This window comes from Raphanus sativus, chromosome 3 (genome assembly GCF_000801105.2).
Source record: "Raphanus sativus cultivar WK10039 chromosome 3, ASM80110v3, whole genome shotgun sequence".
NCBI classification, from domain to species: Eukaryota; Viridiplantae; Streptophyta; class Magnoliopsida; order Brassicales; family Brassicaceae; genus Raphanus; species Raphanus sativus.
Genome location: NC_079513.1, coordinates 2384900 through 2439358, shown reverse-complemented (window position 1 = coordinate 2439358; position 54459 = coordinate 2384900). Strand labels below are relative to the sequence as shown.

The 54459-nt window shown below is 33.8% G+C and overlaps 5 protein-coding genes, 1 long non-coding RNA gene and 2 pseudogenes across 8 annotated transcripts; 4 read left to right on the top strand and 4 right to left on the bottom strand.

Moving 5' to 3' along the window:
- Positions 1-4015: 4015 nt before the first annotated feature.
- On the bottom strand, positions 4016-6178 carry LOC130509803 (vesicle-fusing ATPase-like; annotated as a pseudogene).
- A 277-nt stretch (positions 6179-6455) lies between these two features.
- On the bottom strand, positions 6456-11927 carry LOC108847935 (uncharacterized). The gene is made up of 18 exons (XM_018621310.2): positions 11654-11927; positions 11538-11565; positions 11331-11431; positions 10799-11002; positions 10487-10730; positions 10211-10386; positions 10044-10126; positions 9695-9767; positions 9216-9281; positions 8985-9027; positions 8639-8778; positions 8336-8548; positions 8129-8213; positions 7746-8040; positions 7401-7665; positions 7082-7301; positions 6789-7003; positions 6456-6714 (listed from the first exon to the last, which is right to left on the bottom strand). The coding sequence occupies exons 1-18, from the start codon at positions 11777-11779 to the stop codon at positions 6565-6567; spliced, it is 2727 nt and encodes a 908-aa protein (XP_018476812.1). The 5' UTR covers positions 11780-11927; the 3' UTR covers positions 6456-6564.
- A 1684-nt stretch (positions 11928-13611) lies between these two features.
- LOC108847205 (uncharacterized) lies at positions 13612-15806 on the top strand. 3 transcript variants are annotated; one of them, XR_001948906.2, is made up of 5 exons: positions 13612-13896; positions 14204-14590; positions 14665-15218; positions 15305-15378; positions 15520-15806. It is a non-coding gene; the product is annotated as an uncharacterized LOC108847205 (long non-coding RNA). The 3 variants fall into 3 exon arrangements; XR_001948904.2 differs by having other exon boundaries at positions 15491-15806; XR_001948905.2 differs by having other exon boundaries at positions 15305-15398; positions 15491-15806.
- Positions 15807-24203: 8397 nt separating this feature from the next.
- On the bottom strand, positions 24204-26931 carry LOC108844891 (mitochondrial inner membrane protein OXA1-like; annotated as a pseudogene).
- Positions 26932-30834: 3903 nt separating this feature from the next.
- LOC108847702 (thionin) lies at positions 30835-31745 on the top strand. Its single transcript, XM_018621023.2, has 3 exons — positions 30835-31174; positions 31280-31357; positions 31455-31745. The coding sequence occupies exons 1-3, from the start codon at positions 30949-30951 to the stop codon at positions 31550-31552; spliced, it is 402 nt and encodes a 133-aa protein (XP_018476525.1). The 5' UTR covers positions 30835-30948; the 3' UTR covers positions 31553-31745.
- A 284-nt stretch (positions 31746-32029) lies between these two features.
- LOC108847701 (monothiol glutaredoxin-S17) lies at positions 32030-35961 on the bottom strand. Its single transcript, XM_018621022.2, has 3 exons — positions 35700-35961; positions 35554-35628; positions 32030-33360 (listed from the first exon to the last, which is right to left on the bottom strand). Exons 1-3 carry the CDS (start codon positions 35868-35870, stop codon positions 32170-32172), a joined length of 1437 nt encoding a protein of 478 aa, XP_018476524.1. The 5' UTR covers positions 35871-35961; the 3' UTR covers positions 32030-32169.
- A 4071-nt stretch (positions 35962-40032) lies between these two features.
- Positions 40033-41169, top strand: LOC108844551 (F-box protein At4g05010). The gene is given in 6 exon segments (XM_018617822.2): positions 40033-40229; positions 40232-40326; positions 40328-40429; positions 40506-40580; positions 40674-40785; positions 40788-41169. Coding segments are annotated over 6 exon segments (522 nt in total). The 5' UTR covers positions 40033-40171; the 3' UTR covers positions 40868-41169.
- Positions 41170-47019: 5850 nt separating this feature from the next.
- On the top strand, positions 47020-48468 carry LOC108844859 (uncharacterized). Its single transcript, XM_018618148.1, has one exon. The coding sequence runs from the start codon at positions 47020-47022 to the stop codon at positions 48466-48468; it is 1449 nt and encodes a 482-aa protein (XP_018473650.1).
- Positions 48469-54459: the final 5991 nt, after the last annotated feature.

Sequence of the window (54459 nt, the reverse complement as noted above, 5' to 3'; positions counted from 1 at the left end):
ATCTATTAATTGTGTTTCCATATTTCACTTAGTTTAACAATTTAATTAATTATATTACCTTAATAATAATTTACATCATTAATTATATTCCATAATAATAATAGTGCATATTTTTATTTATTATTTAATCAATATTAACTTTGTGCCAACTATAAAATCAAAAATGTTAAATAATTAGGTTTTACATATGATTAAACGTTTGGCTTAGTTTATTGTACTAAAATATTTTTATTTTAGTTTCAATCGGTAAAAAATTACGTACCCATAAAAACATAGTTCAAAAATATTTTTTTGTGAATAAAATAATAAATTAAATCAAAATAATTAACCACTTAATTTTTCACTCATTATAATTATTTTACTTGATAAAAAACTCTTTCTATTTCACTTAATTTAGCCAAACACTTAGAAAAAGTTTTTTTTTAATTAATTTATAAAATCACTTAGACATAAACATTATATGTCCATTTAGGTACATGTAGCTTCTTTCGGGTATCGTTTTTTTTTTTGTTTTGAAACCCAGTCCCGCTTGAATATTATAAACATATGTGTGGATTTTGAGTTGGGTCATTCTGGATCTGGATGAATTTGGTTCTGATGTATAGAAACCTAAAAATATCTAAATAACAAATGTATCTAAAACAGGTTCGGATATTTGTAACAAAAATAGCCATATAACCTGATTCGGTCCAGGTATTTTGAATATCTTTAGTTATATTATGATACATCTAAAATATATAACACTAATTATGAAAAATAAATATTGATTTATAAAAATATATTTCAGGGGCCAGTTTAACAAAATATTAGTTGATTCAGTTGAAATAAATATATTTAAAAAAAATTATGAACCGAAAAAATCAATATAAAAGTATTGTACATTTGGATTCAAAATCATTTCTTTTAACAACTAACTACACAAATATGTTGATTTGTATACAAATTTAAATTACAATGTAAATATTTAATATAGAAATATGTCACATTATTTAAACAAAATCTAGTCTATATTATTAAAATTGAAATCAACGTGAGAGTACAGTACTTAATTCATTAAGGTTTTCATTATAATTAATCATTGTTAGAATCAACGTGAGAGTGACACATAGAAAACTAACTTCACAAATAATATTATAGAAATATCATATTTAATACTTTTGTATTTTTAAAAATATTAATTAATATTTTATATAACATTTTAGTATTATAGTAATATTTAGTTTTTATATTACTTATAGTTATATTATTTCATAAATATTTTATTCAACATCTCTATAGCAATATTTTATTTATTTATGAAAGTTTAGCATTTATAGTGATTTGTTAATAATTTTAGTGATTAAAATACAAAATTATCAAATAAATTTTTATCTATATATCTTATTAAAACTCAAGTACAAAATCGGAGTGTTTGGAAACTTGAATAGGAAGATTAAAAAAATTTGAAGTGTTTGGAAACTTGAATAGCAGTCTTAATGAAATTTGTTTGGATACATGAATAGTAGTATCTATTAATTGTGTTACATATTTCACTTAGTTTAACAATTTAGTTAATTATATTACCTTAATAATAATTTACATCATTAATTATATTCCCATAATAATAATAGTGCATATTTTTATTTATTACAACTTTGTGCCAAATATAAAATCAAAAATGTTAAATAATTAGGTTTTACATATGATTAAACGTTTGGCTTAGTTTATTGTACTAAAATATTTTTATTTTAGTTTCAATCGGTAAAAAATTACGTACCCAAAAAACATAGTTCAAAAATTTTTTTAAGGGAAAAAAATAATAACTTAAATCAAAATAAAGAAGCACTTAATTTTTCACTCCATATAATTATTTTACTTGAAAAAAACTCAAATAAATTATCAAATAAATTTTTATCTATATATCTTATTAAAACTCAAGTACAAAATCGGAGTGTTTGGAAACTTGAATAGGAAGATTAAAAAAATTTGAAGTGTTTGGAAACTTGAATAGCAGTCTTAATGAAATTTGTTTGGATACATGAATAGTAGTATCTATTAATTGTGTTACATATTTCACTTAGTTTAACAATTTAGTTAATTATATTACCTTAATAATAATTTACATCATTAATTATATTCCCATAATAATAATAGTGCATATTTTTATTTATTACAACTTTGTGCCAAATATAAAATCAAAAATGTTAAATAATTAGGTTTTACATATGATTAAACGTTTGGCTTAGTTTATTGTACTAAAATATTTTTATTTTAGTTTCAATCGGTAAAAAATTACGTACCCAAAAAACATAGTTCAAAATTTTTTTTAAGGGAAAAAAATAATAACTTAAATCAAAATAAAGAAGCACTTAATTTTTCACTCCATATAATTATTTTACTTGAAAAAAACTCTTTCTATTTCACTTAATTTAGCCAAACACATAGAAAGAGTTTTTTTTATTAATTTATAAAATTAATTAGACATGAACATTATATGTCCATTTAGGTACATGTTGTTCCTTTCGGGTATCGTTTTTTTTTTTTTGAAACCCAGTCCCGCGTGAATATTATAAACGTATGTGTGGATTTTGATTTGGGTCATTCTGGATCTGGATGAATTTGGTTCTGATGTATAGAAACCTAAAAATATCTAATGTATCTAAAACGGGTTCAGATATTTGTAACAAAAATAGCCATATAACTTGATTCGGTCCAGGTCTTTTGAATATCTTTAGTTATATTATGATACATCTAAAATATATAACAGTAATTATGAAAAATAAATATTGATGTATAAAAATATATTTCAGGGGTCAGTTTAACAAAATATTAGTTGGTTCAGTTGAAATAAATATATTTAAAAAATTTATATAAACTGAAAAAAATCAATATAAAAATTCTATACATTTGAATTCAAAATCATTTCTTTTAACAACTAACTACACAAATATGTTGATTTGTATACAAATTTAAATTACAATGTAAATATTTAACTAATATAGAAATATGTCATATTATTTAAACAAAATATCAATGTAAAAGTATTGTACAGTTGCGTTCTAAAATCATTTATTTTAACAACAAGCCAAATAAATATTTTGATTAGAGAGAGAATAAAACAAATTTAGACAAACATATAGTTTACCAGAGACACTCTACGTGTCGAACTTATTATAAAGAAAGTTTTACTAAGATAAATACATTCAATAATTACAAAAAATAATATATTTCATAAAAATGAAAAATAATATCCGCGCTTTCGAAGGACGGATCAAAATCTAGTCTATATTATTAAAATTGAAATACATTTTGGTATTGTTTGGAAACATGTATAACATGATAAATGAATATTGTTTGGAAACATGGATAAAAGATTAAATTTTTATTTTTATTTACACATTTAGCCATTTCATTTACAATAAACTAAATACTTTCTTTTTGTTTTTCATTTTATTTACAAAATTCTGTCTCTACATTTAAAATAAATTTAAATTAATTAATTACAATGGTTATTATTTTTTGTGGTGAAAATAAAAACTGAAATATATAGTATATACTATATAAACTAGTTTTAAATATAGTATTATCTTATTTAATTTAGTTAGATATAAAAAATTTGAGAGTTATATTTTCAAGAAAACAAAATACCATAAAATTAATAATAATTCATATAAAACTAATGTAAACAATAAAAAAATTAGTATGTTATTTCATTTTTAAATAAATTAACAAAAAACAACAGGTTAATATATGAGTATAATTACATCAAGTTGCATATAAAGTTAAAAATTAATTTATATAATATGTGAATCTTTGTTTTTGTTTAATATTTATTTAAAAATATGCAAAAAACTAAGTTTTTTTTTAATATTTATTTGTAATTTAAAAATTAATTTATATAATATGTGAATCTTTGTTTATATGACTCCTCACACATTTTGTTTAATATGCAAAAAACTAAGTTTTTGTTTAATATTTATTTGTAATTTAAAAATTAATTTATATAATATGTGAATCTTTGTTTATATGACTCCTCACACATTTTGTGCTCTCATGAAGACCAATCATAGTTTCCGCAAAGACCTACAAAATAGCGAATCAATATCACACAACGAGAAAGCAACAGAAAGGTTTAACTTGCTCAACTAGAAGCATAGCTCTTTAATGTGATCGTGCATATCACCAGAATCCACCATCCCATTGAGTCTGCATAATTTCAGAATATTCTAAAGCAATGCACTGGTAAACATGACTCCCAAGAAAGAATAAATTAAGTTTGGCTATGAACAAAACGATCATTCCATCAACAAAATATCCAAACTTATTATAGAAAATTACCTGCAGCGCTCCAGGTCATCTGTGGAAGCTCCAAAGGCAGGCTGAACTTCATGTATTGCATGGAGAAAATCCTCCATATGGATCCTGATATTCTCTTCTTCCACTGGCTTTGTAAGGTCATCCATGCTTAGTCGTTGAACTCTGTTCAACGCATATGATGTAGCACTTTTAACAACACCTTCAAGCTCCGCACCACTGTAATTCAAAATAATAAAAATAAAAGGTCTAAACTCGCATGCACTACTCTACTCATTCTAAGAGTTCAGTTAAGCAACAAATACACTCTGGATATTATCTCCTCACAGAATGTTTATGTAATAGAGTATGAAAAAAGACGGCAGTGCTATCTATCACCATACGGATTGAGATACCTTAAAAGAGCTTCATCAAGCAAATCCTTTCTATTTGTCATTCCAATAAGCAAAACATTGTTCAAGGCCTCCACACCATCTATCTGGAAAAAGAAGTGTCAGGCACGCACATCCATGAAAACACCGAACATACAGACAGTGGCTTGATCTTTGACTGACCTTTGTCAAAAGCTGGTTCACAATACTAACATCTTCCCAATTTGTCGTGCCATAAAGGTACCAGGAGGCCCAAACAGAAGCATCCCTTTAACGTGCTTAATTCCCAGTCTGCAAGATCAAGAAACAAAAAGTTAGAAGAAAAATATATACAGAATACAGTCTAACATTTGCTTGAAAAATGAATGACAAAACCTGCTGTGACAAAAGCTCTTCTAAATATATCAGCAAACTCCGCACCCAGACCTCCTATGCCCAGCGACTCGAGATTAAACTCTTTTATGTTTAAACATTAGTGCTGCTGCAGCTTCCCGTTGGTTAACAATCTGTATAAGAACGCAAGTTTAAAATAATTATACAAGATAGCATAGAAATTTGAGTAACTGATCAACAACACATAGCTTTACAGAATTCATCAAAATCAGATCTTTATGCCACTGGCGTTTGATGCTTCAAACACAATATATGTATCTTGACAAAGCATCCCTCTTTCGATGCCATTAGATTGATTCTGACCTTCTACATCCGCTCGATTGACCCGTAAGAATGTGATTAGTTCCATGATACTCAAACGTCACTTTTTTGGCCAACAGTCAAGACCTGTAGCAGTGTGCATTGTTCTAACAAATCAGCGCTAATATGATTTTGTGAATAAATAAATGCCAAATAAGCATATAAATGATACCAAGTAGTCTAGAAACACATAGCTACATAATACTACAGGATTTTCAGAATATTCACCAAATGCATTCCCTAAAAAGAATAGCTTCAGATGAAAAATAATGAGAATGACAGGATCGATGTAAACATTTCTCTTATTGGAAACCTATATAAGCTAAATGATTTTATAGACCTTAAATCATCTTTTCTCTCATGTTCCTGTTAGATGCATGTGTCAACGGTCAATCACAGAATCTTAAGAGACCAAAAAATGTAACAAGAAGAGATACTGTAGAAGAAGAAGAATCTCTGTACCTGGTTGGTATATTTCCTTTTAAGTTGGGTTGCCTGTGAAAGATACATGGAAGTTGAGGTTCAGCCATAGCCTGCAGAGATCCCAGGAAACAAACACTTGAGAGTCAACAACAAACCTGCTCGCTTTTAGTCCCTTTCTTAACAAACTCTAACTCAAGAGTCAACATAGCCAGCTCAAAGGTAGAAATCTGCAAGAACAAAACAATCTTTCTTTTCAGAAACCAAAAGGTCATGCCTCTACGCTAGAAGGTTATGGTAAATAAAAGGGACCTGCTAACAGAGACCATGTCACCAGTGGAAACTCTAGCATTGAGAGCAATGTTTTCATCACGGTTGCTTCCATGCCCAGTGATCACCAGTTAAGTTCAAAACAAAAAAAAAGAAAAAGAAACACCAAACTCCAAGAGAATAACAAAAGTTCAACATCTCTAACTAATTTAACATTTAAACACCTAAGGGATATAACAAAGTTCAACATCTCAAATTAACTAGTAATCTAATTACAGAGCTTCAATCTTCTTTTCACTAAAAATTTTCAAGAGAAATTATTGACCTTTTTACTATTTGTGTGAAAGAGACAAAGGGATATAAACTAGTACCGTAACTGGGATATTCTCAATCACTGTTAACAAATCATTGTGAAAGAAAAGCAGGGCAATATCTTTAATAAGCATCTCCAAAACTGTTAATTCGTGAATACAAATAAATGTAAAAGATAACAGACCAACATGTTAACAAAGTTTCTTCAAAACTGAGAATTGCTAAGGAAAGTAACTATGCATCTTGTGCTTTGGAAAAGCTTGTCCATCTTCTGCCACACCAAACTCTGAGTTTCTAACAGCTGCTTTGCCTTCTCTTGTAAACTCGGGTGACACCTTATTGTCTCACCATGGATCTGTTCAGATAAAGAAACCCATCAGAAAACAAGACAATGATGCGTTGTTAATGTGAAATGAAATTCCAAATTACCTTCAGAAACAATCTCATAACTGCCTGCATAAACTCAAAGTTGTTTCTGCAAGTGATCTCATGGATGAGGTAATCCAGAAGCTGCCCAATTGATATAAACTCAGGTCTTTGGATAAGCTCTTCTTCAACATCTTCATCGATGATTTCAAGCATACGTAGCTCAATGTCCAGAGCTGATGGGGATAAACCCTTGATGTAATCTGTGAAATCTGAAACTGCAAAAAGAAAAAAAATCATATTCCATAAAAGCTATAAAGACGCTGATACACTTTTGTAAGCTCTTTCACACTTACAGTTCTTTGAATCCCATGAGGACTTGAGAAGCTTTGAGAATGGAGATTCCAATGCATCAAACTTCTTCATGCTATTCTTGGAATTCTTGTCCTCATCCTCTTCATCATTGTCTGATTCATTTGACTTGAACACTATATCTCCAGACAGAGATGGAATCGAGGGCAAGAAAAAAGGAGCCTTCTCAGGTTTCTTTGGAGGCTCTATTGGTTTGTTCCGGGCCTACAACAAACAACACCAAAACATAAATTGTGCTTCATTTCACAACCAAACTGGCAGAAGAACATCAACGTAGTGTGAGAAGGTAGAGAGTGTGCAAACCTTGATTATATCCAAGTTGATCAAGCTTTGCCACTGGCTTTTTGGCAAAAGAGACAGAGTAACAAGCTCTGGGATCTGTTCAGGGGAAATCAAGAAGCTGGCAGCAGTTTGGCTTTCAGAATTTTCTGAAACTTGAGTCTTCTCATCATCATCAGCTTCAGAAGATCTCAACGCAGAGACTGAAGGCAATCTAACATTCACCACATTCTTCCCACTTGCATAGGAATCAACATTTGGAGCTCCAGAGTACATGGATTGGTTAACCCTAAAAGGGAGAGTGAACTCATTAAAACAGCTAGATAAACATTATATTTGTAAAATGGAAGCTTCTATTTGTGAACTTACCACAAGTAGACCCCATTCTGATCAGAATGAGCCGTTGCTAAAATGTCCATGTTCGGTGATAAAGACAATGCTGTTATTGGCACATCAACATGCACTCCATCAATCTGTTTCGCCAGTATAACATCCCAGATTCTGAGACTTCCATCCATGCTAGATGAGAGGAGCCACTTGCCATCCTCACTAAAGCACATATCCGTTATACGGTCTGTATGGCCTCTAAACTCACGGACCATTCTCAGTGCAACAACATCATACAAGCGTATGACAAAATCATTTGCCACCGTAGCCAAAAGACCTATCAAGTAATGATATGACTTAGCAGAAAAACCAAAGAGAATACAATGGTAGTTGTAGATAATAAGAGTTAGGTTAAGAGAATTTACCATTTACACGGTGGTAAACAATTTTAACCAATGAACATCCAACATCCCATCGGGACTTCAGTTCCCTCTTTTTGAAATCCCAAACCTATAATTCACAAGAAAAAATATATATTACATTCCGTATGAGACACAGACAAGAGCTATCAGCAAGTGCCAATGCTTAAATGAGGAGCACAGGCGTATCATGAGAAGGAAAACTTTTCGAACCTTTACATCACCATGGTATCCTGCACTTATCATGAGTGTGTTTGTGGAGTCGCAAGCAACTCCAATCACTTCACCATCATGAGAGTAACTTCTTTTCTCTGACTTATCCAAGTAGCTACCACGGCTGATTCCAGATTGGAGATTGAATCTCTCAATCCAGCCACTGGCAGTTCCAACAACTGCAAAGTTTCCACACGCACTGATTGCACAAGCCTGCAAGACAAGCAACGTTTCGAGTTCAGTAAACCACTAGAGACAAGATTGATACAAAAACAACAAGGGCAGTCGAGCTCAGTCTTGAACCTTGATTGGTGTTGGATTTTCAGGGCATGGTTTGAGGATATGTTCTCCAAGAACAAAGTTCTGAAGTCTCCATACATATGCTTCTGATGTATCCATATGGCATGTAACCACGTTGCACCAATCACGCTCCCTAATTTCAGCTTCAAAATTCGGAAATAAATAAACAACACTCATTAGAATGCATAACAAGAAAATAACAAATGTCGTCGGAATGCCCCAGCATGCAAACTTTCTCTTCAAGTTTTTGGTTCTTCAGACATCATGATATTACGAATGTGACTGAGAGAAATTAACCAACATGATTATATGACAAAAAAAATAAAGATCAACAATCATAGATAAGTACCGCAATCAAATGCAATAACAGGCTTCAGTTTCAGCTCTTCATCCTACATAGAAAAGAAAAAAGAGCTTAAGTAAAAAGTTTAATTAATTTCAAGGACACAAACACACAACTTTTACAAAACACGGAAAAAAAAATCAGAGACGCAATATACAAGGATGCCATTTCTCAAATTCAATCAGAAAACCACCAAAAGCGCGCTAACTGACACATTAAAGAAAGATCAAAAGATACCTTCAAACGGAGTTTTTTGGCTCGCCTGGATATGTGCCTTTGAGATAGCTCTCTACTTTGTTGCTCCTAATGAAGTAATTCATGGAAAGAAGACTCAGATATTTATAAAGAATAAAGAAGACTCGTAAACATTAAACAGAAAAATTGAGATTCATGCGCAACAAAACAAATAGTTTGGTAAAGAAATTTCCAATTAAAAACTATAAGTTAGGGTAGCTGAGATAAGAGAGACTAAATTATGTAAACTTTTCATTTAAACCAGTACATAATGAGAAAAATGTTTACAGATGAGTTAATTAACCTGATTATACTGAACTCTACACTCTTTTCTGCTTATCAATTTAGCTGAATAATGCAAATGGGGGACTGGTTTCCTAACTTTTGTGGTTGTGAAGTGACGCATAGTCAGTTTCAAAAATCTTACTCAAAAGTTTCATTATCCTGCTATGAAATTGTAGTAAAGATGTAACTTATATTACCTGGATGACAGAGAACAGGCGGAAGGCCCGATCCTGGCCAGCAGACAAAATGTGCCGTCCATTAGAGTAAAACCTACCCAAAAAATTAGAAAACAATTATGATTACAAGACAACTTATTGGCATGCCCTCACACCGTGGAAACACACACAAATACTCATCGCTACAGAGATAGTCCCAGTGGCGAAATTCAACCATAAGTTACTGTTTTTGAAACATTAGCAGGATGACTAACATAGTTACTTAACAATGAACAGAGATAATTAGTGCTCATTACATACCAACAAAAATAAAATATGGCTCACAAGTAAAGAGGTAAGGAAAAGGCAACTAGAAGCAATCAAAGCTAACCTGATACACTTGGGTGGGGCACTATGCCCAGACCGGAAGCGTAGTAGACGAGGATCACCATCATTTGTGTCAAAAATCCACATCTACAGATACGAGCCCCAAAAGTAAATCACATGGGCATAGTAGATGAACATGAGTGTGGCAGGTTTAGAGAAAGCTTAGCTTACTTTGAGTGAGTTGTCTGCTGATGCACTCATTAGCACAGGTTCATTTGCTAAAAAGTTCAATGAGATTACAGAGCTGTCATGTGCATCTCTGATGACCGACTGAAGCCTTCTCTTGTTAAGATTCCAGACGCTAATCACACCAGAAGAACCTCCAGATGCAAGAAGGGGACGCCCATCTACACATTAGCATTAAAAAGTAACTAGCCTTCATTAGCTTTAGTCTTTAGAAGAGGATAGCAACAGAAGCTACTACTACAAGACCTCAAAATGTTTTACCTGTACTGAAGGATAGAGCAGTAACAGCACCTCGCGAGGCGTGTTCAAACGTTACAATCTCTTGGTCTAATTTCAAGTTGTGAACATGGATCTTTCCATCAGCACAACCGATGGCAACAACATCCAAAGCAGGGGATGAAACACAACAGCAGACAGATGAACCCCAACCCTTAAACTGATAGAGCATCTTCTTAGTATTTATGTTCCATAGCTGCAGTGAACCCTCTTGGCTCCCGACGAGAACCTACACATGTGGTTTCTGGTAAGGAAGAATTGCAAAAAAAAAGAGAATTTCAAACAATCAGAACATACCTTGTTCAAATAAGTATCAGGGTGAACAATACAAGTAGGAGTGAACTTTTCACCAAGTTCAACATGTCCAATAGGAGCTAGATGTTCTTCGATTCCTTTGAATGCCCACATGAACATGTTCCCCTCAACGTCAAGACTTAGGACGTGTTCTCCAAACACGAGAAGCAGGTCGACTTTAGCAGCATGCTTGCTCCAAGTTGCTACCTGACAGATAGCCACAAGAATCTTAACTAAGAAACACAAGCTCAACCTCACAGCAAGATACTAGAACAAGACAGGACCTTAAAGAAGTTATTTTTAAACTAACCCTTAGCCTATCTATGATGGTTTATGTTATGTTGCAGGCAAAACAAAGCCGCGAAGTAGACAAAAGTGAAAATAGACAGAGACATACATATAATTTTTCTTTCTTAAATTAACCCTTGTCCTATTTATTATGGTTTATGTTATGTTGCAGGCAAAACAAAGCCATGAAGTAGCCGAAAGTAAAGAAGACAGAGACGCGTTTTACGTTAATGGGAGCCAAACATACCTGATGAGCACGTTTGAAAACAGCGATTTCATTACCAAAAGCAGCAAAAGTGAAGTCACGGTAAGAAGCTAGAGCTCTGATTTTCTTTGGGAGTTGAGGACCTTCAGACAAAACACATATCACATTATAAGAAAACTAAACCCTAAATGCAAGAAAACGTTTAAAAAAAACAAAACTTTAAGCTTCTTCAGAGGAAGTAAGACTTACTGATAATGACTAGGTTAAGCTTGGCACACTGCATTAGAAGTGAGACAACAAGAGGAAGATTAACACCAAAAAATCAATAAGTAAAAGGAAATTAAAAAAAAAGGAGAAGGCTTTACGTTGTAAATCTGGAAAGCTTTGCCGACGCTGACGGTGACGAAGGTCTCGGTGCCCAATCGCTGAACGGAGAAAGGAACGGTGCTCGTTATGTATCCTATTGCTCTAAACGGTTCGAAAATCCCCATCTTCTTCGAGTTCTAGATACGAAGAAGTAGAGAGTGCGAACTATTGAACGGAGAAATTAGGGTTTCTACTGTCAGAGCTGAGGAGAAACAATTGGGGATTATCGATGGTGTCTGAGATTTTTAAGGGTTTCAGAGAGAACGCGGCGCAAAAGGTTTATAAAGGGTTTAATGAAAAAAAAAAAACAAAAAAAGCACATTTTTCTTCCCGTTTTTTTTTTGGTTAAGGTAACATCTGGTTCTTCGGTTAAATGTAGGTAATCCGGTTTACATTTAATTTGATTTGTTTCACTAAATTTAGTTTGGTTCTCATTTTTTTTACTGAATTTCATTTATTATTATCTTATACAAAATCTATCAATATAGCTATCTATCTATCTCTTATATATATTAAAAGAAAAACATTACAACATTTGAACCATGATACGTGTCATCACGATAATCAATTTCAAAATCCTTAGAAATATAAGTTGGTCCATCTAAACATATAATATATTTTTCATTAACATAATCGTATAATTAATTATTAATATAAAATATTCTTCATTATTTCCTTAAATAAAACATACGAAATTGTCTAATCTGAACAAAATATATATATGATAATTAATGATTTTAAATAACAAATATTAGATAATAAGTTGTACATATTTTATCATTTTTGTTATATATTAATATTATTAAAATAAATTAGACAAAAAATAAAAAAATTGTTTTTTCTACATATTTCTATTTTAAATTTTTTTAAAACGAATATAAATTATTAATTTTTAAAAAATCTCACTTTAAAAATTTGTGATCAGTGAATTTTTTTCGATGAAATTTAAAATTTATTGGTCAAAGGGAGAACTCATTTACAAAGGAAAACTATATAGGAGCTTAAAAGAATGAAAGAGTTGTTTAAAAAATTCATAAGAAGTACATTTCAAACCATCTTTTTATTAACCCTTCCAACTTACGAATTCCAGAGTATTTGAGTGACTAGATCAGATTTCGGATGGCCTTATCAATGCTGCACGTGACTGCTTCAACTGTTAGCTTCTTTTCTCCATGCCTTATGGAGTTTCGCACTCTCCAAATAGTGTAGAGAACTCTCTGAAAACTGATCCGAATGAATGTTTGTCAATGCTGCTTCTAGTAACATTCAGCATTAGGCAATTGTATCATCCCAGTCAGGAGTGATGGCACTACCAAGCAGCTTTCCAGCAATGTTACTCCAAACAGTGAAGTTAAAAGGACATGCAAAAAACAAGTGCTCTCTATTTTCAATCCTCTTTCTCCACAGAAAACACATCTTTGAGTGATACCCCGTTTCTCATCCTCACTCCAGTGGCTAACAAGTCTTTTATTGCTAGCCAGAATATGAAAGCTTGACGAGGCATAGCTTGTGCAAACCAAACGAGTTTACCTTTGGGTTTTCCTCTCTCAAAAACTCCCACGTTTGATAGCTGAAAACACTGGTTTGAAATTATCTTGTCCCTATCTTCAATGTAAAATCAAAAAATCAAAACTATATTAAAAGGGGCATATAAAACCCTCTGAAGTTATCGGCTATGTAGGACAGGATATTCGGCCAATAGGGTCTAAGTAATTATCCACGTCAAGTCATTTTATCTGTGATTTATCATGGCCTTTTTGATCACATGTTTGGGCTTATATTTTTAATAGCCTTTTTATGATCTCACGGCGTTGGCCCACGTGAGTCTCGTGTCTCCAAGCGGTGTTGTCGTGACCCTAAAAGCATCATTATCGCTGTATCTTAGAGCGTCTTTAATTTAATTTTAATTAAAAAGAAAATAAAAAACACTTAATAATAGAAGGACGTTCAAGGATCTGTATTAAGATACAAAAATGAACGTCCTTACGGACGCGCGTCATTTTCTCCGTTTCTTTGGTTCTGTTTCTCTCTCCCTGTCGCTCACAATCATCGCCACAAACTGAGTCGAATTCAAGCAAGATGTTTTGTGAATCGAAATTGAAAGGCGCTGACTTTGTTTGTGCCGGTTCTCTATCTCTCTCTCTCGCTCTCGGTAAAGGCTTCAGAGACGATCGGCTTTTCAAAGGATCTGCCATGACCAAACGTGGAGCTTACGAGGCTCTCTCTTACATGGCCTGTGCTGGTAATCAATCTCCTTGATCTCATCTCGATTCCTAGTGTTTCATTGAAATCTATGTGTTTGCTGACATTGAGATTTGTATGTTCTTGTTGATTCGCAGTGAAATCCAAACACGAACAAACTCATAAAAAACTAGTGTTCTTGTCTCTTCTCTGTTTTTGATTTGATTTTAGCTAATCCTTACTGTAGTGATCTAGAACAAACAAAAGTATATTTTTTTTAATAAGTGAAAAGGAATGAACTTTGTTGATGATGGATTATTTGAATAGTTTTATCTTTGTGTTTTTGTCTTCTCTGTTTCTTTTTTCAGCTAAAACAGAAAGGAACCGGACCAGGAGCAAGAAGCTCTCACGCCATAGCTCTCGTAGGCAACAAAGTGTACGCCTTTGGGGGCGAGTTCCAGCCCCGTGTCCCCGTGGACAACCATCTCCACGTTTTCGACCTCCACACTCTAACATGGTCCATCTAAGATGGTCATCACCAAATAAGCGGCGTTTCTTGTTTTTCCCCGATCAGTTATGGCGGAGGAAGATGTCATCGCTTACCCCGTGCAGCCTTCCGACCACAAGCGCAAGCTTGAGAATGTCGAATCCGAGATCCAAGTAATGTGACGTTTAATGCTTATTACCACAAGACCGGGAAAGCTTCGGGGGCTGTGACTTTAAAGGAGTTGCTACGCTTACTACCACTGATCCAAGTAATGTGAAAAACTTTATCTCATTCACCTCTTTTTTCTGTTTACTGATTCATGTTTACTGATTCTCTGTGCAGGTAGAGGAACGTGTGTGTTCCCTAGTAGTATTGTAACGAATCAACCTCTCACCGTTTTTGTATCAATTCGGAGAAGATGAACAGCTCCTAATTCTTTGTTTATTAATTTTAGTTTCTTTCCTTGTAAAAGTTAAGATAACAATGCTCAGTCCTAGCAATAATGTGTACATTTGCTATTGTTTCTTAATAATGTCTCTTAGTATAAAAATATTAATAAAAAAAACCTAAGAACTCAAAATTTAGTCCCAGCAATAAGGTAATATCTTCATCGCTTACCTTTGGACTCCCACTTCTTCCATTTCTCATCTATCCAAATCCGTTTCGAGGATTAACTTCACCACTAACTCCTCTAATCAATGGATTCCTTTCAGCTTCTTCTCTATTTTCCTATTTATAAGACTCTTTTCCTAGCTTATTTCTTTGATATCATACTCACAGAGGTAATATATCTTTCGTTTGTTTAAGTTCTTAATAGGTGAAATGTAGGTGAACTCATCACTACGATAAGAAAGTGTTTGGTTTCATCCAAGGATATTAGCGTGTCTTTGATATTGGTAAGTCGTTGTTCCTTTTGCCTTTTCTTTTGTTAATTTGTACTTCACAATGATTTATTAATTATTTGTGTTCATGTGATTCCTAGCTTGCTTTGATCACAGAGGTAAACCAGAACATCCTCCAAGGACTTTACACTAGAAAAAGTGAAGAGCCATATGCGTAAGTAGACATTCTAAAGTGTACGTATGATGGAAGGATCTTAGAGTCTGTTAGTGAGGCTTGCTTGCTTAGTTACTAACACATTCTGAACACTCCAATACTTTCTTGACAGTGGGCTGCTGAATTTTGTCTCTGTCGCAGACCAGTAGAAGAACGTTTGACAATGGAGGTATTTTTATGCAACAAAAAACTAAAGGATCTATCTTTCACGGCTCTCTGACTCCCTAAGCTCAAAATGTCTCTTCCTCTTTCTGATATTAATCTGCCCTTGGGTTATCATCATATAAGATTCTCAGTTTCTGTTTCCAGTCTGTATCTTTTTCAAGGTTATGCGTAGTCTTGAGGTGTTAAAGGTATGATTGTATTTACTTATTCTTTCTGCTATTTGACTAGTACTAAATAATAAGATTTTTTATTTTGTTGTTTTAGTTTCTCTGTGAATGTAACATTGTAAATGTCTTTACTTGGTATCAAAATCAGCGAGAGAGAGAGTGTATCAATTGTAAATTTAAATGTCTAAGCATGTATATAACTCAGACAAAAAAAAAGTATGTATAATTGCAAATATTACCTTATTCAACCAACGATGAGGAAGTGTTCGAGCACAGAGTGACAAATGTGGTTCTCAATGGAATTGGGTGAGCAGATGTTGAACCTAAAGGCAATACTACTTGACGCTCATCGTTCTCTTTCGAGTATGCTCTTCTAGGTCTGATACCTTACAACCCGATACATGGCCGTGCCAACATTAGTGCTGCTCAAAGCTAGGAAAAAAAAAACAATTTAAAAACTGCCAACGGTACAGAAAGCTATTGTAGTTTAGTGTGCAAAAACATTTATATCTTTATAAAAACTTTTAGTAATTAGCAATTGTGTTCATATTTTTCAGTTTCTTTAGAAATACATGTTTTCATTGGTCTCATATGTTACTTAACTCATAGAGATGCTAATGATTTTATATATATAAAAAAATGCCCTAGGCCAGTGCTTCATTTTTCTCTCACATAAGCACGGTACTGCGGCGATACAAGACCAGGGACAACCTGATATGAGGACCAGGGACAACCTAATATGAGGATCACGTAAAATGTTAAAAATATATTTAAAAATTCATCACCCAAATTAACAAATTTATCGGAATTCAACGACAAACAAGAAAAGATAATTTATATATATCTTCGTTATCTTTATTGTCAGTTGAGAATTTTTTGGTTTCATACAATTTAACTTTATTTTCAACTATAAAACAAATAACTACATTGAACAAAAAACATTTTTGAAAAATATTATTCACTTACAAAATACTACAAAATATTAAATTAAAACTGGAGAGTTAACTAATAGAAAATTAAAAAATAAAACCAAACAATTTACATAATCCTAAACAAATATATCTGAGCTTCAAAATTAGTTATGCGTCAACAATATCGTCTTTGACAGTAAACAAAATGAAATAATTAAAATAGAATCTGTTAAACCTTTTTCAAAATAAAAACGAATCTGTTAAACTATTTATTTTAGTGTTGATATATACTCCCACCATGTCATATCAAATCTCATTTCCAATGCATATATTAATCAAAATTTTCAGTTTTTACCATTATTTTTAGTTGAAAGAATGACCTTCTCATTTTATTAAATAACAAAGCAATGTATTAAATATGGATACAACAGAAATTTAATAGATAAACTGAAAACGTGTAAAACTATTTTTAACTCGTTTTAGCTTCCCCTCTGATTGAATGATGTCATATTGGATTTTGTTGGTTTGGTATTGAAACTTGATTCAAACCAGAATTTAACTCAAAAATAACATTACAATTCAAATTCTCTCTATATATAAAACAAAAGAGCTATTTTGTATTTGTATATTAATATATGCATATAGTATGGTTACACTACACTAGCAAATACCATAACACAAGCTAAGTCTACAATAACATCAACATACACAGCACTTTTGCTTCTGTTTCTAAGGGTAAAGCAAGCAATTTTGGATCAGCTTCCGGTGGACAAAGGCGTTCGCGCCCTGCTCATTCTAACGAAGCTTAGTGCCCAGCACTGCCCCTTTTTTGAACTCTAAATGAAGAGTTTTTTTTGGAATGTTTGGGGATTAAACGGAAGAGACAGACAATCTTCAGTTATTGATTGGATTCGGCGTAACCAACCTCTTTTAGGTGGTTTTTTGGAAACACATGTGCAGCAGGAAAATCTACTTGGCGTTATGAATTCAGTGGTTCCCGGATGGCGTTTTGAAGGGAATCATTCTCCTGAAGCTGATAACGGTCGCATTGTGGTGGTGTGGGATCTTATTTTATCAGTTATAATATTTTTCTCTTCTCCTCAACTGGTCTTATGTGGTGTCTTCAATCCTCAAACCAGGCAGTCTTATACGGTAGCTTTCATATATGCTCGTAATCTCAGAGAAGAAAGGCTCGAGTTATGGGAGAAGATAACAGAATTGGCTCAAACTAGAACACTCAGTAATTCTCCTTGGATTCTTCTCGGTGATTTCAATCAGGTATTATCTGCTGATGAGGTTTTCTCTAGTACTCCAACAGAGTTATGTGAGCAAGGAATTCAAGATTTTTCAGACTGTTTGGAGGAGACTGTGATTTTTGATCTAGCTTACAGAGGTTGTTCACATGGTACAATAAGAGCGTCACGAATCCGAAGTCCAGGAAGTTAGATAGAGCATTAGTGAATGAGGCTTGGGTGGAAACGTATCCCGATTCCTATGCTTTCTTTGACTCCCCCGGCTCGTCTGATCATACACCATGCCTCATCCACTTAGCAAATCAGTTATCTCCGAGAAAGTGTCGGTTTGTGTATTTTGATATGTTTTCAACGCACCCGGAGTTTCAGCGGTTATTGAAAGAGGCGTGGACGGTTGCAATCCCTATCAGTTCTCCCATGAGTGCTCTTTACCAGAAGCTTCGTGCTGCCAAGAGTTGTTGCAAAGCGCTCAATCGCAGCAGTTTCAGCAACATCCAACTCAGATCAAAAGAAGCTCGTCAGACTTTGGATCAGATCCAAGTAAGAGCTTTAACTGATCCATCACAGCAGTTATTCGAAGAGGAGGCAGAAGCTAGGAAATCTTGGATGTTCTTCGCTGCTGCTGAAGAGTCTTTCTTGCACCAGAAATCTCGAGTAAGATGGCTCACTGTTGGTGATTCAAATACGGGAGTGTTCCACAAGGCGGTCAGAGCTAATTTATCCAAAAATGTCATCCATTATTTGTTGGATCCGATGGGCAACAAGATCTACGACTCTGTCACCTTGAAAGCTATGACCTCTCACTTCTATGAAGCTCTCCTTGGCACAGCAAACGACTCTATTACACCATTCTCAGTAGAAGAAATCAGAGACATTCATCCCTTTCGTTGTCCTGACTTGCTTGCTGCGCAGCTGGTGTCTCTTCCGACTGAGACAGAAATCAGAGAAACAGTTTTTGCTCTTCCAAAAAACAAAGCTCCTGGCCCTGATGGTTTTTCTGTGGAGTTCTTTGTTTCTTCTTGGGACTTGGTGGGCGGTGATCTAGTCTCAGCGGTTCGTGACTTTTTCGTTAATCCTTGCTTGTCCAGGCAGGTCAACGCAACTGTCATTGCTCTTCTACCGAAGGTAACAGGTGCAGCCAACCTCTCAGATTTCCGCCCCATTTCTTTGTGCAACACGGTGTACAAGGTTATTGCGAAAATTATTGGTGTTCGCCTCAAGAAGCTCACTCCTCTTGTAGTTCAACGTAATCATGTCGGGTTCATCAAAGGAAGACTGTTGTGTGAAAACGTCCTATTAGCTTCAGAGCTGGTCTCGGATTTCAACACTCCGGGGAACACTACTAGAGGTTGTCTGCAGATAGATATTACAAAAGCCTATGATAATGTCGATTGGTCCTTCCTCCTGAATGTTTTGAAGGCCTTTAACCTGCCGGAAGTGTTCATTGGGTGGATTCAAGCCTGTATTACCTCGCCACACTATTCTGTCGCTTTCAATGGGGAGCTTGTTGGGTTTTCCCCAGGAAAAAGGGTCTTCGTCAAGGTGACCCTATCTCGTCCTCCCTCTTTGTTATAGCAATGGATATTTTGTCCAAGAACCTGGACACTGCTGTTCAGAGTCGTCTTTTCAATCCGCATCCTAAGTGCCGGTATCCCTTGATTACTCATCTTTGTTTTGCGGACGACATGCTTATATTCTTTGATGGCAGTGCAGACTCAGTAGCCGCTATTATCAGTGTCCTCAACTCGTTTTATATGGGATCTGGGCTTGGTTTAAACTTGGCAAAGACTGGTCTATTTCGTGATGGTAGGAATCACCAGGCTACTAAGGAGATAGCTGAAAGATTTGGTGTTTCCCCGGGAACTCTACATGTCCGGTATTTGGGTGTTCTGTTGATGCCCAATAGGCTTGGAATGGCAGACTATCAACCATTGGTCGACAGGGTGAGGAAAAAGATAACTTCTTGGACTATACGAAACCTATCCTTTGCAGGAAGATTAACGCTGCTTCAATCGGTGTTATATGGCATGTTTAATTTCTGGGCATCAATTTATCAGCTTCCTAAGGGATGCATTAATGCTATAGAGAGGTTGTGCAATGCTTTTCTTTGGAGTGGAGGTCCAGACTCAGCTAGAGGAGCAAAAGTTTCATGGGAGTCCGTCTGCACCCCTAAATCCGCGGGTGGTCTCGGTCTGCAGAGATTGGAAGCTTCTAATGTGGTTTCCGGTTTGAAGCTTATCTGGTTACTATTTGCAGCAACCGGATCTCTCTGGGTAGCTTGGATCAAGGAGCACATTATAGCGGATGGGGATTTTTGGACAGCAAACTATGACCATTCGGGTTCGTCAAATTGGAGACAGTTGATGAAGTTGAGGTCTATTGCTCGTCCCTTTGTCCTTTGTCAGATTCAGTCAGGCTCTCAAGCTCTATTCTGGCACGACAATTGGTCCGGTTTGGGTCCGCTGATTCATCTTTCGGGAGCCAATGGTCCGCGTGTCTTAGGCATTTCAAGTACAGCTCGTGTTTCAGAAGCTATTTCGGGTGATTCTTGGCTCTTACCGAGGGGACGACATAGGATTACTCAGCTCATTCGAGCCTCTCTGCCCGTTCCTCCACCAGCTCTGCTACCGGATGTTCCTGACGTTTTCCTCTGGCGAAATAGCCCAGCCTCGGAGCCTGGTCAATTTGTCGCCTCGAAAACTTGGGAAACTCTTTATCCAGCAACTGTGTATGTTACTTGGCACAAGACAATTTGGTTTAAAACCAGAATCCCTAAACATGCTTTCTTGTCATGGGTGGCGATCCTCAACAGATTACCAACGAAAGATAGGTTGCAGCAGTGGGGTTTGAATATTTCTCCAACATGCCTGCTTTGTGATGTCTCAGATGAGAGCCGTGATCACATCTTCTTTGCTTGTCCTTATTCCCAAGAAGTCTGGACTACATTCTTCACAGCTCCGGTTTTTTCTCCTCCATCTAGTTTCGAGGCCATCATAGCTTGGTTACCTTCTGCAGCAGGTAATCCTCAGCTCAAAGATATATGTTGCCTCCTTGTTTAAGCTATATTATATGTGCTGTGGAGAGAGAGAAGAATCTCAGATTGCATACATCAACAAGTAAGCCATCTTTTACTCTGGTCAGAGAGGTTAAGGTTCTTATGAAAGCAAAGTTGCTTGGATTGGATCGGTTAAAGAGCTCCTCTAGAGTTCGGATTTTGCGGCAGGCTTCAACACGTCCGGCAACATATCTTTATCTCTGATTTCACCATTTCGACCGTTAGCACTATGGGTTATCATCAGCGCCAAGTCTATCATCTCTGCTTCACATGTGTTTCTTAATATTTCATAGCCTCCTTTCATTTTGTCTTCTCGTTTATTAAGCTGTTTCAACTTTGTATTCAAAACAGTATCCCACTTGGGGAAGAATAAAGAAGAAGCTTAAAAAAAAAAAAAAAAAAACATCAACATACACAGTACACACACTAATGATCAACTTATACATGTAATATTGTCCAGATAATTAATGCTTTGTAAGTTTTTTGATGTAGAAAATATTATAACACTTTAACCGCTTATTTTTGAAAAACAAAATATTAAGTAAGGTTGTAGATTTATAGTCCAACCAATTGAACACCATAACTAAAATTTAATAATTTTTTGTTTATTTTGCTTATCACTTTATATTTTCAAATAACAAAAATAAAAATCTAGATACTGAAATTCGTAAAACAAGAAACAATGAATTTTTTTTAAAAAATTATAATAATATATCTATTTATATTTTAAATAGCTTATACTATTTATATATGAAGTAAACATACAAATATGTAATAAAAATTAGAATTTAAACAAAAAACCCGGGTTTAGCCCGGGCCGACCCTAGTATTTATAAATATGTACTTTAACGCATATATATTTCTTATATTGGAAAGAAAATCAAACAAGCTAAATAAATGAAATATATATATATATATATATATATATATATATAATTGGGTAATACAGTATTATTGACTCTTGAAAACACAATAAAAATTATGTAGATCCCTCCTATCAAATTGTGTGTTTAAAAGTACATATTAAACAAATATTTAATGTTTTTTGGTGTAATTTTTTTGATGTTGGTAAGTGTTTAAAATATATAATTCATCTTATAAAACAAATTTTGGACAATTTAAAAGTTAAAAAGAACAGCCATAATGTGCAAATCAAAATCTAGTTCAAATTATGTTTTGAATAAACTGTAAGATCAAAACAAATTATGTTTTGAATAAACTGTAAGATCTCTAGTTAAAATCTAGTTCAAATCTTGTCCATCGCTGATCCAATATCAGTCGTTGATTTTCCTACTTCATTTTAATTATTTCAATCTCAACTACTTATTTATGTCTCAACTACTCCTTGATATTCATCTCTTAACTACCCCTTGAAAATTTCCTCATTAAGTTAAATGCAGGTAACCAAAAACACGTTGCTTCTGTCAAGTACTTACGTTCATGTGTGATTGGGGCGGACCTACAGAGGAGAGAGTACGGGTCTTGTGCCCCCATCCAATTTTCTATTTTCTTTAACAAACTAGATGATAACCCGTGCCTTGCACGGGATAAGATTATTTTTAAGATATTAAGAAGTTAGGTATGTTTATTTTGGATATCAATTTAGTTTCGGGTTGTTTTCGGATTTTAAATCCTATGATATAAATACATTCTAAATTCATATTTATTTTCGTTTGTTCGGTTAAAATGGTTGAGATTTTTAGTTTTTTAGTGATAAACTAAAGATTATTTGTATTTGTTTGGTTTCATGTTCTTTGAATTTTAAACAATTCTAATGTAAACCAATCGTTTCATATTATAAATTATGAACAAATTCATAATAAAATCAAATTTATATAACTGTTGAAGAAAACAAAGATGCCTATAAAACAATTCATTTCATTACAATTTGGTTAATGGTGAAATGAAGATAATAATATTATATATTACGCCTAATTTAGAATCTTCACTTGCGGTGAATATTTAGTTATATAAGTATTAACTTTAATGTGCATATTTGTGTGTAAGTAAATTTTTTTAAAAGTGTTTCATCGCTATATACATATAACGTTAACTAATATTGAAAGAAATGTTTGTTGATATAACAAATGAAAGTTTCAATTTTTAAATTAAAATTAATTAAATATAAAATATACTTAGTCATTACAAAAATATTTTTTTAAATAATGATAATTAAATTATATACATAAACTGTTGTATAAAAATATATACATAAACAATAACATTAATACATCTACACATTGAGCCTGCTGAGTTTAATTCTTACAATGTGTTAATTATAAGCCCAATGAATTTTTAACAATCAAGCATTATGTTTCAACATTTATTTTTCAATTTGGCCTGCGTAAAACATCTTCACAACCTACGAAATAAAAAAAAACTCGAAACTTAGACATATTTAAATAAAAAAAATGAAACTAATAAAATTTATTTAGGTGAAGAGTAAAGATGCCTACATTGGAGTCGATAAAAACCATTTCAATAGTTAGACCACCACCAGCAGAATACTGCTTCCACAGACGAATGATTTTAACCATAATCTTCCACATTGACTTGAATAGTTTTAAATCAGACACAGAAGTTACCGCAACCATTATAGGAGAATGAGATAAACTTGTTAAGGTTTCAGGTGTAGTGAATGAATAATATTATGTGGAGTAGCAAGTTTTATATAGGTTTACTAAACCTAATTCAATAAATGTGGTATCTTGGTATAATATCGTATTAAATGGCAAATATTTTTACCTTTCCAATCACTCTTAGATATATAAATTTTCATAACAAAAAAAATGAAATATATGTCATTTAGTATCATCAATTTACCTTACCAATCATTCAAAAAATATAAATATTGTAAAAACGTTAATGCTAGCCGGTTTAATTCGGGATGGGTAGAATTCATTGATATCGGTTTAAAAATGTTAACCATATTATTAAAATTCACATGTAATAAAATTGTAGTATTTCATTCGCTTTAAAATTCACGTGTACTACGTGAGAATGACTCGTAAAGCATGCTTGACAATGGGAGACTGTAGTAAAAACTCTTATAGTTTGTATACGGAGGAGATAAAAGTATTCAGATTAAAATATATTTTAATTATTTTATATGTTTTGCATCAATGGTACATTATTTTCTGTATTATTTTTAAAAAAAAATAAATGTTGTAAAAATTCAAATCTGTTAGACAAAAAAATTAAAACCTACATTTTTGGAAATTTGTCTAATGATTCATGTTTTAATAATATTAATATATATGTATACATATAATACTGAATTAAAAAGAAAATATCATTAAAATAAATATTATAGAAATATCCCGGGCGTAGCCCTAGCCCGGGCCGACCCTAGTATGGTTATGATAAAATTATCAAAGAAAAACATATAATATCAGTAATAGCTGGCTCTCAGGGTTTTAGTTTCATCTAAAATAAGAACAAACTGTGTAGTATCAAATATGATTGGTTCTCATCCTCTACACTTTTTTGACACAAAAGCTTTTATTGTTTCTTTCCTTTGGCGGCCACCCTAACAAAAATATTAATGCACGCAAGGGTGGTTAAATCACCTCTTCTTGCTGCTGTTCTTTTTCCTTCTCTTAACTTGGCTCTCCAAAGCCTTGAGCCTCCTACTAACAGGACTCATGGACGCTGAAGAGATCCTCGGGTTTACTGGCGAAGATGGTTGTCGAGTCTGGTTCTCGGTATGGTCCTGTGTCATGGCTTTCATTTTCTTGAGAGCTGCGAACAGGTCAAAGGAAGGTTGTTGACCAGGAGGTGCTGGAGGCAGTTCAGGTATCTTTAACATCTTCTTCACTTGAGGACGCTTAATCACTGCATTCATCACCAAAGATTTAACCATTAACTGTTACGGTTATGCCGCAATTATATATCTTACTCACTCACTCACTTACCAAGTCCATATGTGAGAGAGAACAGGTTGGAAGTGATCCAATAACAAAATATGGCCTGCAAATTTTTGCAACTACGGTAGAAAAAAAAAGTCTTTTGGAGGTTTTAGGATGAATAATAATTAAAAAAACATAACCTGTGGGAAACTCATTGTCATAGGGACTGTGAGGAGGGCGAAACCCCGGAAAACGTTTTTTATAGTGCCTGCCATTGGGTTTCCTTCCATGCCTTCTTGAGCATTTAACTATCAAGTGACGTATTCAAGTTAGCAAGTGTCTGACAATTGTTGAAGTTGTCAAAAACTGTATTAAAAGTTACCTCAACTGTTATCAAGAATGTCAATGCTGTTATAACCGGTAAGATGTATAAGCTGTCAGGTGTGGTTAGATCGGTAAACCATAATGCACCTCCGGTTTGGAACGAAGGTACCTTCTCTGCCATGTTTCGTATCTGTGGGAAAGAAAAGCAAAATGACTGAGACGAGAAGACTAATATCAAGCAACAGAGACAGAAAGACATCTTAGTGATTTGAAAGGTCTTACAGCAAGGAAAAAGCAGATGAACAGAGGTCCCTGAATAAGCATCCCTTTCATTGGGGGTGAATGGAGTCACTCCATATCTGTACAATTTATAAACAGAGTGTATTTGTTTATGTGGACATATCTACTAATACACCCAACATCAAATGGTGTTGGACTGAAAAAACAGCTTTTAGAACACTTGTTTTAGTAAACACATAGAAGTCTATGGGGTTTGTTATTCTGTCACGAACCTATCTCAGTTACTTTTTTAAAAATTTAAAAGGCAGCTTACTCTTTAAACAAATTCTTCATCTTCTTTTGACCTTCTGCCATTGTAACCTGGTCCATTCCCTGAACACATAGAGGAAGAAACGAAATGGGGAAAATCAAAAGAAGGGATTGTAGTCAGAGCAAAAGCTATTTTTCAGAGTAGCAAAAGGGAGGAGGTAGCACATGATGTGTATGGCTCTGATAACGTACCTTGTTTTGCACCCGAATCAAGACTTCATCTGTTACTCCTCTCAAAGAGAGACAACAACAACAACGACGTCCTGGTGCTATGCCTATCTTCGCTTTAACATGTATCCTCTTTGCTATCTCCGTCGCGGTAGCCATCTTCCAATCAAGAAGAGCGAGCTTCTTGTCCTCAGTAAGCGAGGAAGACCCAGCCACTCTCTTCCTCCGCCCTCCTCCTCCGTCTTCACCTTCGAGGAGTTTAGTTCGTTATGTAATGAAGTTTACGTGATTTGTTTACGTCGAAAAAGCTATAAAAAAATTAGTCGTTCTTTTCTGTGTCATATAAGCAAAAAAAGAAAGAAAGTTAGGCAATAAATGTTATGTTTTTCTTCAAAACGCTCACAGACTGACACGTGGAATGGAGACTTCTCATGCATTCTGGTGAAAACCGTTTAAGGAAATCCTTAAAAATGCTTCTCCTTTAATATATAGGGGATACTACAAAATCTATAGAAATATCCTAATCCAAAATTTAAATACAGTGAAGATATTGTATGTGCCCCCAACTCAATTTGTTTCTAGATCCTCCCCAATGTGAAAGGATTTTTTTTTTTGTGGTGGTAAACATTAGAAGAACTAGTATTTAAGCTAGTCTTATTTCATCACCATTTCATCAGATGCAAGTTTGTAATTTCTAAGTACATTTTGTGACCAAACAAGTAATCAGTGTTAAGATGGAAGGCAAAACTGTGATTTTAAGCGTGCTCATTATGAGTTTTGTCATGGCGCATAATTAAGTCGAAGCAAGGGTTTAGCAAGGAAGCCAAATTAGCATGTGGTTGTGATACGTCCATGGCTTATAGTTTCCGTTGACTACCTCATTCAAATTTTTATTTGGAGGAAAGGAAAACTAATTAAGTAAACCAGATAGAACTCTTTTTTATTAATGATAATGACAACAAGGTCGATGAATATTCTCCTTTCCGGTGTCGCGTTGGTGTTGGAGGCATACAAATTATTATTGTTGAACAGACTGTAAGGGTTCGTCTCTTGTCCACGCTGATCCATCAGCCGCATATCTCCTACTTTGGACTCGTATCTAGCTACTTGCATTGGTTTTATTTATTTCAATCTCCTATTCATGTCTCGATTACTCCTTGTAAATTTCATCAACTTCTAAATTACAGCTTGATATCCGGGTCGGACACTGCATGGGTGAAGGGTCCCCATAAGTTATAAGCAAGAAACAAGAAACACGTTGGTTGGACCTGCCTCATATAAGGTCTGTCTTTTTCTATTCAATTACTTTGGTACACGTCTCCTGATAAAGGTGCGAAAAGATGTTTGTGGTGGTAAACATTAGAAGAACTAGTATTTAAGCGAGTCTTGTTTCATCAATACAAGTCGTAATCTCTAAGTACATTTTGTGACCAAACAAGTAATCAGTGTTAAAATGGAAGGCAAAACTGTGATTTTAAGTGTGCTCATAATGAGTTTTTTCATGGTGCATAATCAAGTCGAAGCAAACGTTTGTTGCCCGACCAGGGCAGCCAGCTTAGTGGTTCGTGATTCGTGAATGTGTTCTTATTAAACCGAACAAGGTTTGTGCACAACTTAGTGGATGCATAGTCGTTCCTGGGTATAAATGTATTAAGAAATATCCATATGGCCTTTACAACTCTGGTAATCTAATTTCTTTTTTTCGTGGTGGTTTTATTAAGTTATATGTTTTACAAGTTGGATAAAGATTTTGATGTAACTTGCATGGATTATTTATTTTTGACTCAAGGTGAAACTGTCAATGAATACTGCAAGTTGGGTTGTGCATCCTCTGTGTGCAGTGACTTAGCCACTCTCCAGGACTTCGGTAATGCAAAATCTCATTATTATTAACAGTATAAGATTTCTGGAATAAGAGAATAATATATTATATTCCTATATATTGTTTCGGTGAATTAGATGCAGGTGAAATTGTGAATGGAGCGGTTGCACAATGCACCAACGCATGTTCTCATTTCTGCACCAAGGGATCAGCTATTGCAGTTGACACTGCCTAAGAAGCATATCCACAATCTATGTATTGTATGTGTTGTTGTTCTCCTTGTTTTCAATAATTGTCGTGTATGTGACAAAATGTTAGACGCTTGTTCTATTTCCTGGTTTTCTATGTGCCGTAGAAGGTCATCTATCCCTATATTGTTTATCCCTTCTACTTGCTATATATATCTAAATAAAGAATAATGTTTCCTTCTCGACTATCATCAAAACAAACTCTTTGATTAAAAACGTACTACTGTAAAGAACGCTCCAAGCCGCGCCTAAAGATTTCTTAAACATTGGTTTCTTTAATTTATATGCTTTTGATCCGGTTTGCTCCGGATCCCACTCGAATCAACGGGAGTTGTATTTAAATAATCATTGGAATATCAATATCAATACTATTAATTTTTCAACATGTCCAATTGATATGGGGTTATGTCCACCTTTTAAATTTTATAACTGCCATGAAATACATTTTTGATACACTTTTTAAAATTAAACTAACTGCCAAAATCGGAGACCCATGTATAATTCTTAATTTCTTAATGAGGGCCATTAATCAATTGAAAGTTAGGTTATTGGGCTTATTTTGTTTGATGTAGAGATATGGACTCTAGAAACAAATGAATTTTATAGATCTTTGCTCATTTTTTATTTTTCTGCAATCTTTTTCCCGACAAAATTTCTTTATTTTGATTGATAATATGGGGGCACTTATAGAACACACTATGCATTATCAAATGTAAGATTTTGTTTTTTTGTTGGCTATTAAGTCTGCGCAAGAATTAGAGGACCGACTTCAATACACAAACGAATAATAATTAACATTCAGTTTAATCACAAAATACACGGGATCCACTTCTTTCTGATACACAAACCCGAGTTTCTGAACTGGATGATTTTGATCTGGATGAACCGCGGGTTAATAAAAAAAATTAATTTTATTATATATTAATATTAATTATGAAAATAAATATAAAAAAATAAAGTTAAGTAATTTCTAATTTTTTATAAAATATAAATAATAATTTGGATATGTATATATTATATGTTTATAAACATTTAGAAAATAATTTTTAATTTTTAATATATTTTATTTTCGTTTGACATATAAAATATCAAAAATAGTTTAGATTTTTTTAAAAAATTGCAGCAAATTAAGATTTATGACATCTAATAAAAATATCAAAACAAAATTCATAAATATTTATATGTATATTGTGAATAATAAAACTAAACTTCAAATCTAAAATAAACCAAAAGTAAAACATCACTAATAAACTTTCGATAACAAAACTAAAAAAAAAATTTCTTAATTAAAAAGTATACAAAAATATTTTAAAAACATAATTAAAATTTAAAAAGAGAAGTAAAAGTTATCAATTGGTTCAACCGATGCACATATTTGGGTTTAAGTGATTTTTTTGCGGGTTCTGTTAGTTTTCTAAATATTTTTTTTTTCACAAAATCCAAACCAGATCTATCTTAGGTCATTGGGTTTACCGATTCAACCGCGAATCCCGATCGGATTTCAAATCATTGGCTACACATATTGTTCAACGGTTGCAGTGTGTATTTCTATAGACCCTTTAGATTGCTATTGTTTTATGAAATAGATTATGATTAAGATTTATACACAAATATTACAAATAAAAACATAAATATAATTACAAATAAAAACATAAATATAAAATAAATTTGAAATAAAAATTAAAACAAAATATATACCCGCCCTTTAAGGGCGGGTCAAAATCTAGTGTACTTTTATTTCTCTAACCTTCCAATTGTTCTACAATTCTTTTGTAGACATCTTAGAAGGTGACGATCGCTCCAGCGCATTTTGAAAATAAAAATTTCTTTTCTTCTTCTTCTTCATATTTTGTGAAATTTATTATTTCTTCCATTTTTAACTTTATTTACAAATTACAAGCAATGTAGCATGCTTTATAGAGTACTGTCGTCTGATGAAATTAGCATGGGTGTTGGTACTTATTTTTCTTAACAATTCGCTCAAGTGATCAAACTCAAACACTTACATGTACATTATTAAAACATATTCCATTTTCCTTCTTGGCTTTGACTAAAAAGTAATAATATACATACGTTCTCAGATGATTTACGACAGTAGGGTAGTATTGTTTGTAAATGATTTACAAAAAAATGCTTAGCTAACTAAGAAAGTAGCTCTGCCTGAAAAAAATATACAGCAGGTCATCGGAAATTTATGGTCCATTCTCCTAAAGACTTTGTCAGGGTAGATAAAATGCTACTTTGTAGTTTTCTTGTGAGTGTAGCCTTGTCAGACAATAGACTCCAAATTATTTATTTTAACTCAGGATGATCTTAACGCTGCTTTTCCAAATTAACGAGTGCAATATAGGGAGTTCTATCATTGGAATCTGGAACATGCAAAGACTTGCAACAAGTCAACAATCATGAAAACGATATATATGAGAAATGTTACCTTCTCAGAGTTAATCAATGACTTCAACCTATCTTCAAGACTCTGTTTCCCAATGACTTCAACCATTTTTTATAATGACGACGACTATTCTCCTTTGCGGTGTCTCGTTGGTGTTGGAGGCATTCAAATTATGTTTTGAACAAACTGTAAGAGTTTGTCTCTTGTCCATTCGCTGATCCATCAGCCGTTGACTTCCCTACTTAATTTTAATTATTTCAATCTCCTATTCCATGATATTTATTTCCCAACTACTTGAAAATTTCCTCACTAAATTAAAAGCAAGGAACCAAAAACACGTTGCGTCCGTCAATTTATTAGGATTTCCCTACGTCGGATTCGTATCTGGCACTTGGTTTTAATTATTTTCAATCTCCTATTCCTTGACATTTATGTCTCAACTCAAAAACACGTTGCTTCTGTCAATTTATTAGGTTCAAATAAAGAAAGTATGAAAGGACTTTTGTGGTGGTAAACAGTAGAAAAACTAGTATTTAAGCGAGTATTGTTTCACGTGTTCAAAAAAAAAAAAAAAAAAAAAAAGCGAGTCTTGTTTCATCACCATTTCATCAATACAAGTTTGTAATCTCTAAATACATTTTGTGACCATACAAGTAATCAGTGTTAAGATGGAAGGCAAAACTGTGATTTTAAGTGTGCTAATAATGATTTTTGTCATGGCCCATAATCAAGTCGAAGCGAGGGTTTGTTGCCCGAGCAAGGAAGCCAGATTAGCATTTTATGTATGTAATCGTACTAAAGCGACGACGACTTGTGCACAACTTAATGGATGCAAAATCGTTCCTGAGACGATATGTCCTTCAGGATATCCATATGGCCATTTCGGAAACTCTGGTAATTTAATTTGTTTTTTCGTGGTGATTTTATTAAGTTATATCTTTTACAAGTTGGATAAAGATTTTGATGTAACTTGCATGGATTATTTATTTTTGACTCAAGGTAATACTGTCAATGGATACTGCAAGCTGGGTTGTGCATCCTCTGTGTGCAGTGACTTAGCCACTCTCCAGGACTTGGGTAATGCAAAAGCTCATTATTATTATTATTAAAAGTATAAGATTTGTTGGAATTAGAGAATAATATATTGTTTCAATATATTGTTTCGGTGAATTAGCTGCAAGTGAAATTGTGAATGGGGCGGTTGCACAATGCACCAACGCATGTTCTGATTTCTGTACCAAGGGCTCAGCTAATGCAGTTGACACTGCCTAAGAAGCATATCCACGATCTATGTATTGTATGTGTTGTTGTTCTCCTTGTTTTCAATAATTGTCGTGTATGTGACAAAATGCTAGACTCTTGTTCTATTTCCTGGTTTTCTATGTGACGTAGAAGGTCATCGATCCCTAAATTGTTAATCCCTTCTACTTGTTATATATCTAAATAAAGAATAATGTTTCCTTCTCTCGACTATCATCAAAACACTCTTTGATTAAAAACGATATATATGAAAAATGTTTATACATAACCACAGAAACCTTAAGTAACACCGACGTTTAAAGATATTATTACCACATCAAGGCAAAAAAAAGGACAGATAAACTATTGCTTACTCAGATAAGAGTGTACTCTCATAGTGGAATATAAAATTCATTGGTGTAAATGGAATAATACGAAGTTGGGAGATTTAACCTTTTAGAGAGGATTGTAAAGAAAATAACTCCAAACACAAAAATAAAAAAAAAGACATGCGAAAAAATGTTTGATCAATCATATAAATAACCACACAAACCTTAAGTAACAACAATGTTTGCAACACCTAATCATATTATTACCAGAAACAGAATCTTCTAACCAAGGCAAAAAAAAAGGAGGGAAAACCTATTTGCTTACTCAGATAGAGTAGCTTTGAGATCACCACTGCTACTTAGCTCCATAATGATATCACATCCTCCAACCAACTCACCTTTATAGTAAAGCTGAGGAAACGTGGGCCAGTTCGAGAAACTCTTGATCCCTTGCCTCACCTCTTCGTCACTCAATATATCAAACGACCCGAAACTCACATCTTCTTCTCTCAGTGCCTTCACAACTTTGGAGCTAAACCCGCACTTCGGTTCATCTGGTGAGCCTTTCATGAAAAGCATAACCTTCTCAGAGTTAATCAGTGACTTTAACCTCTCTTCAAGACTTTGTTTTCCAACGATCCCTTTCTCAGACAAGACTTGTTTCAGCTCGCCGCTCTTCTGCATCTCCAAGACAATGTCTGATCCACCTAGAAGCTCGCCTTTGACGTAAAGCTGAGGGTAGCTAGACCAGTTTGAGTACACTTTAAGCCCTTGACGAACTTCATCATCCAAGAGTATATCAAAACTTCCAAACTCGATCTTCTCTTGTTTGAGAATCTCAACCACTTTCCCACTGAAACCACACTTAGGCTCTTCTGGCTTTCCTTTCATGAACAGCATCACTGGACTTGAGTTGACAAGCCCTTCGAGACGAGCTCGGAGTGTCTCGCTTAACCCTCCTGTGCTGCCTGAACTCACCCCTCCTCCTTTCCCAGCTTCTTCTATCAAAGCTTCTTTGAGCTCACCGCTCTCGTGCATCGCTATCACAATATCAGCTCCACCGAGTAGCTCTCCGTTACAGTAGAGCTGAGGGTACGTTGGCCAGTTAGAGAACTTCTTCAGACCTTCACGGACTTCATTGTCCGAAAGTATATCGAAACTCCCGAACTCAACCTTCTCATCTCTCAAAATGTTAACTACGTTCTTGCTAAAACCGCACCTAGGCTCCTCAGGAGTACCTTTCATGAACAACATGACAGGGTGCGATTTGGTGAGTTTCTCCAAACGGGTATTGAGAGCTTCCGTGGTGGTGGAGGATAAAGGCTGAGCTCGGTCTTTTGAAGTAGCTTTCGCGTTCTCCTTGACGGTTTCGAGAATCGTTGGCCCAGCAGCCAACCCTAGGCTTGCAGGAGCAGCAGGCTCATTAGAAGTGCTAGAACCAGCAACTTTGCCAACTTTGTTGGCTAAACTTGATGGATCTGCTCCCTCAAGTGTATCCACAACTTTGCCATCCTTCAATAAGAAATCAAATTTATAGTCAGAAAAAAGTTACACCTTTCATTACACAAGATTCATTTTTTTGAACAAACTACAGAGAAACTGCAACCATAACAAAGCAAAAGGAAGAATCAATAAAGCTTGATTAGGGTTACATCTTCTTGTTCTGCCAACCAATCTAACAGAGACGCAAACAAATCAAAACAGAAACCCTAAATCATAATCCTTCACTGCTAAAGTGATAAACTTTATCTGAAACATAGCATTAACTTACACAATCGACAGAGAAACTGCAACCAGACAAAGCACAAGCAAGAATCAATAAGCTTGATTTCATCTGATTCTTCTCCTATATCCTCAGAACCTAGATTTTCAAGGGACCCACCTTCTTGTTCTACTAACCATTCTAACACAGACACAAACCCTAAACAAAAACCCTAAAGCTTGATCCTTTCCTGCTAAAGGATTAAACTTTACCTGAAAATATAGCAAAAAAATTACCAACCAATCAAACAGAGACACAAACTAATCAAAACATAAACCCTAAAGCTAAAGGGCTAAACTTTAGCCCTAAAACAGAGCATAAACGGATTCAATTATTGAACAATTCAGACAGAGAAACTGCAACCAGACAAAGCATAAGCAAGAATCAATAAGCTTGATTTCATCTGATTCTTCTCCTATATCCTCAGAACCTAGATTTTCAAGGGACCCACCTTCTTGTTCTACTAACCATTTTAACACAGACACAAACCCTAAACAAAAACCCTAAAGCTTGATCCTTTCCTGCTAAAGGATTAAACTTTACCTGAAAAATATAGCAAAAAATTACCAACCAATCAAACAGAGACACAAACTAATCAAAACATAAACCCTAAAGCTAAAGGGCTAAACTTTAGCCCTAAAACAGAGCATAAACGGATTCAATTATTGAACAATTCAGACAGAGAAACTGCAACCAGACAAAGCATAAGCAAGAATCAATAAGCTTGATTTCATCTGATTCTTCTCCTATATCCTCAGAACCTAGATTTTCAAGGGACCCACCTTCTTGTTCTACTAACCATTTTAACACAGACACAAACCCTAAACAAAAACCCTAAAGCTTGATCCTTTCCTGCTAAAGGATTAAACTTTACCTGAAAATATAGCAAAAAAATTACCAACCAATCAAACAGAGACACAAACTAATCAAAACATAAACCCTAAAGCTAAAGGGCTAAACTTTAGCCCTAAAACAGAGCATAAACGGATTCAATTATTGAACAATTCAGACAGAGAAACTGCAACCAGACAAAGCATAAGCAAGAATCAATAAGCTTGATTTCATCTGATTCTTCTCCTATATCCTCAGAACCTAGATTTTCAAGGGACCCACCTTCTTGTTCTACTAACCATTTTAACACAGACACAAAACCCTAAACAAAAACCCTAAAGCTTGATCCTTTCCTGCTAAAGGATTAAACTTTACCTGAAAATATAGCAAAAAAATTACCAACCAATCAAACAGAGACACAAACTAATCAAAACATAAACCCTAAAGCTAAAGGGCTAAACTTTAGCCCTAAAACAGAGCATAAACGGATTCAATTATTGAACAATTCAGACAGAGAAACTGCAACCAGACAAAGCATAAGCAAGAATCAATAAGCTTGATTTCATCTGATTCTTCTCCTATATCCTCAGAACCTAGATTTTCAGGGGACCCACCTTCTTGTTCTACCAACCATTTTAACACAGACACAAACCCTAAACAAAAACCCTAAAGCTTGATCCTTTCCTGCTAAAGGATTAAACTTTACCTGAAAATATAGCAAAAAAATTACCAACCAATCAAACAGAGACACAAACTAATCAAAACATAAACCCTAAAGCTAAAGGGCTAAACTTTAGCCCTAAAACAGAGCATAAACGGATTCAATTATTGAACAATTCAGACAGAGAAACTGCAACCAGACAAAGCATAAGCAAGAATCAATAAGCTTGATTTCATCTGATTCTTCTCCTATATCCTCAGAACCTAGATTTTCAGGGGACCCACCTTCTTGTTCTACCAACCAATCTAACAGAGACATAAACCCTAAACAAAGACCCTAAAGCTAAAGGGTTAAACTTTAGCTGAAATATAGCAAAACCAATCAAACAGAGACACAAACTAATAAAAACAAAAGCCCTAAATCTAAAGGCTAAACTTTAGCTGGAACGTACCTTGAAGAAGACGAAATAGGGAACAGCAGAAACAGAGTAAGCTTCAGATATCTCAGGATGTTCCTCAGCTTCTACCTGAGGAAGAGAAGCAATAAGCGTCAAACAAAACTATTTATTTAGGTTAGAGACGTTAATTAGATACGAACCCTAAAGAAGTGAGCGCGAGGGAAGTCGGTAGCGAGGTGAGAGAAGACTTGATCCATCTGCTTGGAGGCATCGCACCACGAAGCCCAGAAGTGGAGCACGACCGGTGCGCCGCTCTGGCGCATGTTATCAAGCTCCGACTTTGATGCTACATCCTTCACCGCACCGCCCATATTTCGAAGATCTACGATTTGCTTTAGATTACACCCTCTCGATGCTTCTGATTCTGACGATGGAGAGCGAAAGGTGAGAGCTTTAGGTAAATAAAGTTATAGGAGTTGATGAAAAATTAGGGGTTTTTTTATTTATGCTAAATTGCTAGATTGATCCTCTAAGTTTCCTGAACCATAAGAACTAGGATCTAATTAGAAAAAATATCAAAATAACCCTCCCTCTCGAATTGGATTCTGACATGACACTGGACATTTTTATGCAATATTCCCCGAGTGTCTTGTTTCTGTCGAAGGATCTTATTCTTTGACAAATTCATAAAAATTGTTTTGTATTACTTGACTAATTTAAATTTAAGGTGATTTTAAAGATTGTTTTGTTGATAAAGATTTTAAAGCTACAAAAGTTGCAAGTAGTTAAGGAATTCGAATTCAAGGATATTGTGTATTATTTGTTAGACCACCGCAATACGGGATTTAAGCAAATTCTTAACACTAGTCTTTAGTGTTATTTGATTATAATAGCATTGTAATACAAGAGCTTGTTAAGAAAGAATCTTTAACTAAGGCATTTTAAGGAACAAGTTCTTAGTGTTTCACTTACCCTTATCATCTCCTCTCCACCTCACGATCATCATCATCACCAACTTCCATCGCCAACCTCCGTGTTCTTCTGCCTTCCTCCGATTTCTCTTCTCCGCTTCAAATCTAATAGGAGAACGCTAAAACGGAAAGAAAAAGAATCTTGTAGACGAAAAGGAATTCAAAATTAGCTCCAGTCATCGTCTACGCTGCGAGTAGAGATTCTTAACTTCTATGATACGAGCTCGAGCTCCTTGGAAAGTACCGAAAATCGCCTTTGTAAGTTTTGAGTTTCGCAATGAGAGTGAATAGTTTTTTTTAATCGTCGTCTTCCCTCCTTTCTGCAAATTTTCCGATTGAACGTATTATGTTGGTTGAGATCTACGTCTTCGTTGTTGATTAATTTCAGGAATGGTTTTTTATGCTTTGAAACTCACCAGCTTCTATCTAATTTCTGATTCTCGATAATTTCTGCTACACGTATTCCTCTGGGAGGACGTGAATAGTTGCCGTGATTTGTCGTTCGTTGATTGAACTTTGTTCCGTTGGTTGTTCCTAGGTTTTCGTTTGATCAGGAAGAAAAACAAAGAGATGAGTGTGTGCTTTGCTGAAGATGGCGGTATTGAGCGTTACCTCGCTAGGTACCGAGGTCATACGAAGAAAATCAGACTTCTATTCATCGCTCAGCGTGTGGTAGAACGGAGAAAGATTAGACTCTTGAAGATGGCTTACAATTAGGAAAGTGAAGACGTACGGTTTTTAGCATCTGTTATCCACGCTATGAATAAGAATGAGCCTGATGATGCTGAATGCTACAAGTTAGTAGCTGTTTCTAGAGTTAACAAGGAGAAGACATGTTCCTTAGAGCGTGAGATTCTTTTACAAAAGGTACTTGAGTTTCAACCTCATTTCGTTGTTGTTTATGAGTGATTTAAATGCTTATGCAGAGTAAAAGTAAAGCATCCGCACTGGTCCAATTTTTTCAATGTTGCAATTAGGTGTTTAGATATTTGTGTTATCTTCGTATGCTATATGCATATGCATATGCATATGCATATAAATAAGGAATCTCTCGTTGCGGCCTACAACAAACTCGCAGAGCACTACTTTGCAACTAGTTACCTGAAATATGCTCTTGAGTGCTATGAACTGATCACCCAATTCGGAACCTCAAGAGAGAATATGTTTCAAGCATGTATGAATTGTGCTCTTGTGAGCATGGGGATACAAGAGATGAATGAAGACATCTCACACAGCATTGACCTTCTGCTTCTTCCATCTATAAGCAGCTTCAAAATGTTGAGGTTCAAAGTCCGCAAATCTTCAGGGAACAAGTAATCAATGTATTCAACATACTCTAATAATTTCAAATTCCTAAAGATCCTATATTGGGTAACATTATTGGATATACATTTTAGAGTAAAGTCTTTAATTATTCAAAAAACAAAAAAAAAATATTATATTACTAAGGACTCCAATGGTGGGTAACACCATTGGAGTTACTCTTATGTTTGAGCTCTTTGTTATTTTATGTGTATGCACTACTAGATTATGAAATCATCTTTTGTTTTTGGTTATATATAACATTTGATTGATTTGCAAGTAGTTTTTAACAGACAGAATATTCATGCTTCTAAACATTATAACTTCGGTTATTTCCTTAAATATTTTAAATTGTTTGTTGCGAACAAAATGGTAAGTGGAGACAAAATCAAATTATGCACTAATTTACCACTAGAAACCATTGCTCTTTATGAAATGAAGTTTGTTTTATGTATGAATTTTTTTATTGACTTATTATGAGGTTATTAGGTGTTGTGCCGCTCAAGCGGGCCTAATCATGATAAGTTATTGTTTATGATCTTTAAGATTTTTTTACAGAATATCAAATTATTTCTATATAAAATTTATTTACCAAACTGTAAATTCATTATTGCGTTAATTTTTTGAAAGCTTTCATATATATAGTAGAAATATTTAACTGTATATTGAAACTAAATTTATTGTGATTGAAAGATATTATTTAAGATGATAATATATATAGCTTTATTTGTTGATCGAGTAGTTAATATTACCATGAAGTAAACATGCAAAGAAAAGAACAATAGCAACTCATATTAAATAGAAAAGAAAACATGATTCATGAGAACGAATAAACAGTACTCACATTGTTTCATATTAATTGTTGTTTTAGATTTTAAAATTGTTTCGTTAGAAATGTTGTTTTATTTGATAGTTCTACACATTTTATTCTTATTTTTAGTTGTCTAATTAACAAAATTAGATAACATAATTTATTCCTTCTTTTATATGAAAAGTATGTTTCAAGCTTTTCACACATATTAAAAACAATTAAATCCATTTTTATTTATTATTTTTTGGTTTTTACCAATAATTTTATCATTTATCCTTTTACATTCTAGTTTATTTTTTTTTTAAATAAGTGAATTCATTATATTTAAAATATCAATCTTTCAAATACAAACCTAATTAAATTTTAAAACATTAATCATTCAAATACAGTGTAAAAATATTAAGTTGAAATAGAATAATAATTTAAATAATTTTTTAATTTGTTAAAAAACGACATGTACAGTGTAATGGAAGAAAATTATATTTTTCCATCATCGTGATTTAAGGCCTGGATAGGATAAAATTATATCGTAATTATATATCAACATATCACAGCTTAAGAATGTAATTATGACAACTATGTATAATATGTTTTTTCTGGATTTAAATTCATGATTTAGTGTTTTCAGATTCAACTTAAAATGGATCAGATATTTTGCATTCATCCTTTTACATTCTAATTTATATGTTTTATTTTTAAAAAATTTAATGCATTCATTATATTCTAAAATATCTATCTTTCAAATACAAACCTAACTAAAATCTAAAACACCATTCAAATACGGCATAAGAAATATTAAATAGAAATAGAATTAATAAATTTAATAATTTTTAATCTGTATTGAAAAACTTTAAAACGACATGTATGGTGAAATTGAAGGAAATTATATGTTCCATAACCCCCACCCCTCCCTCAAATAAAAACAGTCATCTGATGACCACAATTCATGACATCCAAATGGTAGATCTAATATTATTCCTCTTTTTGTGCTTAATCACTTTCACTAATCCCTGAACAAAACTTTTATGACAACTTTTGTTCTCCAATTTTCGATGGAAATCTTACCCACAAAGCATTGAACTTTTCGTACTTTCATTCAAACAGAGCATTAAAATACTTACATTCCCATGTGGAGAATCAGGTTGATCGCCGTCAGCCTCCATTTCAGCAGAATCCAAAGGACACAAGTCAACCTTCATCACTAAGTTATAAAATACCACGTGTCAGACGATAACCATAAAGATACACCGATTAATCAGTGAGCTTACCCCATCCGATCGGTTCTCCCCATTTAACACGGTGTAAAGAAAGTGATGTTGAAAAACCAGTTATTAAGCCAGCCGAAAAGGACCGACCACCACTAACACATCAATCCAATAATAACATGCCACGTGTCACACTTTAGTATTTTTAATTCGAAGACTTACGCGTAAACTGAAGAATATAAAAGCTCATCCAAAGAGCTATTTTTCTTCCATTTCTTCTCTTAATTTAAAATCTCATATCTTCCATCTCAGAAGATTCACACAATCTTTTAATTTTTTTTTCTATTTTCTACTGTTTTAATCTACCTTGGATTTTGCGAGTTATGGCGTTGCCAAACGGAGAATTTGAGATTAGTTTCAGTCAGGATAAGCTTCAAGGCAGTGAGAAGAAGTTGAAAGGTTAGGGTTTGTGAGGTTCACTCGAGGTTTGGGGAGCAAAAGGATTCTGTTTTCGAAATTTAATAATGAAACCGTTTCAAAATTCCGATCAACTTGATTCGCCGCCAGTGAAGGTTACGTTGAAGAGATCTAAGACAGAACCCAATAGTTCTGTTCTTGAGTCTCTGCATCAAGATATTTTGGTATGTTTTATTTTTTGAAAAGCTCATTTCTCTGTAAAATTATGGTTTTCATTCTGACATTAAGTTAATTTCTCAGATTCGAGTCCTTTGTCATGTTGATCACGATGACCTAGCGAGACTCAAACGTGTCTCCAAAACAATTAGAAATGCTGTAAGTTTTCTTCTTCTTTAATTTAAAAACTACAATCTTTCCAATTAAGCAATAACTAATAGTTTTTTCTTCCTTTTTGGTGAATTTATTTAGGTATTGGAAGCAAAGAAGTCACATTTTGATTATAGCACACCAAGAAAGACTCTGACTTTTACATCGATCCTCGAGAAAGATTCGAGTTTGAGTGATCAAGATGATGCAATTGAACTCCTAACGCACCTTTTCGAAGGAGGAAGGTTAACCGTGGATCAGACTTATCAAGGATCTCTATGGTTTTGTTTAAATGAAGAAGAAAGACAACAAAACAAAAAAGGATTAGCCGCTAATTTGTGTACATGTGAAGACGAGCACTAGAACAAGACGAGAGTGTTTTGCTTTTTTGCTTCTGCTTCCAATTTTTTTAATCATTGAAGTTCTTTTTAAAAGGTTTTTATATTTACTGATCATGTGAATATAACAATTATTTGCGGAGTTTGTAAGGTTTAAATATATATTTTGTGAATAGTTCTTTCGGTTGTGATCAGAGTATCCTAAGTATTTGTTTTGTCCTTTTCTGTTTAAATTGTTAAGATTAAGTTTAATTCTGCTATTTCTTGACTTTTATCATATTTTTATTATACATTCTTTTGTTTTAATTAATGTTCTAGAAAAAAATATTTCGGAAAAATAAAAGTTTACAATCTTCTATATTTTTAATCATTAATAATATGATAAGTTGTAAATTTATTAAATTGGTGATTTAAAATTATTTGAAAATTGTTCATTATGAAAATGATGTATTTATAATAAAAATCATTTATTTTAATATGCATGAAAATTTGAAAACATCAACTAATTTAAAATAGCGGGAATATGTAAGTGAAGCCATTGAATGAATCTGAAAAAATTTTATGTGAATAAGTCGTGGTACATCAAATTATTAGGCCTCGATTGGTACAACAGATGAAGAAGCAGTAGCAGTATGCTGTAGAAGCAGTATGCTGCAGAAGCTGTATGCTCTCATTAAAATTTTAATAAGATGATTGGTAGAGCAGTAGCAGTATACAATTTTAATTTTTTTTATAAAAATTAGTATATAATATATTTATTTTAAAATAATATATATTAAATTTAATATATATATATTTATTTATTTAATTATAATATATATATATATAATATATTTGTTATTAAAAATAATGAATTTTAATTAATAACATAAATTAAATTTTAAATGTGAAATATTATTATTTTAAAAATAAATGTAATTTTTAAAAAATATAAATTTGTTTTTGGTTATAAAATAATTTTGAATATTATTAAATAAAATAAATAAAATATAAATTTATTTTTGGATATATATTAATATATAAAGAGATCTAATTAATTTATTTTATTTACTAATTTCAAAAATTATGTTTATATCAAAAATTTTGTTTAAAAATAAAATTTACAATTAAAATATCTATTTTAAAAATATATTTTGCATTAAAATATAATAATTTATATAATTATATTATATTTTAAATGTGAAATACTATTTTTTAAAAAATATTTATATTGTAAATTTATTTTAGAAATGAAACTTCATTTTCTGGATATAAAAATTATTTTATAATATTATTAAATCAAATAAATGAACTAATTATATTTATTTCATAAATATATAAATTATAAATGCAAATGCTCTTCCAAAAGCTTCATATGAGAGCATTTGCTAGAGAGCATTTGCTAGAGAGCATTTGGAGAGCATTAGCATTTAGTAAATGATTTTTTAAATGTTTTTGAAACAAATGTTGATTGGATAATGTAGAGCATAATGCTAATACTAATGCTCTAACAATCAAGGCCTAAATCATATATGCATATAATTCCAGCACGTAAATGGATTGTTTTAGATTTTTAATACATTGCTCTTCCATGTGGATGTAGAAACTAGAAAGAGAAAAGAGGAAAGTGCTTTTAAAATAGCAAAAAAGAGTATATTCGCGAAATTCTGACTCTTTTATATTTCACAAACCACACCGACAGCTACACTTTTACTATCTGGAAGGTTGTAAATTATCGATCCATGATCTGTCTTTCACGAAACAAAAGGTTGTATTCGAAATATTTTGAGTTTGGTAGATCAATCCACTCTCTTCTTTTGCCAGGTAGGTTGTTAATTATCCATCCATGATCTGTCTTTCACGAAACAAAAGGTTGTATTCGAAATATTTGAGTTTAGTAGATCAATCCACTCTTCTTTTGCCAGGTTAAACAAATGCTTTTGATCAAAAAAAAAAAATGCTAAATTGCTACTAAAGGGGCTTTATCCTAACCTAGGTGGCTCCAGCCTGAACCATACAATCTTGCAAATACAACGTGTAGTGGAATTCAGGTCACCGTCACCTAATGATAGTGGTCGGTCGAAAATGGTTTTGTGGTTAACATTTTTTGGAAGAGATATAAATGGGAAGATAGGATTATAACACGATTTGTGGCATATTTTATTTTGCACATTCCAAATACTATAGTCTGTCTGAATTTGCAAAATAATAAAAAAATCCATAAAATTATTAAGTATCGGTGATTGATCCTGGTAAATCATTACTGAGTTTAACTTATATGTATATAGAACAATTTACGTCGTATTTAAAACTAAGAAGTGGGACTAACTAAAAAGCAGATAAAGGAAGACTCGAGAGTTGAGATTAAGATATACTGGTATGATAGGTGGGTCAATCTTCAACACACAATGTCTTGGTGACCCAAGAGGCTGTCACTATCCGATCTGATCGTCTTAACTGTTCTTTAATTTAGATTTCATAATAACTGATGACCTACCAGTCTCATTATCTTCCACTAAGTCCACCGAGTGAAAGATGAGGATTTGACCAAGTGTCACTTAGATGATTTATTTTCTTAGTTTATTGTTACAACCAAAACAGATATGTATATCACTGAAACGACACCATGCACAAATTAGATAAATACCAACTAGTTGGCAGATACCAAATAAAGAATTCACCCTTTTTATTACAAATTATACTAAAATTTCGGATAGCCAAAGAGGATGAACAGATCAAAAGAATTGTGGGGACATTGTCAGCGGAGATTTTACCCTGCACAACGTAACAAAACTTTTGGAAAAAAAGAATTAACGGTTTTCTTCCTACTTTTTTTTTTGAAATTAGAAGTTACGGTTATCTATTTAAAGTAGTGTATTTAGAAAATATGGGTGAGTTCATGAGTCTTGTCTTTATTTAGATCGAGACTCTCATGTCACATGTTCATGATAGTTGCTTATGCCTATATATCTCTCAAATAAACTAATGAGGTCGAAACTGATGTTCCTTGAGATGTGTTGGCAGACTCTTGAATATAGATGATGAATCGATGAAAGAGATGCTAAATTCCCTCTTCCTTTTCTTTTTTTTTCATCATTCATCATATTAGTATTTATAGCCAAACGGAAAAGCATATTGAATTCTCTGTTCCCAGGTTCAAAATGCTGAGGTAGGTTCGGCACAGTGAGCCCCTCCATATCCGTTCTTGTGTGCGGTTTTGCTATTATGGATTAAGTGATTAATAAGCATACTTTTAAGTAATACGTGATGTCGCAGAATTGATAGTGCACAATCGATCTCAGCACTACTACCAACTTTTCTAGTTAAAGATTAGCTATATGATGCCCAAAAAGTATAGATCTTAAATCTACACTAGATTTTGATTATGTGCGGATAAAAAGTATAAAGATTAGCTGTCATTTTATAAATAAATAAATAGATAATATATATTTCTAAATATAAAATTTAAAAATATGCTAACGATTTTATTTTTTCTAACAATTATTACATAATTTATGAATATTAATCATTTTAAAAGGTGAATAATATTTTATTTATTTATCTAAATAAAAGTATTTTCAAAATATATTGGTTTACAAATTTGATATAATTTTTAAATGTAATTCACTTATTACTTTTATTTTAATATAATATATAGTATACTTATAAAATTAGCATAGAGTTTTTTTATTTCTTTATAATTTTTTTTATTAAAATTAGTTTATAATAATATTATACTACTAATTACGAAATTAATTAGTGTATCAATTAAAAAATATTTACTTAAAAACATTTTGTTAGATTTTTTCAACAGATTTTGTTATTACTAAAACTAAAATTTAAAATTACAGTTAAAATAGATTTATTATTAATATCCTTATAATTATTTAGAAATGTTATAAATTAAATAAACTAATGTAAATAATCAAAAAATGTAATTGAATATATAGACCTAGTATGACTATTTTATAGTAAATAAAATTGGTATTTTTCTTTTAATAGAGAAGATATTCTTCCATGTTTTGAGTTTCTGTACACTAATTAAAATTAGTTAATTGTTATATTTTCTATGTTAAAACACTATCTTATATATTTTAAACCGTTTAATCAATAATAAACTATTTCATAAATTCTTTAAAATATTTGTTTTAGATAATAATTTATACTGAACATGGAAAACACTATTATATAAAGTAATACACTTTTCTCTCTAAAACATACCTTATAACATAGTTGCAAAAAAAACCTTAACATAATTTAAAAAAATAAGGAATATAATATACTGGAGAGATCGATTAAAAATATTTAAGCGACATTAAATAATCTATACTATTAAAAGAGAATCAGTCTGAAAAAATCTACTTAAAAAGGTTGTTGCACCCTTTTATTTTTTAGTCCAACCTATATAACATATAACTAAATTTATTATAACAACCAAATGTAACCCTACGGGTGTATCATACGTATCTTTTTATTGGCAGCATATCACACGTATCTTTACCAAGATCTTTCTCTAATATTTTAGGAAATATATTAATATTCTAACTGTTAGATATTTGTTTACTTTTTAAAAAAATTATGGGACATATCTGATCTATCATAAATATGTTTCTCTATATATTATGGTCTAAAAAAACATGGAAAATAGATTTTGTATATACTGTATGTCGATATGTAACCTTTGCGTTCAAATAAATCATTTCCAAATCATAAAAAATTTAGACTCCCTAATAATATAATTGTACAACATTATACTATATTTTCTTATATCACACATTAGTATATTAGATATATATTTTAGTTAACACATGCGGTAATATAATACTCATTATCAAATTGTGCTATCAATCAAATTTTCACTGGTTGGCTTCTCTAAAATGTTGGTTAGGTAATTTCAAATATATTAATAGTAGCCTATCAAAATATTTTAAGTTCTAAAACTAATTTTGATTGTATATATTTTTATTAAACTATCCTGGATTTTTTCAATTACAATCAAAAATAATAATATTTAATATATTGAAATAAACAGATGTTAAAATTATACATTTAAAGTTTGACTCACATTACAAAAATGAAATCAGATTTCTAAAATGGTATCAAATATATATATAATGATATTTATTTAAATATTCTAAGTTTCTCAATTTTTATAAAACCATAATATTTTTATAACAGAAATAGATTCAGAAATATTTATTTAGTTCAAATATGTACTTATTTATCATATATATGCGAAAGAAATCAGATTTCCTAAACCATATAAATTATACAATTACTTTTTAACATACCATTAATCATTACAATCGTACTATTATTCAACATTTCGTGTGATATTATTTTTATAAAAATATTTTATCACACAACGTTATGCTCACTACATGATAACATTATATAACATATTTTATGTTCAATAGTGACATATTTTTTCATACAACGTAGGGTTACTAAACGATAACGTTATATAATATATTTTATGTTAAAAAATAACATTCATATACTTATATATCTATATGTTTTGTTGCTGCTAAGACCGTGCGACAATTGTTCTGTAAGTTACCATTCAGACTTTTAAAATGAGTTATCATATATCATATAACATATTATACCATATCTTTTTAGATTATATAGTTCTAAATATTTACAAAATCAAATTTTATAAAAAATAGTTTAGAAAACAATTTGTTCAAAATTATATATATTACATTAAATTATTTTTTATAAAAAAATTATAATAATTTTTTATTTAAGATAAGTTTTAAAAACTGTAAAAATCTTATAAATATATACTATAAATATATAAACTAACGAAAAATAGTAGGTGTTTGATTTCTGTCCAAGTTGATTTCTCTTTCGGCGTAATATAGCTGGCTCCCTCTTTTGGGCTTCTCTCCTCGTTTGCTATTGTGCACCTTTAGTAAAGTGGGGCTTTTGGCTGATTAAAACACGTTTTCTAAAAGAAAAGTAACCACTTCAAAGATATTTTCCCTGTTTCCAAAGCAAATCCAGATAAGATTCTAGGGTTTGTTCTTGTTGCTCGATATTGAAGGCGTCTTAATCTGAAGAAAATTCGAGATCTCGCAGCTAGCTACTGTAGAAAATCCGATCAAGAGAAAAGCAGAGTAAGAGTGATGTCGTCTCAGCTGGATAAGGCTCTATTACATCTTTCTCTTGAAGAAGAAGATGATGAACCTTTCGTCCTGCCAGATACACCGGAGTACTGCTCAGCTGGAAGAAACGCTCTGAGTTTGGTTGGTCGTCTTCTGAATCCATCCTGTCAGAAGATGTCAGACCTGATTCTAGATATGCCAAGGAAATGGCAACTTTATGATAGAGTAAGAGGGGTGGCTTTATCAAGAGAAAGATTTCAGTTCATCTTCAAACATGAACACGACCTCTTGGATATCCTCGACAGGGGAGTTCACACATTCCAGCTCTGGCCTATCGTGATGGAAAGATGGGTCGAAAAACCTCCTGAGGATTATCTGCAGCACATCATGGTTTGGGTGCAGATGAGAAACATACCTGTTAACCACTACACAAAGAAAGCTCTCTGGGCTTTGGGAGACTTTGCAGGTCAGGTGGTTGAAGTAGCTTTTGATCCAGACAAACCTCAGACCAGAGACTACATAAGAGTGCTTGTTAAGTTCAATGTAGCAAAGCCACTGAGGAGGTTTAAAAAGATCACTACACCTGGAGGAGAAGAAGTCTACATTAGATACGATTATGAAAGGCTCCAGAAAAGATGCTACACTTGCCAGCGTCTTACACATGAGCGAGATCACTGTCCCTTCTATCTCAAGAACCAGAAGGAGTTAGTGAACTTGGGAGCTTCGTCTGCTGAGAGCAAAAGAACTGAAGCAACAGAACGTCTTGATGAATATGATCCTCTTTATGGTATCATTCCTGAGAAGCTGCTTGGGCTGGATCAGGCGTCTGGAAAGCCAAAGATTGCAGAGGAAGTGATGGATGGTATGAGAAAGTACTTGATGGTGGCTGATGGTCCAGAAAAACTAGCTAGAGCGGAAAGAGTGAAGAAATCGCTTCTAGACTTAGAGAGTGATCCAATTGGTAGGAAGACGGCGCTCATGCTTGAACCGGTACCATCGACTACAAAGGATTTAGATAAAGGGAAGGGAGTCGTCTTTGATTTCAGTAGCCAGAACAAAACCCCATCTCACCCAGAGAAGTTGATGGCCTCTGCAATATCAGCTGGAATGAGGGTCCTTCAATCAGGCAAAGTGGTATCAGAGATGACATTGCCTGATGATCTCACTAGCTCCATTCACCCTTCCTTTATTCAGGAAAGTTCAACGGGCTTTAATACCGGTTTCTGTGAAACCAGTATGTCCGGGACTAACTTGAAGAAAGGAAGAGCTAGGAGAAGACCGGGAACTTTCAAAAGGAAAAACAATGGCAAGGCAGTCTTGAAAGCGGATAAAGACATAGGCAAGAAGATTGGGGAAGGAGTGGTCACAGATGCGAAAAGGAAGGCAAATGAAGATGTCGAGCCATCTCAAAGCTCTGCAAGGTTTAAGAAACCATTGGTGGTCCCAAGTGAGGGACCGTCCAGTATCTAAATGACTATGGTGAGCTGGAATTGCCAGGGTTTGGGCCGTGCACAGGACCTGGTAATTCCAAGATTGTGGGAGATGAAAAAAGAACATTTCCCAGACATTTTATTCTTGATGGAAACGAAACACAAGAGAGACGTTTTGGTGGATCTTCAGACCTGGCTAGGTTACGATAGGATCATGACAGTGAATCCTATTGGGTACAGCGGAGGCTTAGCTTTGATGTGGAGGAACTCAGTGTATATAGACTTCAAGTTTGTAGATAAGCATCTACTGGATTTTCATGTACAGTTTGGAAAATTCAGCTTCTTTGTTTCCTGTGTATATGGTGAACCTCTTAGAAGTAACAGACCAAGAATTTGGGAACGGCTATCTCGTATTGGTGTATATAGAAAAGAGCTGTGGTGCATGGTGGGCGACTTCAATGAAATAAGAAACAATGATGAAAAAATTGGAGGCCCGAGAAGAAGTGAAATGTCATTCCAACCGTTTAATGACATGCTGGAGATTGGAGAGATGGTAGAATTGCAGAGCTCGGGTGATAGTTTCACATGGGGAGGAACCAGAGGTACCCTCTCTATTCAATCCAAACTGGACAGATGCTTTGGCAATAAGAAATGGCATCAGCTCTTCCCTGCTTCAAACCAAGTCTTTATGGATAAAAGAGGCTCAGATCACAGACCGGTTTTGGTGAAGATGCTGGCTGCAACTGAAACCCGAAAGGGATCATTCAGATTTGATGGCAGATTTGTGCACCAGAATGGAGTGAGAGAGGAGATTAAAAAAGCTTGGCTAACCAACCATCCACTTTTTGAAGCTAAAGTGACTGACAGACTTAAGAAGTGCAGAAAGGCTCTCAGTAATTGGAAGAAGAAAGAAAACTTGAACTCCCGTGACAAGATCAAGCAGATCCAGTGTGCTCTGGAAGTGGAACAATCTTCTTTGACTCCGACAAATGTGAGAATTACTTTCTTGAAGGCTGAGCTGGTCAGAGCATACAGAGAAGAAGACTTATACTGGAAGCAGAGATGTAAAGAAAGATGGGCTGTCAAGGGGGATCTGAACACAAAGTTCTACCATGCATCTGTGAAAAGTAATAGAGCAAGGAAGAAAATCGTCAAGCTCAAGGATGAAAGGGGCCAGGAACAGTTTGCAGAAGATGATAAAGGGGAAGTGGCAAAAGAATATTTTACCAATCTGTTCAAGTCTACAAGCTGCGGAGATTTCTCTGAATTGTTTCAGGGGTTTACCAGGAAGGTTACAGATGGTATGAATGAAACTTTAGCCAGAGAGGTGACCATTGGAGAGGTTAAGGAGGCAGTATTCTCGATTAAGCCAGGAAGTGCTCCGGGAGCAGATGGAATGACGGGATTATTTTTCCAAAAGTATTGGGATATAATTGGTCCCCAGGTGACAAAAGAAGTAAAGGAGTTCTTTGATTCTGGTACCTTCCCCGAGGAGTGGAACCTAACGTATCTATGCTTGATCCCAAAGATAGATGATCCCATACTTATGGCTGACCTGAGGACGATCAGTCTTTGCTCAGTGCTATACAAGATTATCTCCAAGATCTTGGTAACCAGACTGAAGCCTCTGATGCCTGACCTCGTCTCCCCGACTCAGTCTGCGTTTGTAGAGGAGAGACTCATCACAGATAATATCCTTATAGCTCACGAGATTATACATGCTCTCAGGACAAACGACAAGGTCACAAAAGATTACATGGCAATAAAATCTGACATGTCGAAGGCATATGATCGTGTAGAGTGGGGATATCTGCGTGCATTACTACTGGCCCTGGGATTTGAAGAGCATTGGATCCAGAAAATAATGTTTTGCGTATCTACGGTGAAGTATGCCCCTCTCATCAATGACCAACCGTATGGATGGATACAACCCGAGAGAGGAATCCGCCAGGGAGACCTCTTGTCTCCGTTCCTCTTCGTGCTCTGTACTGAAGGATTGATCCACCTAATCCAAAAGGCAGTTGATGGTGGCAGAATACAGGGAATCCAGTTCGCGGATAGTGGTCCTATGATCCATCATATGCTGTTTGCTGATGACAGCCTCCTGATTTGTAGAGCGACAAAGGAACAAGCACAGGATCTGATGAACGTGCTGAAAATCTATGAGAGAGCAACGGGGCAATTAGTCAATGTGGCAAAATCGGCTGTCACCTTTGGAGCTAAGGTCAGTAAGCAAGCCAAAGTACTCATCAAAGGAATCACGGGCATTAGTAAAGAAGGGGGTTCCGGGTCTTATCTAGGTCTGCCGGAGTGCTTCAGTGGCTCAAAAACAGAGATTTTAGCCTATATCTATGATAGGCTAAAGGAGAGATTATCTGGATGGTTCACAAAACTCTTGTCGTTGGGAGGAAAAGAAGTGTTGATCAAAGCAGTAGCAATGGCTATGCCGGTGTATGCTATGTCATGTTTCAAACTGACAAAGAAATCTATTGAGAATCTTACCAAAGCAATGGCAGATTTCTGGTGGAATTCTCTAGAGCATAAAAGAAAGATGCACTGGCTCAGCTGGACTACACTCTGCTTGGCAAAAGAACAAGGGGGTTTAGGATTCAAAGATATCCAAAGTTTCAACCAGGCTCTTTTGGCAAAACAAGCTTGGAGAATTCTAAACTATCCTGACTCCCTATTTGCACGACTCTTCAAGAGCAGGTATTTTGAGCATGGAGATTTTCTTACGGCTAAGAATGGTTCTAGGCCATCATATGGTTGGAGGAGCATTCAGTTTGGAAAAGAGCTCTTGAGTCAGGGACTGAGAAAGCACATTGGAAATGGAAAAACGATCTCTGTATGGTCGGATCTTTGGATAGAAGGAGAGGTCAGAAGAGCGCCACTGATGAAGAACATCTTTGTCGATCTAGAACTCAAAGTCAGCGACCTTATTGATTCCAAAATAGGAGCTGGTTACTTGATAAGCTGCAGGATCTGTTCTATGACGAAGATGTTAACAGGATTTTGGAGATGAAACCGGTGTTTGAGCAGGATGATTACTGGGTTTGGCTGCACAATAAACATGGCTGCTACTCGGTAAAGTCTGGTTACTGGTTCATTAACAGCTTTGTAAGAAGAGAGGAAATTAGACAGGCTGAAGCTCGCCCGTCTATAAATGATTTGAAAGCTGAGGTCTGGAAAATTCAAACGGCGCCTAAGATCAAAACTTTTATGTGGAGAGCAATAAGCAATGCCATTCCAGTTGGAGAATTATTGGTGAAAAGAGGAATCAAGATGGACCCTGTTTGTCAAGCGTGTGGCTTCCAAGGTGAATCAATTAACCATATTATCTTTCAATGCTCAGTTGCAAGACAGGTATGGGCTCTGGCAAATGTTCCGCACTTGGAACATGGGTTTGATGAGACCTCGCATTATGCGAATTTCTACTCTCTTATGGTGATGATGAACAACAAGGAGATCCCTGAAGAGGTGAGAAATGCGATCCCTTGGTTAGTATGGTATCTGTGGAAGTTTAGAAATGGCATCATCTTTGAGGCTAGGAGTAGAACCCCCACGGATGTGGTGACAAAGGCTTTGGAGGAAGCTGAGTTTTGGTTACTAGCGAAGAAAAATGAACAGAGGTTGGAGAAGGAGGAACATGAGGCAGTGGCGCTTGTCAAGAGGTCATGGTCATGTCCGCCGAGGGGTTGGATGAAAGGGAACATTGGAGTAGATTGGAACAAAGCTCAGGCTAAATGTGGGGCAGCATGGGTAGTTCGAGATGACTTGGGGAAAGTGATACTGCATAGTAGGCGTGCATTCTTCAATGTTCGTTCACTGGATGAGGCCAAGTATCAGTCACTCATTTGGGCTCTGGAAAGCTTCCATAGTCATCATCTTAATCGAATTATCATTGCGTTGGATGATTCTACCTTGCCACAGGTTATATCAAGACCAAGAGCTTGGCCAAATTTCAAAGGCCAACATGCTGAGCTGATGGAGAGACTGAAAAAGATTGAATGGTGGAGGGTCGTAAATGAAGAGAGGGCAACAAACAGAGGAGCTTTCATCATAGCTCAAAGTGTTCTTAAAGGTGGCTATATGCAATCATATGTTGCCGCAGGTGCTCCTTTTTGGCTTAAAGAACTCTTTGAGAATGAAGAAACTCGTTCCTCTGTTGGTGTTGGAATCTCTGGCACCTAGTTATAGACTTTTTGGGGTGGATTATGGCTTCTCTGCTGTAGGTGATGGAAATGGCTTAATTTTTTGGGTAAATAGAATGCTTCTCTGTAAAGATTGCATGACTTGTTTGTTTTCTTCTCTTGAAGAATGCTTGTAACCAAACTTTTAGCTCGTTTGAGCAAGGAAATTAAAAGATCAGATGACAAAAAAAAAATATACTATTAAATTAGCTAAGATACTGTCAAGTAATCTTAAGTGTCACCAAACACGATACATGTAAATTTTATAAAATGCATACAAAATATAATAATAGAGAGTAAGTTTAGGCATTCGTATCTATGGGTTAGGTTCTGATCAGTTATCTTCTGGTATAGATATTTAGGATCCTAGACATTTAGACCTAAGTAGCTGTTTGATTTTTTTTTGTTTGGGTTCGTGTCGATTCCTTTGGGTTTGGATGAATAATTAAAATACATGTAAACTACATGTAATTTTTGGATGGCTAATGGGTCCATATCGGTTCAGATGGACACGAAAAATATTTGAAGTATCCGAAAACTCTAAAAATATATAAACACACAAAATACCAAAAATATTCCAATACTCAAACTGACTCGAAATTGACCCAAAATATGACACGATAAACCAAAAGGTACCCAAAATTTCTTCTAAATATCTAAAATATTTTTAATTGTTTTTTGAAATTTTACCTGAAGCGTGAAACTATAACCGAATACCAAAAACCCAAAACTTAAAAATAATAATCGTAATACGAAAACATATCTGAAATACCCAAATATATTAAATATACACAAACTTCGATTCAGGTACTTTGGATATCCGATCCGATCTCAGGTAAAATCCAGACTCGAAGAGATCCGCATATCCAAAAAAACTATTTAATAGGTATTTTTTCTTGGGCTCGGATCTGAACCCATATCAATGCATCGTTAGTCTATATATATCTTTTTAGTTCGATTTTAATAAGAAAACGAAACCCGCGCTTTTAAGCGCGGATCAAAATCTAGTTGAGAGCTTAAAGGTTGAACATAGTTATAGAGCGTTTAACATCATGTACTGCACATAATTTAAAACCGGCGTTGCTGAAATCAAAATTTTAAAATACCATGCACGTTTAAATGGTGCCCGCCCATTAGAAAGATTACCAAATGCACGTTTAAATGGTTTAGAGCAACACTTGCTTTTTCTACGCGGTGTGTTTAGATGCACGTTTCAGTGACCCTTCTAGTATACTTCCTCCGTTTGAAAAATATATATATTTTAGAGAAAAAAATTGTTATAAAAGATCCATTTTTTTACACTTTCATATATAAATTAATTGTAAATTGTAAACTTAAAAAATATAATTATATTTATTAAAATTCTATTGGTTAAAAGTTATAAGAAATAATAAATAATCAAATTTCATATGTTTCCTTAGTATGTGTAAAAATTTCAAACATACACCTTGTTGCATCTGTAAGTAGGTATGGGCGTTTGGTGGTCCGTTCGGATTTTTGGATTTTCAATGGTATATTCATAAGTCTCATTCGAGTTTTACTAATTATCAGATCGGGTTCGATTTCGGTCTTTTTCGGATTCGGTTCGGATCGGGTGTAACCATTGTTTAAAATTGTCCACAAATATATTTTTTAAACCTCAAAAATTGACAATTTATTTTTAAAATATATAATTTATTTACAAATTTAATTAAAAATTAGTTAAATTATCTAAATTAACTAAAAATTAGTCAAAATAACAAATAAAACAAACTAAAAAAATATTTTGAATACTCTAAGATATCTAAATCACCTTAACCTATATAAAAACATTAACATAATTAACTAATTTTGGATACGGA

Excerpts from the sequence above, each read along its gene's own strand:
- LOC108847935 (XM_018621310.2), bottom strand. The coding sequence starts at position 11,779 with ATGGGGATTTTCGAACCGTTTAGAGCAATAGGATACATAACGAGCACC. Across the intron at positions 11,432-11,537 it reads GCTTAACCTAGTCATTATCA|GTCCTCAACTCCCAAAGAAA; the intron begins GTAAGTCTTACT and ends TTTTGTCTGAAG. Across the intron at positions 7,004-7,081 it reads CTCATGGGATTCAAAGAACT|TTTCAGATTTCACAGATTAC; the intron begins GTAAGTGTGAAA and ends TTCTTTTTGCAG.
- LOC108847702 (XM_018621023.2), top strand. The coding sequence starts at position 30,949 with ATGGAAGGCAAAACTGTGATTTTAAGTGTGCTAATAATGATTTTTGTC. Across the intron at positions 31,175-31,279 it reads TGGCCATTTCGGAAACTCTG|GTAATACTGTCAATGGATAC; the intron begins GTAATTTAATTT and ends TTTTGACTCAAG. Across the intron at positions 31,358-31,454 it reads AGCCACTCTCCAGGACTTGG|CTGCAAGTGAAATTGTGAAT; the intron begins GTAATGCAAAAG and ends TCGGTGAATTAG.
- LOC108847701 (XM_018621022.2), bottom strand. The coding sequence starts at position 35,870 with ATGGGCGGTGCGGTGAAGGATGTAGCATCAAAGTCGGAGCTTGATAAC. Across the intron at positions 35,629-35,699 it reads CTCGCGCTCACTTCTTTAGG|GTAGAAGCTGAGGAACATCC; the intron begins GTTCGTATCTAA and ends TCTCTTCCTCAG. Across the intron at positions 33,361-35,553 it reads CCTATTTCGTCTTCTTCAAG|GATGGCAAAGTTGTGGATAC; the intron begins GTACGTTCCAGC and ends TTCTTATTGAAG.
- LOC108844859 (XM_018618148.1), top strand. The coding sequence starts at position 47,020 with ATGTCGTCTCAGCTGGATAAGGCTCTATTACATCTTTCTCTTGAAGAA.